A 60948-nucleotide genomic window follows, 5' to 3' on the forward strand; every position below is an offset into this window, starting at 1 on the left:
CATCTATGCACCCTTTGTCATCTACCTTTTTCATCTGCGCAGCTTTTGTCATCTGTGCATCCCTTGTCATCTGCGAAGCCTTTGTCATCTGCACAGCCCGTGTCATCTGTGCATCCCTTGTCATATGCGCAGCCTTTGTCATCAGCGCAACCTTTGTCATCTGCGCAACCTTTGTCATCTTCGCAGCCGTTGTTATCTGCGCAGCTATTTTCATCAGTGCATCCCTTGTCATCTCTGAGACTCTTGTTATCTGCATAGCTTCTGTCATTTGAGCAGCCTTTGTGATCTGCGCAGCCTTTTTCATCTGCAAAGCCCTTGTCATCTGTGTATCCCTTGTCATCTGCATCCGTGCATCCTTTGTCATCTGCGCAGCCCTTGGCATCGATGCATCAATAGTCATCTGCGCAGCCTTTATCATCTGTGCAGCGTTTGTCATCTGCGCAGTGCTTGTCATCTGCACCGCCTTTGGCATCTACACAGCCTTCGTCATCTGCGCAGTCTTTGTCATCTTCATAGCATTTGTCCTCTGCGCAGCCTTTGTCATCTGTGCAGCGCTTGTTATTTGTGCATCCCTTGTCAACTGTGCAGCATTTGTCATCTACGCATCCTTTGTCATGTGAGCAGCCCTTGTCATATGTGTATCCATTGCCATCTGCGCATCCTTTGTCATCTGCGCAGCCCTTGCCATCTGTGCATCCCTTGTCATCTGCGAAGCCTTTGTCATCTGCGCAGCTTTTGTCATCTGCGCAACCTTTGTCATCTGCACAGCCCTTGTCATCTGTGCAGCCCTTGTCATCGGAGCAGCCTTTGTCATCTGCGCAGCCTTTGTCATCTGCGCAGCCTTTGTCATCTGCGCAGCCTTTGTCATATGCGAAGCCCTTGTCATCTGCGTATCCCTTGTCATCTGCATCCGCGCATCCTTTGTCATCTGAGCAGCCCTTGGCATCGGTGCATCCATAGTCATCTTCGCAGCCTTTGTCATCTGTGCAGCGTTTGTCATCTGCGAAGTGTTTGTCAACTTCACCGCCTTTGTCATCTACACAGCCTTTGTCATCTGCGCAGCCATTGTCATCTACGCAGCCTTTGTCATCTACGCAGTCTTTGTCATCTGGACAGCCTTTGTCCTCTGCGCAGCCTTTGTCATCTGCGCAGCAATTTTCATCTTCGCATCCCGTGTAATCTGTGCAGCCCTTGTCATCTGTGCAGCTCTTGAAATCATCATTGCAGCCCTTGACATCATTATTGCAGCCCGTCGTATCATCAATACAGCCCTTATCATTATCATTGCAGCCCTTTTCATCATTGCAGCCCCGGTCATCTGCACAGCCCTTGTCACCGAAGCAGCCCGTTTCATCTGCACAGCGCTTGTCATCTGGGCGGCTTTTGGCATCATCAGTGACATTACAGCCCTTGTCATCTGTCCTGCTCTTGACATTAGCAGTGCAAACCTTGTCATGGTTATTGCAGCCCGTGTCATCAGTGCTTTTTTGTAAGGGCAGCCCTTCTCATCAATACAGCCCTTGTCATCAGTGAAGCCCTTGTTATTAATGTAGCCCTTGTCATCTGTGAAGCCCTTATCGTCATCATTGCAGCCCTTGTCAGCAATAAAGACCTTGTCATCTCTGCAGCCCTTGTCAGCTGCGGAGCCCTTGCCATCAATGCAGCCCTTGCCATCAATGCAGCCCTCGTCATCTGTGCTTCCCTTGTCATCATCAGTGCAGCCCTTGTCATCAATTCAGCCCTTGTCATCTGTGCAGCCATTTATGTTCTGCTCTTTTCTGTTCTGGTCTGTGAAATCAAGAGGAAAGCGTTTGTTTGTATAAATAAGTGTGAAAATAGACTTGTAACTTGACGATTAGAGGTCGCTTGATCATTTAATGAATAAGCATTTTAACACTCCATACGTTGTTGTCTACTCGGGCACGTACCTCTGGTTCTCTTCAATCTACCTCCCTGAACACAGTGTATGGTAAATACGTTTAAAAGCACCCGGTCATACTCCGGGGTACGTTTTATTATATTTTCCATACAGTGAGTTCTTTTTAGACCATTTATTAGTACCCGGAGTAGTTTTTAAAGTCTCTATAACGCTCAAAATCAACGACAATTTCGTAAAGTATTTTGTAAAATAAAGTTAACACCTAAAAAATCAGTGTTCCTTATAGCAAAAGCCACAATTTCAACGCTAGATGTGGTATGATTACATAGATTTTTATAGATACAATATGCTCGTTTTTATTTATTTGTGACTCAATTAATTCCATTTTTATTTCCCACGAATATATCTATTCATACGACACACGAACACCATGCGGGAAATAAAAATGGATATAAATATGCACAGCAATAATAAAAACGAGCATTTTGTATCGACAAACATCTATGTTACCAGACCACATCTGGCGTTGAAATTTCGGCACTTGCCGTAAGGAACACTTATTTTTAATTGGTTAAGTTTATTTGGCGAACAATTGTAAGCAATTTTCGTTGATTTTGAGTAGTAATGTTACTTTAAGTAATACCTTTGTCGACAATGAGCAATCGAGCCATTATAGTCGAGATAGAAACGGGTTTGTAGTAGCGGTAATAAGGAATACCGGAGTTTGACTTTAACATTAGTTTTTCTAATTAACTAGCAAACGAACAAATTGAAAACGTAATACTTCGAAATAATAAGAAATTCGGATGAACAGTTTTTGAATTAACGACGATAAACTGAAGTTATACATTTTCAACAAATGGGGAGTTAGCCGTTATTTCCAGTATCTGGTAAGTAGGACATTAACAAAGTTGCATCATTGGAATACAATTTAGAAGTAAGATTTAAAGATGATTCTCGGCGCCTCATCGAGACATGAAATATGGATATTAATTTTAAAAATACTTGATATATATCTTTTACAATAAAAATTATAATGATATCAGATTAACATCAATAAAAACGATTAAATTGGATTGTATTGAAGTGTAAACGCGGAATTATTTAACATTTAATCAAAGATCTAGGATAAAACGTATGCCTTATTCTGCGACGCGGCCTGGCGCGCAGAAATACTTCTTTTGAAGCCTCTTCGAGTACGTAGTTATTTACTCGCCGTCGTACTATTGGGTACATCTCACTGCATGATACTCCTGCTTCGTGAAGTTCGACTGCAAGTTTCGCAATCATGGGCATAATCACGTTGTTCATGGAAGCTGGATGGTTCCTTGGGATACGAAATACCTTCCAACTGGGGTAAGCTGGAATAGATTGCGCGTCTCTTGATTCAATGCAATGTCGTACATTTTTGGTTTATTTAAATATTTATCGATGTGTCGTTGCGTCTGTTTTCTTGTATTGCTAAATGCGTGTCTAACGGCAGTAACGTCAATGACGTCGTGACGTTGCACAATCGTCCAATCGTACATAATCTACGTGGTCCGTTTGAAGTTTTCCGTATATATTAAAAGCCAATTGATTGAACATTCATATGACCAAACGTTATCGCGGATACACGGGTAGAGCGTTGATAAGAATCATCTCAGTGAATATATCAGAACCATGTTCAAGTTGAATACAATGAATACAGCACGGTAATGTACATGTCCGTATATTATGTTATAACATTGTGTGGAATTATTCCCGTCAGAATCTACGACACTGTGTTAAAGTTACAATTGCGTCGTATCGAAAATGATTTGTTTTATTACGATATTGTCGGAAATGGTACAATTATTTTTACTACGTGTTAGTGCTTTTCTTTAACCCCACAAAAGTGTTGATTGTTAAAGTAATAATACATTTTTGCACAAAAATAATTCCTTCCCTTTCAAAATGGCTGCATAATGCTTAACGTCATGCGCATTAATAACAAACTTTATAATTAATGTATCTTATTATTAAAAACTTTCCAAAATATTAATAATAACCTCATGTATGCAATATAAGATGATATCGAGTTCGTGCATCTCGTTCTGATACATGTTAACCGTTAATTCGTACCAATCCTACAGAACTTTTTCAAACGCTAGCTGAGTAAGGATTACAAAAGATTTCATGATGAAGCATGTCGAATTGTATTTAAATAAAACATGTTTAACACATGTATGCCTAGCGTCTAGAAAAAATGCCTTGGCAAACAGCGTAGATCCAGATGAGACGCCGCATGATGCGGCGTCTCATCAGGGTCTGCGCTGTTTGCTTAAAGAATTTTTTGTAAGAAATATTCTAAACATAGAAATAAATATACTACACATCCCTATTTTTTGGAAATAAATTGATCCAATTTAGAAGGATGGGAGAGTCCACTAGGCATTAATGGGTTAAAGCCATTTTTATTTTCTTTGTGTAAAGTTTAACTTCTTTTGTGGGTACCGGTTAATATATATATAAATCCTATACTTAACCGCACCGTTTTGGAGCATGCGATATTGATTGGGGTCGCCATACCGGACCTAGGGACCGTTTCATAAAAGTTCGTTCGCACGTTTTCTTATGTAAGTATACTAACAAACGTCGTAAGAAAATCCCAGCGTTTAATAAAAAAAAATTTACGCACACACCTGCTACGAATGCGTAAGTTTCAATGTAACAGTTACGAATTTTTACCGCACCGTTTTGGAGCATGCGAGATTGGTTTGAGGTCGCCATACCGGACATAGGGGCCGTTTCATAAAAGTTCGTTCGCACGTTTTCTTACGTAAGTATACTAACGAACGTCTTAAGAAAATCCCAGCGTTTAAAAAAAATTACGCAACCACCTGCTACGAATGCGTAAGTTTCAATGTAAAAGTTATGAATGGTCAAGGGCTGTCTTAGCGTTCGCAAATTTGTTCCCCTAAACGAGTGAACGTCTTCACAAATTTTACAAATAAAAAAAACGATTTTCAGTGCATGTGTTCTTTGAAAGAAGCATGACTTTTCTCTTAAAAAACGTCGGTTAATGTGTGTACATTTTAATGATAATTAATTATCTTAAAGACGATAACGATAAAGATACAACTTGTTAGTGTGTTTTTTATTTATTTATACGCGTAAAAATATATGATTTGATATGATATGTTTTGACATGTAACGAATTCGGATGGATTTTCATCTGTTTATTTGTGGTTGCAAGCACATTCAAGAGTAGATAGCAAAAAGTGTTCCTTCGTTGATTGTTAAATACAAAATTACGTTTATTACTTCGGTGCTGTTTCTTTTTCGTTTAGAATGGTTAAATATAGGATTTTCATGATACATGTTACCATGCTCTAAAATAGCCATTATATGCATCTTTTGACGATTTAAAAACCTGAAAATTATAATGCGTTGCAACGCGAAACGAGTTAATAATTTTAAGAGTTCTGTTGTTGTCGTTATATTTTGTGAAACTACGAGGATTGCTTATATAAAGTATTAAATACACACAATATTGTCTGAGCACGGTTGGCCGAGTGGTCTAAATGAGAGACATTTTACTCTAGGACTCCACGGGTTAGTGGTTCGAGCCCTGTTGGGGTTTACTTTTTTTTATTCATGATTTTTTAATGGAGCTTTTTAGATCCAATGTTTACATTTATCAATATAAAGCATTTAATGACAAACTTCAAAACATGCCAAATTCTGCGAAAAGGCCCCTTTTATACGATATTCATTTTACAGCAAATAATGGTCTGTACATCACGATAGATAAATATCGTCTGCAGCCAATGTTTGCAAATGTTAAATAGTATCAAGATACATGTAGTTAGTTACTTTGTACTTTGAATTTTGTTAAGTTATCTCGGTTGGTATTTGTATGACCCGTACCATTTTCGGTTTAATGATTTCGTTGTATGATAAACTTTTGCGAAATTATTAAGTATACGTGCACAAACGTATAAAAAAAATGTTATATGCACTTATTTTGTTTGTGTTGTTGTCGGGAGTGCAAGGAATGACGAGGGAGGATTGTCCAGGTATGGACCGTCTGCAACAAAATTACACCCAAAATATTCGGATTAATAGTTACTAATATATATAATAACCAACTGTATTTTATTTTTTTAGCTACAAACATAATTCCTGTATATTTATATTTATCTATATTTCATAACTTCGTTTATAGTGTTACGGGTATATTTGCATTACAATTTACACTTATACCTTTGTTAATATGTGTATTTATTCAAAATTGTCGGTGTTATTAAGGTATAAGGAAACATTTAAATACTTTACAATAGGTATGTTTAAATTACACCTGCCATAAACCTCCGTTATTATGGCTAGTTTTGATTTAATTGTCTTCTTTATTTATATGCGTATTTATAACGTTGATCTCGTGGGAAAAAAATACACGTTGAAAAATCAACCCACATTATATTAAATTATGTCTGTTTAACCTTCAAAAAGCTGGAGGGCGGTCCGCCAACGGCTACTGGGATGTCAATAACAAGGCAGACGAACCAAGATGTGTGCTTAAATGCTTCAACGGATACGAGCCGGACGGATGTCATGTGTTGCGAAGAATACAACCTGACACGTGGAATCAGAAGATACCGCAGTGTGTCGAAAGTAAACACCCTATGAGATTAAATGAAATCAAACATATTGTGCGAGTAATTAATTGAAAAAAAGTTTGATAATATATTGCATGTATGTTATGGTAGGTCCAGTACTCGGTTACCTATTATTAGTTTTGTTATATTTCAGAATCATTGATACCATGGAAAACTGTGGCAAAAGCAGGAGTAGCGGTCGCTGCAGGAGCTGGTGCCGTGGCGGCTGCTCCGGTTGTGCTGTCAGCAGCGGGATTCACCTCCGCCGGGGTGGCTGCCGTCTCAATCGCAGCAGGACTTCAGGTGGGTTTTGGACTCGTTTATTGAAATTAAATTATATTAAACTTGTTTCACTCACAGGTGGAAGTAACGTACCCTGGATAGTATATGGGCAAAGGAGCCCAATATATTCAAATAAATATATAAAATCATGTTTAATGAGAGAAAAATTGACAAAGAACCATGAAAAAAAATCCCCTCCCTCTGATAATTGGAATCATAACAAGATCATTAACTTGAATTTATCATAGACCTGTCTTCGTGGGCCGCAAAAATGTCAAAAATATCTTTAATCCAAAGCACCCTTTGGTCCTCTTATGGACAATTGGACAACCTTTCAAAAAAATTTACTTCAAAGAAATCTGTCCAGCCGTTAACTCACAGTCGGTCGATAACCAAGCAATATTTCGAGTCCGTTTGTCCACCCGAATAAATCTTCGAATAAACCACTTACACCTAAAAACTAATTCCAATACAATCAGAATGATTAGCATTTTTCATTTATTTACATTTGTCAAAGCGTCGTTGTTGTTGTTGATTGGATATTTCTGTACCTGGCTCTGTCAGTGTAATTCACTGCTAATCCGGGTTCAGGTTACGCATGCGCAATTAATTTCCTTCTTTATTACATATAAAATAGTTGAAGTTCGATATCAATTTTTACCATGATCAAGCGCATACCCACTATATCATCATACATCATTGGAAAGATAAATGCATAATCTTTTGAAAACAATGCATGTCATTAAATTCTATACGCGCTAACTCAAAATATTTACCTTAGAATAGGCAAACCGGTTTTGACAGCTGTGCAGACAACCTTTTTGGGCTCAAATAGTATGACCTACTTTCAAAGCCGGGAACCATCAACACAAAAAGTAGAGCACAAAAATGGCTTATTTTCTTATTGCTTACAAATATACCTTCAAGTTGATACCAAAACTAACCATTTGCAATGTATTTTACAAATCCTAGGCAGCATGCACTCAACAGTGTGTGCTAAGTATCAAACTGACTGCATGTAACCCTAAAAACAGGAGTTCCGGTTTGGGGTTATGTGACCTTAAAGAGAACCCAACCCCTTCAAATTTGAATTAGAGGCACTTTTCCTACAGGTGAAATCTGTTTTGAGAAAGATCACAAAGTTCCGGTACAATGACACACAGATTTATTCATAAAAGTTGCCGTTGAAAGCGCCATGCGTAACAGCGTTTCGCGTCAAGAATTAAGGTAGAAAAGCCAAACTTGGTTACATCATACATGCAGCACTTAGACTCCATACCAGGCATCACTTTCGATTCAAATAGGCAAAGCTGATGTAACATTTGACTAAATAAGTGAAAAAAATCATCAATGGCAATATTTGTGCATCAAAGCAGGTTTTGAACCGGATTCGAACAAACTTTTTTTTTATTTTTTGGCACATTTAAGGTAAAATCCATGTAGAAGCAGCATGTCTAATGTCATTTGACACAACAAAAGGGCTTGCTTGCATGAAAAAACAACACACTTGACTTCCTGACTAAAAAAGTCATCGTCAGACATGAGCTTTAAGTCTTTTGTCACACCTGGACCTATGATTCCTCGGCTCGAGTTCCGTCTCGGACAGGCTCCGGAAAGTGTCAGTCTGGCCCGGGTGCTCAATTCCGTGTAATCTGAGAAAACAAAAAGGTTTTTTGTGCACATTTACCCATTACGGTGCCAACTAATGTAAGTTAGATACAATTAGAGTAAGCTTTCAATAGTCTTTGTTGCTTTATTTGCTGCAAATGAATAATTCACCACGCCGGCATCACATTGTCTGGCACACTGGCAAAGTTATCGCCACAAAATGTGGTTTAAGAGCTGCAGTAAATGTAAAACACCCAATTTTCCTAATTTTGGTGACAAAAGTGTGCCAGGATATCCAAAAAAAAATCATTTTACAATAGATTTAATTGAAAATAACGGCGTACTAACCTGCAAAGACACCGATCCTCTCGACACGACTGGGCGAGTGTTGAGGGCCGTCTCCGAATCAGTCATGCTGTACAGGTTTTGATGGCCTGTCACTTCAGCCGGACTTGTAAACCAATTGGACGACAGTTCAGGCAGAGCTAAAGACCCATTTCGACACCGCCTACAAATGCACGCTTAGGTTTACGCATAATATTGCTTGGTTATCGGCCGACTGTGAGTTAACGGCTGGACAGATTTCTTTGAAGTAAACTTTTTGTGAAAGGTTGTCCAATTGCCCATAAGAGGACCAACGGGTGCTTTAGATTAAAGCAAGCTATTTTTGACATTTTTGCGGCCCAGGTCTATGATAAATTCAAGTTAATGACCTTTTTATGATTCCAATATCAGAGGGTGGGGATTTTTTTGTGGCTCTTTGTCAATTTTTCTCTCATTAAACATGATTTTATATATTTATTTAATATAGTGGGCTCCGGGGCCTATATACTATCCAGGGTACGTTACTTCCACCTGTGGTTTCACTCAATTGTTTTCATCGAAATTTTACACGTGAATAATAATTGATCATATAACAATCTTGACTGACATTAATGAAACGTCCAGAAACCAAGCTATCATATATTTTAAAGTGATATTATGGGCATTTTTCACTGTTGAATAGAGCTGAAAAGAATTAACAGGTCAAAAGAGTTAGTTAAAATGTGGTTTCTGTACAATTATCTGCAACTCATCTTGCTACCAGTTGATTATAAAAATATATTTTATATTCGATATTCTTACGTGACCCACCCAGTCCTGTAAGCCGAAATGATCCGTAAAACAATATTGTGTCTTTGTGTCGTATGAACGAATCTGCACTAAAACTAAATTTAGGCTCACATCGTACTTGCATGATCAGTTGTCAAACGAAAGTACGGTTGATATTCAAATGCATCATTTTTCTCTTTCCGGGATAATGTTTTAGTATGTTGATGCTGCATTCGGAACTCAGGCGGGTGTGTTCAGTGGATTCACTGCCTTCACCGGAGCGGTTTCCTCATTCTTTGGTGGCGAGCCTTGCGAGGCTGAGTGACACTATTTCAACATTCTGAAATAAACGATTACAAGTGCATATTATGATCGGTTAGTTCGTTTTGAGATGAGAAAAGACAAGTGCAAGCATAAAACAGCCTTGAATATTAATATTTCACACACATCAATGAAAATATGTTGTAAATGAACATGTTTTATGTGTACGGTTGTTCATGATGTTTTATTGTCAAAACGAAAAGGCTATTTACACTTTATTACAATTGTTCACCAGGTTTCCAAACAATAATGTAGACAAACTTGACCACGACATCAACAGAATCAACAATAACATAAATGAAGTCAGTGTTTAAATAGAGTGTTGATTTGTGGCATTATGCAACATACAAACAAGAAAACTTTTACTGTAAACCGTTAATAGCAATACATCCTGAAAAGCCTCTTTATGGCCCAATTGGACCCTATACCTTTGAGGTAGTGAGAGGCGTGTTAACCCGACACGCCGACTCCTTGTCGTAGCCATTTAAGGCAAGTTATGTCAAGTGGTGGTCGCAGTGGTGTAGTGGATATGGTGTCCTCCTAGCTATCGGGAGGTCACGGGTTCGATCCCCACTGTGGGAGCGTTCTTTAGATCCCCCCCATAGACCCAAAGTACTGGTTCTAGTCCCAGGAAACGGACTCGAGAGCGTTTCAAACAAACCTTTGGCTTTCTATGCAATCGAGCTAAAAAATAAATAGGTTTAAACTAAACTAAGTTATGTCAAAATGTTATATGAATGACATTACTGTCCAGACAAGCTGTTTTACAGCCAACTTTGACCTATAAGTTTTACATTGACCTTTGAGGTAAAAAGACGGTAGTATAACGCGACAAGTCGTCTAATGTTGGTGAACATTTGTTGTAAGTAATTATAAAATTGTACAATGAATGGCAAGGTGAGATATGTTCGGACGCACGCTCACACGTACATTCGACCATTGTGGCCACTGTACTGAGGTGTCCGCAAGCAGGCTCGAAAAATTCGAATCGGAATATGACAAATGCATTTGACGATTATTAATTGCATCTTTCCATTTACAGAGAAAAGCCCTAAATAACTCTGGAGAAAAAATAGTACAATACAGTACATGTATATGCAGTGTATATGTCATTATCAACAAATATTGACATGTATTTCAAATGAACGAACTAATTTTACTGAAATAACAAGAGCTGTCACCATAGGATGACATATGCCCCCTATAAACGCTTTGATAGAAGTTATGAGCATTTTTCGAAACCTAAACGCAGATTTCGAAACATAAACGCGGACCCTAAGTTCAAATTCAAGGTCACCGGGGTCAACATTTTTGGGCGTATGGAAAGGCCTTGTCCATATACACATGCATACCAAATATGAAGGTGAAGGTTATATCTCAAGGGACATAGAAGTGATGAGCATTTTTCGAAACCTAAACGCAGATTTCGAAACCAAAACGCGGATCCTAAGTTCAAGGTCAAGGCCACAGGGGTCAAAATTTTTAAGAGTATGGAAAGGCCTTGTCTATATACACATGCATACCAAATATGAAGGTTATATCTCAAGGAACATAGAAGTTATGATAATTTTTCGAAACCTAAACGCAAAAGTGTGACGGAAGGACAGACGGACAGACAGACGGACGGCCCGATCACTATATGCCCTCCTTCGGGGCATAAAAATTGTTTTCTTTCGTAAGAATTGATGCCATTTTTGCATGAATTATTTTTGTTGGATAATGGCTTATCATTTTAGCCAAGTTTCATTTAAATGCTCCAAAGGGTATCAGATAAATGGAGGGGACAGGCAGACGGATGCTCATATATTTGATAATTAAGTACGAAGTTTTATTTGATAATGATGTAAGAACTTTACCTTGAGCCGCAATAACTGACTAAAGCCCTCTGCACATTGTCAAAGAGACCATAACATCCGATGCAAGTTTAAGAAACATCAATCAAATGGTATATGCGATATATTTAGCAGACACAAAAATAGAGGTTCACCCTTTATATAAAGGTGCGAACTTTACCTTGAGCCGACATGACTGACTCATACCATCTGCTTATCTTGTCAATGCCCTTAACACTCGAGGCAAGTTTAACGAAAGTTCTTAAAAGAGAAACATGGGGTGGACAGACTATCGGACCGATGTTCGGACAGATTTTGACGAAGTAGAGCAACATAGCAAGGAGTTTGATTGTACGCCTGATGTTTTGTCTAAACAAATTCATCAGACAAATGTCTGATAATCAATAAAATAATCAATCAACTCTGGTAAGTCATCGTATATTTATGGAATCTGATTTCTGCCATATCGTTCTGGTGATTTGTTGATTTGAAGGGCATCTGAACGAAAAACATACCTGCCGAAACGAAAATTGAAGATGCCATTCCTTTTGGCGTGGCCGCGTGTTTGCGACTTTCTAATCAGCCAACTTGTCAGAACGACAAAACAGAGCAGCCAACATGACAACTTAGTAACCGACAGCAGGACACAAATCTTTCATCGCCCATTTGTGTGCATGCGCGGACACTCTATAACGGAAAAAATACTCGCCAAAACGGCAATTACTAGATCGACATTTGTCGAAAATGCGAATTACGTCTGATCCAATACATCTAAACCCATTTTCGCTGCTAATAGGTTATACATGGAGAAAACTATAGTATCGCATTGCTTTAACATGTTATATTATGTTTTATGATATAATATAAAACTGAATATCCTAGAGGCGAACCTGCTGTTAACAGATTGCCATGCTTGGACAACCAAATGACCGATCATCAAACGAAACATGTGATTTTTTTTCACGAATACTACTGAATGAGACCAATTTATTTACAACAAGCAAATCATTCGTTGAATTATATTTATTGCACATACAATATCTCAACAAATTTATTTGTAAACAAGAGATGTTTTCGTCAGAAAAACAATGCCCCCTACTGCGCCGCTTTGAAATAAAATTTCTATTTACATTTGGCAGGTATAGAAATCATCTCCCTTTAAAGCGTATTACATCCCTTGGATTGTCCAATCCAACCGGGGGGTGGGGTCTGTAGACAGTCAAAAAGTTTTTAGTAGCAAATAATTAAAAGCCACTACCGTGACTTAAGATTCAATACTCAAAATGTACAGCTACATGAGATACACATGCATGCCAAATATCAAGTTGCTATGTTCAATACTGAATAATTATCTCCCTTTAAAGCATATTACTTCCCTTGGATTTGTCAAAATCTGTCAAAAAAACTGATATAAATATACGTTACTGTTAGTCCGGAAAGTGCTTCAAAAATCTTGTTTACAAAATAGGTCTAATTTAATCTAAAGAACAATATTTATGGAGATTAGGAAACTTCAGTGAATCAAATGTAAAAATAAGAAAAATTTACTAAAGTTATTGAAATAGAATAGAGTCTTTCTAATTTAGAAAATGCCAAATAAAAATAATCTAAATAATAAGAATAATTTAGAAAATAATGCCAAAATGTCTTGATGGTGTTAAAAATAATTTAGAGTTTAATTATTTCAAAATTCCATCCTTTTTCAAGAGCTGTTAACTTTTCAAGAAAGCATCAAGAGGTGTTTAAATCAGACAAAACAGCTTATTTTATACAGTTCAGAAGAGATCAATGGCAGAGTAGTCAATTTTCCCTCAGAACAGTGCATTTATCAATGATCAATATCTTTCCAAATTCCAGAGCAGAACTAAAAATAGATTACTGAACCAGGTTAAACAAGGGAGATAAATACTGCATAAATACTCCAAAATCATGTACATGTTGTCTTTCTTTCAGTTATCTCTTAGTTGAAAGGCTTATCATAAGTGTTAATGACTAAAACAGTTATGTTAACTATGAAAATTCTGTGTTATGAAAAATTGCATAATACAGTTAATGTCACATAATATTGACATAATAAATCCAAACTTTACTACACAGGAAACAAATGTTCTGACCAAATTTCATGAAGATTGAGCAATCTAGAAAGTTAACAAGATTTTTACTATAGCCATATATAGCCATATATGGAAAAATGCCCTGCCCCTAGGCAGCCATGTTTTTCAAGCCAAGGTTACCATTTTTGAACTCATTCAAGATATCATTGGGACAAATCATCTGAGCAAGTTTCATGAAGATGGAAAATAAATGTGGCCTCTAGAGTGTTAACAAGGTTTTACTATAGCCATATAAGGAAAAATGACCCGCCCCCTGGCGGCCATGTTTTTCAACCAACCGACATCATTTTCGAACTCGTCCAAGATATCATTGGGATGAATCTTCTGACCAAGTTTCATGAGGATCGGACAATAAATGTGGCCTCTAGAGTGTTAACAAGATTTTGCTATAGCCATATGTAGCCATATTAGGAAAAATGCCCCGCCCCTTGGCAGCCATGTTTTTCAAGCAAACGTAACCATTTTCGAACTCATCCAATATATCATTGAAACCAATCTTCTGACCAAATTTCATGAAGATTGGACAATAAATGTGGCCTCTAGAGAGTGAACAAGGCAAATGTTAACGTCGCACAACTGACAACGCACGAGGGACGACGGACAAAAGGCGATCACAAAAGCTCACCATGAGCACGTTGTGCTCAGGTGAGCTAAAAATGTGGCATCTGGTACATGGCCACTTTGGATCCGAGGGATTCTTGTTGCTTCACAGATTAAAAAAATATATTTTCTTTAATGCCTATATTGCACACAACTGTGTCATAGATAATGATGCCTCACAACACATGTTTGCACACGGACACTTCCGTTTTTTATTCTACAGAGGACAAAAGATAAATTACCATTATTCAGCAAAACTGATGTCAGTCAAAAAGCCTCTCTTAACGATAATCTATTTACACACAAAGGTGATTCCACTATGACACAAATTGAGGAAATCCACCAAGCAATTCGAGGAGTTTACCACGCTTATTTTGGAATACATATATGTATTCTATAGTGGAACACGGGAAAAGGACCATATTTTCGGCGAAATACGTAACAGACAAAATTCCTTCAATTACGATCATCTACACAAATATTATAACGATCATCAAACTGTGAAAGTTTAAGCGAGATCTAGAAAGTAGTAAAGCGGACTTGACAATTGAAATGCCTAATGCCTCCCCCCCCCTACTTGATGAGTGCGTACAAATGCGACCACTTGGGCGTTGTCAGCTTTGATTGTAGGAGAATGATTTGAACAAACTTTGTTGAGTTTTATTCTTTATGATGCTACATACGAAATATAAAAGCCATTGGTTTTGTTATTAAAGGTTTTCCCTTTATAAGTCTGTGTCTTGTACAAAGCCAGTTTTGACCCAGGGGCATAATTTGAACAAACTTTGTAAAAAGACCACTCTATGATTTGACCTACCTAGTATTAAACCTCTGGACCATGCAGTTTCAGAGGAAATAATTTTTAAAGTTTTTAAAACCCATTTTTGGGCCCTATGACCTAATAAATCAAAGACAAATACTATTTGAACTATTTTCATAGAGGAACACCTAAGAAACATTCCTTGGAAGTTTCGTCAAATTCTGCTCAGCAGTTCATGAGGTGTCATTTGAGGAAAACATTGACTGACTGACACACACACAGATTGACGACGGACATCACAGTACCCCAATAGCTCCTCATGCTTATGTGAGCTATACATACACATGCATATTAAATGTTTTGTATAAAACCTTATTCAAACAACTGTTGAAGTAATAAGATACATCAATTCATATTATACAATACAATAATCAAACAACAAGGGCTGTTGGTAAAACATGCATGCCCGCCATATGGGCTGTCAGTTGTAGTGGCAGCCATTGTGTGAATACGTTTTTTGTCACTGTGACCTTGACCTTTGACCTAGTGACCTGAAAGTCAATAGGGGTCATCTGCCAGTCATGATCAATGTACCTATTAAGTTTCATGATCCTAGGCCTAATTATTCTTGAGTTATCATCAGGCAACCATTTTACTGTTTCGAGTCACTGTGACCTTGACCTTTGACCTAGTGACCTGAAAATTAATAGGGGTCATCTGCCAGTCATGATTAATGTACCTATGAAGTTTCATGATCCTAGGCGTAAGCATTCTTGAGTTATCATCAGGAAACCATTTTACTATTTCAAGTCACTGTGACCTTGACCTTTGACCTAGTGACCTGAAAATCAATAGGGGTCATCTGCGAGTCATGATCAATGTACCTATGAAGTTTCATAATTCTAGGCGTAAGCATTCTTGAGTTATCATCGGAAAACCATTTTACTAATTCAAGTCACTGTGACCTTGACCTTTGACCTAGTGACCTCAAAATCATTAGGGGTCATCTACAAGTCATGATCAATGTACCTATGAAATCCTAGGCCTAAGCGTTCTTGAGTTATAATCCGAAAACCATCTGGTGGACGGACGGACAGACGGACCGACATGTGCAAAGCAATATACCCCCTCTTCTTCAAAGGGGGACATAATAAATAACAAAGGCAAATAACGCATGGCAAGAATATTAAAATAGGGCCACATATACACATAAAACACAACGATTTGATAGTAAAGCAAAGTATGAATATATTATGCATGTGTTTCCCAACATGGAGGTAGCAGCGCTTATTAGATAAGGCATTTCTTAAAAAATATCTGACAGCTTCAGTAAAAATAAATAGATCTTAAAACATTCCACATTAAATAAAAATTTATTTATTTCATACTCTTAGAACAAAACTGAGCTGCAAAATCCCTAACTAATAATAAGACCATTTGAGTCCTTTTGATTATAGGACTTACAATAAAAAATTTAAACTATATTTTGGAAAAAAAATTACAATAACTAACATTCAAGTTTTAATTGTAATAAAAAAGGTCAAATTTCATTTGTAATAAAAATGGTATTTACTGATTTGCCAAGTGAATGATCTTTAATATATTTTGGTAACATATATACAATGATAACTAACAGGCCCTGTTAACTCTGACAAAATGTAGAGAAATGTAATGGGATAACTTTTCACTGATGCTGGAGTAGATGACAGAAATATAGACAAAGTTTCACCTGAATAACACAGTAGGTTGTTAGTAAAACAACTTTAAAATTAAAACTTGAACCCTTGGTACAGGATTTGGGAAATATCTAGAGTGAAATAGACGGTGGTGAACCTTCTACTTTTTGGTTCTATAGAACTACCCTTCTAGGTTGGTAAAACCGAAAAATTTGAAAATCTGTTACAAAACTGTTAAAATTTCAGTCATTTTTTTTCAAATATTCAATGACCAATAAAGCACCTAAGTTTCAACACCTTATTTGAACTAAATAACATATGTTCCACAAAGAAATCCCATAAATTTATTTAATTATAAGAGAACCTCACAAAACTGGTCCGTCTTTCCATTCTTCCCCTGTTGACCAACAACCTGTGAGTTTTGTGATTCAAAACATTTTAAGGGAAAGCTAGATGAAGCTATGTAATTTATTACACTGTACAACACACACTTTAACAACAATTTAGATACAGATGTAAGGGTCATTGATATTTCACTAACCTTTTTGGATTTTTAAACTGACCATTTTTCTGTTTCCTTCACCACTTCAGCTACACACTTAAATTTCTCTAACTATTCAAACCAGAATAATGCACCCTTCTACCATCTTGTTGTAACACTTCAAATTTAAAACACACAAATACAATTGTTTCTACAACATAAATACACCATTTTTACAACCACATAAATCAACATTTTTACAGAGACTAAACAGAAACCAACGGTTCCTTCATTTCAGAAGCCAGAGTCTCATCATCTTCAAAATTCTCAGTTTTGATAACTCCACTGTTTGCAAAAAATTTGTCCCGATCCTGACAAGCCACATTATCTCTGTTAGTTCCAATGTCTGGTAAAGCACCACTACATGTGTACTCTGATGGGAGGTTTGATCCAGATAGAGAGGTGTTTGGGTACAGCTCAGATGCCAGTTTATTAAACTCATTGTAAAACTGCTGTTTGTACTGCGGTAAACGGCTTGGCAATTTGTGAACCCCCCTTTCGTGTTGCTTCAAGTTAGAACTATGAGAGAAGTCTTTGCCGCATAAGAAACATTTAAACGGACGTTCACCGGTGTGTGTTCTCAAATGAACCTTCAAATTAGTTTTCTCTCGAAATTCCTTCTCACAAAACTGGCATTTGAATGTTCGAAGGACTACCTCTCCATACGGACTCAAAACATTGTGATTTTCCACGGTATAGAAAGGATTGTGGTTTTGCGACTGCGACACTGAAGCAGCTGTGTTATTTGGAGACTGCATGACAGGTGGCTGCCCAGTCCAGGATCTAGCCAATGAATGAACACTTGGAAATTGCACATCATTAAAATGAAACACAGAACCACTGTCAGCAAACCTCTGCATGTTCATCTTGTATTGCTCCATCATCCTATCAGTGCAATATCTGTCCGTCATTTCATCAACCTCCTTTTCCACCTTTACTATTGACGTATCCACATCAAGTTCATCGTTTGGGGACTGAAAACTTTGCTCTTCCTGGCCATTGCTATTTGAATCACCCTCTGAACTTTTGGGCAGAGGTATGCCAACAGCAGAGTTCAATTTCTTCATGAAATCTGAATTAGCCTGGGACAGATCTGGAATTTTCAACATTTCTGTATTAAACTGCCAAGTTTTGTCTGCTTCATGATGTAATTTCCTTACTTTAGCCGGGGGATCAATGTCACATGCTGCATCCGTTTCTTTTGAGTGAAAATAAGTTTTTATGTTCTCATTTACAGATTCTGCTAAATAATGTTTCTTGTTTACCTGTTCTATTAGTTCATTTTTATTACCAGGGTTAATTTTCTCTGCTAGTTCACTTCTGTTACCATGAGGTCTAGGGTTTGACAAGGTCTGGTTGTGAGGTTTAGGGTCACCTGCCATTGGAGTCTCATTTAAATGCTGCACTGGTATGTCACTGAGAGAACCTGAAGAACATTTATAATTGTTCATTTTGAATGTAAAAGCAAGACTGTGTTTCAAGCAAGTTTCATGATGATTAGGCGAAAAATGTGACTTCTAGGGTTTTCATAAGGTTTAAATATAACCATATAAGGAAAACTGCCACGCCCCTGGAGGCCAAGTTTTTCAGTGGACAGTGGCTTTTTTCCTACTGGGTTTTTATTATGATCGAGCAATTAATGTGACCTTTATAGAGTGTTCACCTGGTTTTGCTATAGCAACGCGAGGGACAATTGTCCTTTCCCAGGGGACTATGTCTTTTAAATGGACCAGAACCATTTTTAACTCAGCATTTATATCTTTTGGACAACATTTAATGTTCAGAGCAAGTTTCATGATGATTGAGTAGAGTTCACAACATGTTGATGACTTAAGAGTGTTCATAAGCTTTATTAATTCAGTTGATTTTGTTTTTATACCTGTCATGGCCCTTGTTTAAAACTCATAAATATGTTCTGAGCAAGTTTAATAAAGATTGGGCAAAGTGTGTGGCCTCTAGAGTTTTATAAGTGTAAATGTTGAGGACACAAGACTGACGACAATCCACGGACAATAGGTGATCACAAAAGCTCACCATGAGCACGTCATGCTCATGTCAGCTAAAAATAACAACAAATTGTGTTTCAACTACTGGATACATTTTATAATTATATCAATATTCTTAAACATTTTATTTTATTTTTTAGAAGTGTACCTGCTTAAGCAGTTTTTCATTACATATATATTAAGATTTAAACTACATAATATTATTTATGTGCATAATATTCCTTTAGATTTCATAACTCAGTGCACTTTTTTTCATACCATTGCAACAAAATGCCTGGAACTTCTTTTTAAACCAGTCTTCCTTTTCAATGAAAATTCGACCATATTTTGATCCAAGATGGGACAACTCTCCATCTGCAACACTGGCAGACAATACCACAGTTTCCTCCCCTACTTTCTCACTCAACTGTTCAACCTAAAAATAAACATGCGGAAAAAGCAAGTTAGTATGTTTTAAAGTGTAACTTACTGTGTAAATGTATGCTTCTTTACGCAATAATGCCTACTAGAGATGGCTTAACAAAACAATAGGGCCTGAAAGGCCCAAAGTCGCTCACCTTAGATAAAAAGAAATGACCTATTTTTTGCAGCCCAAGATATCAATGGAACAAATGTTCTAACCAAGTTTCATGAAGAATGAACAACAAATGGCCCCCTGGGGGCCATGTTTTTCAACAGACATGAACCATTTTTGAACTTGTCCAAGATATCATTGGGACAAATCTTCTACAGTGTTAACAAGGCAAATATTCATGACGCACAACAGAAGACAGACAATTGACAAAAGTGATCATGAAAGTTCACCATGAGCAAAAAATATTATGCTCATAAAGATTGTCACCATGTTTGAAGATGATATTATTAAAACTAATTGAGTATCAAGTGTCATTCAGATTGAACTAAAAATGTGACTAAAAGTATTCACAATATTTCACTATAAACAACTGTAGACATACAAAAAAACTACCACCCTCCTGAGAGCCTTGTTTATAAACAAACATGAACTATTTTCAGACTCACCTTGCAATAATATTTCCAATTATAAAATCAATAAATCCGTTTTAAAACACAACCTTTGATAATGTGGGTTATTGTATTAAACAATAAAACCCAGTTTATTTTAGCAGAAATGTGTACCCTTCAAGGGAGAGTATCTTGAGCACACTAGTATGTTGATGAATAAAGAGTTAATCTGCAGAGATATTTCATAGTTATATAACAAAAGCATCACAAAATGTCTGGAAGAGGTAAACCAGCAGGAAGAAAGAGGAAAGCTCAGACAAAACTGCCAGAAAATAAGTAAACTAGAGTGTTCACAAGCTTTTTTACTATATAAATATAAGGAAAAAGACCCCCCCCCCCTGGCGGCCATGTTTTTTTACCGATCCAAACCAAACCAAATTTCATGAAGATTGGGCAAAAAATGTGTCTCCTAGACTGTTCACATGTTTTCACTATATACATACAGAGAAAACTGCCCCACCCCCTGGCGGCCATGTTTTTCCACCCATCATGACCATTTTTAAACTCGTCCGAGATATCTATAAAATCGATGTTTAGAAAAAAAAATATGATGATTAGGCAAAAAATGTGGCTTCTAGAGTGTTCACAAGGTTTTACTGTATAAATATAAGGAAAATGACACTCCCCTCTGGCGGCCATGATTTTTTTACCGATCCGAACCATTTTCGAACTCAACCGTCATATCCAGAAAACACATTTTCTGACTAAATTTCATGAAGATTGGACCAAAATTGTGACTTTTAGAGTATTCACATGTTTTATCTATATACATATAGAGAAAACTGCCTCGCCCCCTGGCTGCCATGTTTTTTCAACGATCTGGACCATTTTCGAACTCGTCCGAGATATCAATGAAACCAATGTTTTGACCAAGTTTCATGATGATTGGGCAAAAATTGTGACTTCTAGAGTGTTCACAAGGTTTCTCTATAGCCCTATAAGGAATACTACCCTGCCCCCTGGTGGCCATGTTTTTCAACGGACCGGAACCATTTTTGAACTCAACCAACATATCATTTAGACAAACATTTTGACAAAGTTTCATGAAGATTAGGCATCAAATGTGACTTCTACAGTGTTCACAAGGTTTTTCTTTTTTTGACCTAGTTTTTAACCCAGCATGACCCAGTTTCGAACTCATTTCAGTTTCATGAAGATCGGACAATAAATGTGGCCTCTAGAGTGTTTACAAGGCAAAATGTTGACGCCGCACAACGGACAAAAGGCGATCACAAAAGCTCACCATGAGCACGTTGTGCTCAGGTGAGCTAAAAAGAGTTAGGTACAATGTACCATAATACATATTAAAATCAAATTTACTACCTTGAAAGTTACCCATGAATTAATGTAATTATTTTTATAATTTGCATACCATTACAAAGAAAAAATTAAAAGAATGTGAAACTTTGGTGCACATCAGGCAATGGAGCCAGATAGGGATCAGACAGCTAAGACGTTATTTGATTACTGCAAACTAAACCACATGCATCTCTAAATGCCTTTTACCAGGAGCTGAATCTGCTGCCGCAGTACTGTCCTCAGCAATGACTTGTACATCAGCTCTTCCTTCGGTACTTCACCTGGTTCTGAGCTGGCCATGATGTTCTGCCAATAGTAATAAAGATGCTATTAATTGACCTACACCACAAATCACCAGGGATCAACATTATGTTCGACTGTCCCGGACAGATAGAGGATACAACGATGCATGGAAAAAGTGTTATTTTTGTGAGGAAATTGTTCAGAACGCTGTTACAATTAGTTCACTATTTTAAATTATATATCATAATAATTTGCAGCTTATTGTCAATTTTGTTTATCTCTTAAATTGGAAAATTACTTTTGGTCATGGCAAGTGAAGTAGTAGGCCACTAGTCTGACCAGACAAGTGGACTTTAAAATAAGTGTCAAGCCTTAGTTATGCTAAAAAATAGAATCAGTAAGTGGCAAAATAATTATGGCTTGTTTTCATTGAGTTGTGAGTACATGGTAATAGACTTGTGAGATCATCTTGTACAACGTTTACACATAATGCAGTTTGTTCCAGTAAGAAGACTCTACAGGCACAAAAAGTTTGCTGATCAAAAAATGCAACTTAAACAGGTTAATATTGTAATTCATCATAACTTAATACATTCTCATCAACGTCAAGCATTATTTCCTTCTTTAATATGTATTGTTCATATAATTGTTTTCTAAGTAACACAAAATTGTTTATTAATGAGTGTTTTCTATAATGCTACAGCGTCTGTTGACATTTGCTCTCAAGAAATTAACCTTCCCTTAAATGTCAGTTTAATGAGTATTTATAGCAAACAAATCAGCACCAACGACTCAAGAAGGACCTTACTAAGTCTTGCAAGTTGTAAAACAATAATATATTTTGATGTTTACAGACGATACACAATTGAAAAAGAAGCAACACATTTTAAGACCAAACGCTAATAAATCAATATTTATGTTTATAATTACTCAAGGTCATATATTCATTAAATACTTGTGATGTAAAATCTTTGTGAAAATTACCTTCGACACAAAAGGGGTATGGCATATTCAAGTTATTCTGAATGGATACATTAATATAATGTGATAATGAATTATTACTCCATTTACTAGGAAATGACATGCACTAAAGGGGGGGGGGGAATTTGGTGTATATGTCTTGATTTGCAAGTGTTGACTATCGTTATAGTTAATACTACTATGACTGAAGCAATGGTTCATCTGCTTGATCTTTTGAAACAAATTGTTGTAAATAATGATAAGATAAAAATACGATTTTTAGTGCAATTATATTTTTATTTGAAAACCAAACGTTACAAGTTATTTCAAAGCTATGTTTTGCCTATGTATTTTCCAAAACTTTACTAATATATCGAAAAGAATAAGTCTCGTTTACTTTGAAATGCTAAAATTAATCACAAACTGTAGTAGTGGTTTGTAACCTTAATTGCTTTTTAATTATTTATTCGCGAAGTACGTTTACACCATTATAAAGATTAACATTATTCGGTAAACCTAGTAGATAATTTTCAATTATTCTAAAGATTATTTAAAATAATCATAATACCTCTGGTGAGATCCAGATAAATGTAAATATTGTAAAATGTTTAGTCGGTAATTAAAAGAGACATCATCAGGCTACAATACACTATTACAGACAGTGGTAGTTCACCCCCAACGGATTATATTAACGGAAAGAAAATTTCCAAAAGAGGTCGACAAGAAACATTTTGTAATAATTATAAATAAAACTAAAAGGGTATATTATGTTCAAATAAATATTTAAGCTTCCTTATTGTATGTACCATCTTCGGTTGATTTATTAAAAAGCATCACATTACCTTGATCAATGTATGTATCGCGAAAGCAATGATTCAAGATAGAGGTTAGAACACCTCATACCCTAATGTCACAACGTAATGACGCTTATTATGTTCGAAAAGCGTGGGGATTTTGTGGTTATCTCCACCGTCTGTCCGTCCGTCCTGGCCACTATCTCCTCCTACACTATGAGCACTAGAACCTTGAAACTTACACACATGGTAGCTATGCGAACATGTGCGACAGTGCACTATTTTGAATTTTTATCTAACTCTGGGTTAAAAGTTATGGGGTTGGGGTTGGGCCGGGTCAGAGATTTTCACTCATTTTACTAACACATGCCGCGTGGGGATACGCGTCGGCCTCTGCCGCGCCATTTCTAGTTAAATATCTTTTTTATACTTCTGCTTATTTTGCATACAGAACAAATCATATATTTTTATACCAAATTGTATGTTTCTTTGACCATTAATTCATACACGTTCATCTTAAAAATAAATAACGAAATGCAAAGTCCTATTTATATTTTATTTTATTTTCAATAACAGTTATAAACGCATTATATACAACGATGCTAAAACGTGTAAAACACTGAGAAATACAACAATAAGATATCACATTGATAACACATTCATTTTCATGTCGAAGATCAAAATCAAAATTCAAGTTATTTTTACAATTTCAAATAATAATAATACTTTAATGCCATAAGCATCTTTGTGAAAATAGAAATCTTGATTTTAAAATATATGCACAATGTGCAATCTATATTCGAACAATACAGCTATCGATCTTTTACAGATAATTACTCGTGCTCTACCAATAACTTAGCTTCATTTTGAGACGATCACGATAAAACGCGACATAAGTACTCAGTTGCATGAGTACTGTTAAAAACATGCACATGCTTTGCTGGCGACAAAAAACGGCTGCATTGCCGTTTCATTTGACGATTGATGCTACTCTTATTATTTAAAATAAATAGATTAAATTATACACCGTACAAGTGGCATCTTTTGTAACTGATATCCAAGCCAACAAAATAATGGATTGACAAGTCACGTATTATCAATTATATATTCCCGGTAAAAAATCCATCAGAAACAGCACCCACTCAGTTTCCGGCGCTCATTATGAGTCACATCCTATTTCGATACTATCCGTGTATTCTGAGTCATCAATGCGATCGCGTTCTTTTGAAGACCTTCACTAAAGATGCCAACTGGTCCATGGCCTCGTATATGCCGTCCCCGGTGATAGCGTTCGTGCCCTGAACGTACCACTTTCGGTCTGATAATTTGTTGAGATTGAGGTATTCTACTATCTTGGACGTGTTTAATGAATCTGAAGTAAAATGTTTAACAGCTATATAATCTTGGAAAGTAAAAAAAAAAGATTTCTCCTTAAAGGCTTTTTTGCAAAATATGCCACCATGATATATAATAATTTTGCTATATAGACAAATGGTCGAAATACATATATAAGTTTGTCTAAGAACCTTCAAACAACGCAAGAATAACTTTTTATCCAACTTTTGACATATGTTTCAAGAAATTATTATGTCAATTACCAAACGTTTATAAGATCATGATATATATTCAGAATACTTGCGCATCATCATTGTTTATCGTCGAATTTACGACTCATTGTCGATCATCTTTAGCTAATAGTGTTAAGTTGTTGCTGTATCTCAACGCCAAAATTTACGTATAAGTACTATATATTCCACTCACTGGGCAGATCCTGTTTGTTGGCGAGCACAACCACCGGCACGCCTCTCATGGCGTCGCTGTCGATAATCCCGAACAACTCATCCTGGGCTTCCTGCATGCGCTCTCGATCATTGCTGTCCACCACATAGATCAGGCCTGGAAAAATATATCACTTTATCTTCACATTGTAAGCCTTAATTATCGCAATTAATTTTATTACAAAAAATACTCGGTGTAATGTGCAATTTACCAACTATGTTTAAAGCTCTCCGAATGATCTTGTGCGAAACGTTACACAACCGGATGCTTATTGTTAATCCCCAAACGATCGAGAAGACGATGCCTACTTTTGGATCCCTTTCAAAATCTTGTACAAATACACCCAAAACTGAATCTACCGGAAACGGACTCGATTTTTATTTTTAATAAGTACGAGGCTGTCGGTGCTATCGAGCTTAAATGAGTAAGTTTTAACAAAACTATTTATCAATTGAATCACACTTGCAGAAAAAGACGAACCGCTCCTTTAATAAAACGTCCATTCTTGAGTAGCAATAATTGAACATTCTTTAAAAAAAATGTACGACGTTGAAAATAATTAAATATGTATTTCACTAGTCAATACTTTAACAAAATAGTTTTTACTTTAACCGGCATACCATCGGAGTGCTGGAAATAGTGCCCCCAGAGCTGCCGGATCTTCTCCTGACCGCCCACGTCCCAGACCGTGAAGGAGAGGCCCTTAACTGGGGCTACCGTCTCCACGTTGAACCCTATGGTCGGAATAGTGGTGACAGTCTCGTTCAACTTCAGTTTGTACAGGACTGTCGTCTTACCTGCATGTGTGGCAATAGTATATGTAAAGTGATGATCACCAAAACCGTGCAATAAGTAATGGCACTTAAAAGGCGTATTATATTATCGTGTATTTACGCTTAAAAAATCGTTAGTAACAACTGCACTGATATTTGCGCCAAAACTTCTCTTAAATCTACCATGCTGCCATTTCGATATATGATCACTAAAACCGTGCATTGAGTACTGGCATTTAAAAGGGCATATTATATAATAGTTTATTAACGTTTAACAAATCGTGAATAACAACTGCAGTGCCAGTTGGGCCAAACTTTATCTTAAATTTACCTTGCCATTTCGTTTGAAGTGTCGTAGGTAAACATTCTTTATTTACACTGCACCATGCATGTCTTTGGCAATTTTATTTAACATTAGTGTATACGATAATCATACGGTTAGTTTGTAAACATTAACACGTATATTTTTATTAATGAAAAAAAAGATAGATATCTACAAACCTGCAGCATCCAAGCCAAGCATAATTATCTTCGCCTCTGTATTTCCCCACTCCCCGAACAGGGCTGCTAACTTCGAAAGATATGGGCCCATTGTATTGCAATTTTTTAATAATTTCTTCGGAACAATAACGAATATCTGTCAAATATATAGGTTCCGACGATCGGATTTTTTTCTAACATACGGTGACAGTTTACAATATATATAGCAAGGTGCCTAGTGCGCCATATTCAGTCGTTGTAAAGTTGCCTCTTGTAAATTGACACAACGCGCAAAACAACGTGGAAGTAATGACACACCTTTCACCGATTGGTTGATATAAATATACCCGTGATTTAATTGGCTGTAGTATATTTATAGACGATTGGATTTCCATTTATCTTATTACAGTGCAAGAATTGAGAAATACAACAAGCACACTGAAATCTGTACACCATGGTCATTTCCACGTAAGCGGTTTCCAACATACAAATGGGCCATGCTCTGTGAAAAAAGGGTTTAATGCAAGAGCGTAAAGTGTCGTCGCAGATTAGCTTGTGCAGTACACTTTCCGCTTTTACAATATTTTCGTTTTAAGAAGTCTCTTCTTAACAAAAATCAAGTTTGGGCGGAAAGTGTCGTCCGTGATTAGCCTGTGCGGACTGCTCAGGCTCACCTGGGCCGACACTTTACGCACTTGCTAACCCCGTTTCACAGTGAGCGGTTGAAATGTAATTGTTTACATATGGCGTTTCAAAGATTCAGTTTGTTGGAATAGCGCGTAATCTTTGGATCGTCTTCCATTTGACAGTATTTTGTTTAATTAAATGGACATATCGATCGACGACTAATAATTATTATATTTCCTTATAAGGTTATCTCTCAGTATAAATTGTCCAGCACGCAAGCAGGTGAGATGTATTATACATTTGCATGTATAGCAGCTAGCGTTCAACAAGGGGACACATCAAATGTCACACTTAGAGGTCCAGTGGCGTAACCCGGCCGAGGCACATTTAAGCGTATGTCGTCGAAGGATGCATGTACTAGTGGTGATTTTCGAACGCTTCTAAAACCATATATCTATTGATTCATTACAATATATAGCTAGCTTAGTTTTACCTGACGTTGTATATCCATTTGGTGATCATGGTTTTGCTGATAAAAAATAACAGCAAACAATTAAGAAAAAAACGATCGGGGAACCTGGTTTACAATTATATAAACACATTGGTGAACATGTATACATTTTATATGCGTATATGTGTAAAAGTTGGCAGTCGTTTATACTGGTTAGCACGTTAATACCCCGTCGAACCGCACTGTGGTCCTTACTGCGTTCTGACGTTTCGTCAGAGCAACACAACGCGAACACCGTTAGCGCATCGGGTCGCTTTCTGACGGCAAGTACTTTAATCATTAACTCAGGTTTTTATTCTCGATGGATCAATTTTCACTAATGTGGCGTTCTGAAGATTGTGTTAGCGCGTATTTTTTTGAAAGTGTAATCTTTGAGGTCAACAATATAAGACAGTCACCATGTCCGCCCGAACAACGTTTATTCTAAGTTGGAACGTATTGGACCGACCATAATTTCCAATTGCGATCAGCTATAAAAGTAAACGCAAATAAAGTGGTGCGGTGGCGGTGCGGCCGCAATGCACAATCGCAAACCACATGCGGGACAGATGAGTAATAGGTGGGCATACTTTGGCATTAAAAAGCTGTTTAAGTAACAGTAAGGACATATCTTTCAGTCATAAAGGTATTTAGGAATCCCATAACTAGCATACACGGTCTACGAATGTATCCAACATTTTCATAGTGTAATTAAGTTACGTTTACAAGAACTAGAGGCAAGTTAAAGCAATTGAACTTTAGCATTTATGTTGTTAAATAAGTTTGCTATACTTTGCTGAGAACATGTATCAAAGAAGTGTTAAATGCCACGCTCCCGCTTTGTTTTCATACGCCATAAAAGAAACACGATAAAATGTATACAACTGACAAAGCTGCTATAATGTAATATTCATCAATGTGCCTTAAATGCTTTTGATTTTGTAGCAACTTGTATTAATCTTACAAATGATCTCCAAAGAGATTTATTTCAATATTTTTTTGGTCAACAAATTAAAGCCGTGGCAGCTGCGTCGTCGTGCCTCAGCGTGGCTGCGAGACTGAAGTTTAACCTCCTATGTCCACAAAGGAGCCGACGAGTCGAGTGTTACGTTAATCCAGTCTCCCTACCACAAAGGTAAAAAACATCGTATTACATACTAAGAGGTTAAAGGGATCTTTTCACGCTTTGGTAAATTGACAAAATTGAAAAAAGTTGTTTCAGATTCGCAAATTTTCGTTTAAGTTATGATATTTGTGAGGAAACAGTAATACTGAACATTTACCATGGTCTAATAGAGCCATTATATGCATCTTTTGACGATTTTAAAACCTAAAAATTATAAAGCGTTGCAACGCGAAACGATTGAATAATTTGGAGAGTTCTGTTTTTGTCGTTAAATTTTGTGAAACTACGAAGTTTGCTTATATAAGGTATTAAATACGTTCATCATGTGTACTCGGCGGAATAGCTCAGTAGGCTAATGCGTTTTTACTTCAGGACTGTGGCAGGACTCCAGGGGTCACTGGTTCGAAACCTGGTCCGGGCTATGTTCTTTTCCTTTTTTTAATTTTATTCTTGATCCATCTTCCTCGCTCAAAGGTCAAGTTAACATTTAGAGGTCAAGGTCAAGTCCTAATTGTAACTCGTAATCTATCACTCAACTTGTAATTTGAAAATAATTGTACAAGTATGTTCACCATGTAGAGACAAGTTTGACTGTCAAATGTCACAGTAAAACATAGAAGTCAATGGCCAATTTGGAGCATTATAAAGACGTCAACTTTATCATTCATAATGCATTTTGTAGAAATAACTTACATAAAATGTGCAAGTGTCGCCTGAAAGAATTGTCTCTCAAGCTCAAATTAAAATATAACACTAGAATGTGAACTGTCCAATTTGGATATAATTATAGCAACTTTTATGGACAGTGACTTCATATTAAATTATGCAATTTTAAACATAATGTATCACACTTTTTCACCATGTAAAGCAAGCGTGTCAAGCGAAATCCTGTGCCCCTTACGCATTGGCCGAGGTCACATTTGGAGGTCAAAGGTCAAACATGTGAAAATGGAGCATTTTCAATAGTTACAAGAATGTGTTGACAATTGGCTAGACATGTTGCCAACGGGCATCTTATATAATTGATTGCTGAAGACATACGTCTTGTGTTATACACGCTCATAAAATATGTATTATTTAATAATTGTACTACATGTTCCCAGTATCGTTTCGGAGAATACCAGAACATTGATAATCGAAGTAGTAGTCAACAATTTCCAACTAAAACCATGTATCCAACCAGGTGTTTGGAATTAAACCAACATATAATTTTATTCGATAAAACTACTTGTGAAAAGTGGGAGTATGTATTTTTTAAATATACATGCACTTATCTATATTTAAGCAGAAATGCTGTCAGTATGACCCTTTAAGTGTAAACACTAACTCTTACGCTAGACAATTGTTGTTGTTTGTGGGTCATCGTTATAAAAAGTTTCATTAATTGATGAACAGCTGCAATTAACTAGAAATCGCTCGAAAGACACGATGACAATCTGTATCTCATGTCAATGTTTTGAAGAAAAGGCGAGTTATAATTCTCTAAAGCAAACGCTAATGCAGCATTATATGGATCTAGTTTTTGTTAATGAAGTATATGCGATCTTTTTTACAAAACTTATGGAGACGGGGTATGTCGGGTATGTTTTACCTAGGTAAACATGCATTTGCCTATTGACCGACCGAGTGAAACCAGCGATTTATAAATGTGTACTCACCTCTGCCCTTGTTATTTATTACAATTTAAATAAGAACCCGCACGGTCGGGACCAGTAAGGTTTGTTTAACTGTCTTATGAAACTGAACGAGCCATACAGTTCATATCCAGTTTTGACCCTCTTATACAAGTTGATATATAGTCGTTCACATCGTACACTCTCTGTACGCCGCTAGTGTTATTACTGCATGTTTCTTAGTGAAAATAGAAACAAAGTTACAAATTAAAAGGGTTTTTAACATATAACATATAATCAAACTATTAAAGTCATCAGAACGGTATTTTAATACATTCCTTCGCAAAGGCCCGGTATATGTTGGCGTGCTATAATGTACATGTATTTGACACAGAAATACTGAATCCGTTTTTTCGATGACGGATACACATTACTTAAAAAATAATTAAATATTGAAACTTCAACAGTTACATATTTACAAACGTTTATTGCACAAAATGATTAATCACACCAAAATATAAAGTGGCAAAATGTATATGTAACAAATAGCACATTTACATGCAGATGTATACGATAAATTATTATCACAGTAAGAGGAGTCTGCATAACAACAAAATGCATGCTTACAACAAAAACAGCGTACAGTACCAAATATATCTAATAAAACTACAAGTATCAAAAGATTGAAATCACATTGAAAAGACAGGAATGTTAATGCATCTTTCACAAGTATGAAAACAACAAATAGTATGTGGTAATACTGTCAAAAATAGCAAACGTAGTTTGTTAAGAAAACTCTACATAAACTTTGCTCGTTGACACACAAAGCATAATTCATATGTTTACTTTCAATATTTTTACTACAAAGTCAGCCTTTTTATTGGGTCCATGCACAATTGCATTGCATTACATGTTTTGGTTAAAGAAAACAAAATAATGAACCAAGTAATTCTAAGTTATGCACAAATATGCACTTATCTGCGAAAATGTTAGCATGTTTAAACCCAGATCATTTATTTGCTCGTTTTGCTTTCACTTGTAATGTTTTTAACAATGAGTGCTGCTGCGCAAATATGACATTACTTGGCAGCTTCTGCATATTCCACAAGAAAAGATCATAATGACAAACATGTCACGGTGAGTACCTCAAAGCTCTTAATGTAGCACAGTCACGTCATGCACACGTGTCAATTAGTTTAACTAGTCATTATATTTTCCTCACTCAATAAGGACTGTAGTGCGTCTTCTTGAACTCTTTCACCATGGTCGCCAGTTGATGCATGCCCTCGTAAATCCCGTCCCCGTTTGTTGCGCACGTGCCCTGAACATACCACTTCCGGTTTGAGAGCTTGTGTAGATGTAGGTGGTCCACGATCTCGGAGGATTTGAGGGAATCTGAAAACGTTACAACGTAGACTTATTACATCTGAACGGATATATACTTCATATGTCGTATACAAAAGGTTGTATTACATAATTCAATATATTTTCAATTTTTAATTTGTTACTTTCTGATTTTGCTTTAAATCGACCCCAATCTTAATAAGTCAGTGTTCAACAAATACATGGCCAGTATGTGTTTATGCACTTGATATTATTTCTTTGATCGTTTATCTGAATGCATGCAGTGTAATATGTGATTTGTGTTGATCTTTTCATAGTCAATCGTTCTACGCTACTCACTGGGCAGATCCTGTTTGTTGGCCAGCACGAGAATCGGAACACCTCTCATCTCGTCGCTCTCGATAATCCCGAACAACTCTTCCCTAGATTCACGCATGCGCTCTCGATCATTGCTGTCCACAACGTAGATCAGGCCTGACAACGACAAGAATATGTAAGTGAAAAAATTCTCGCTGTGCAAACAAAATGAATTAAAATGTATGGACATTCTACTAAGGTATTGATTTAAATATATTTACCGATAATTCTATGAATAAAACCTATCAATCCATCACAAAACGTCTTCGTTACGAAACGTCCCTTTTATGTCCTGCATTACTGGTAATTCGACAAGTCTTACCTTCAGCATTTTGATAGTAATGTCTCCAAAGGGAGCCTGATCTTGTCCTGACCACCCACATCCCACACCGTGAACGTGAGGCCCTTTACGGGGGATACCGTCTCTACGTTGAAGCCTATAGTGGGGATAGTGCTCACCGTTTCGTTGAGCTTTATCTTGTACAGAACAGTGGTTTTACCTGTAAACAACAACAATTAATAACTATCAATTAAGGTTTTCATCCATTTATAAACAGTTTGAATCTACGATTGTTGTAATTTAACTCTAGCCTCATATTACAGTTCATACATTCTGTAACATTATACTGAAATTATAACTCGAAATAAAACTTAAACCATCTGTTCATACATATTTATACGTATTTTACAGGTGAATCCGAAGTCAGCAATACCACGAATGTCTAAACTAATACAATACAATGGATGCATAAATATATCATACCAGCAGCATCTAGCCCCAGCATCAATACGCGTGCCTGTGTGGCCCCCCACTCGTCAAACAGCTTAAATAGTTTGGAGATCAGAATACCCATTTTCACTTTGAATAATCTCACTCAGCGCTTTGATTGTCTGATAAATCTATATTTAGATCAAATGTATCGCACCCTATTTTTTGCTTTTAGAACAAAGTGTTGTTGTCTGTTTCGATTCCGATTTGCTTTTGGTTAAAATATTTCGGCGAGGTCCATTTTATAATTGTTCGGCAATATTAAACGATTGCATGGCCAAAAAGTGATCATATTTGATTTGTAATATCGTCAATGCTGTAATGAGACAACTATCTCAATCCAGCGTGGAGAAATTTACGTCACCGAAAATCTATCGTATGATTGGCTGTTATAGATATACTTTTTATAAATAGATGTTGACGTGCAACTGTTTGCAAACATTGAAATCCACGTGGCTTATGTCTGATAACCTTTGTAAAACTGGTAAACTGCTGTATTTACATACACGTATGTATTTCATCGTGTTTGCAGATTGTATTACCCGGTAATACGGTTTGGACTTTCGTTAAGAAATGACATAAGCACGCATCTAACAAATTAAAGTACCATTTGTGTTGTATTTATTTGAAAAAAGGGCTCTGAAACGCATACACCGGAACTATTGCACAATAACTCTCATCTTCTCTAACAACATTTTCCGTAAATGATACTGAAAAAGGCCCCTGCGATTATCACCCTTCCTTTGGGTGCCTGATGGGTTTTATACGATATATTAAACATGGCCCTTATTATAGCTCGCCAATATAACTCAATTAAATTTACCTTTAAATAATACACTAGCTTCAGATCTAAAAGCGATTTCAATTAATTAAATCGAACTTCGCTAATGTTTCTGTCATGGTATTATGGTGTATTTATTTTATGGTAAGAAAAAAACGAATGCATATGGCAAGCGGTTCGACCCATAATCCCAAGAAACTAGGTTTCTCATGAGAACCTACGTTCTCATAATGAACCTATAGGTTCTCGCTTGAAGATTGCACATGGCTTCCAGAACCCAAGTTTTCAAATGATCAGAACCTAGGTTTTCATGAAAACCTAGTTTCTTGGGATTATGCGAAAAACTGCTTGCCATAGAACCGCTTGCCATAAATGCAAATATTTGAAACAATCCATGCTTAAAATGAATGCTAATGGAGTTGACGATTTCCAGGTCAAGGTTATTGGGCTATACGGATATTTGAAGACATCAGTATATTTATTTATTGATGTATTGATTGATTTATTTATTTATTGATTATTTATTTATTTATTCATTTATAGAGTCTTGGTCGATAGCCTAACAATAAATGCGTATAAAATAATAGAATGAACAAATTGCAGTATAAAGTCAATTGTTTATGTACCGATACAACTTAGATTGGCAGTTAATGCGAATGGGCTATTTTGTTTTTAAGTTTGTATGTGTATACTGTATAATATAAAAATAAATAATTGAAAGCTCAGTTCGATCCCACGACTTCCGGTTTGCGAACCCTGCATTGATTCACCTCACCATTTTGGTGAGTGGTGACTCAGTGTCGCAATTTATCTATCGCCTTGACGGAAGCTAGGGTGTAGCTGCTAACACAGATTTTTACATTAATTGATCTATATCAACATCCCATACAATGTTTTGGCAATTTTGCGCCATAATTAGAAAAAAAAATAATACATTTTATTTGCCTGTTTGTTTGTGTTGCTGACGAGATCAGTATTAGCAGCCACATACCAGATTTATTTGTTAGTGATTTAACTTTTAATATTTCAGTATAAGCTTTCTACATGTTAAAAACATGCGATGCGTGTATAAGTGGCATCGACTGTTCTCGTTTATCACGTTTTTTTGTACGATCCATTAAATAAAACTTAATAGAGATGTGCTGCACTTATTTATTTTTTTTGATACCCAACACACTGAATAAGGAACTGGATAATCATCATTTAAAACTTAGTAGAAATGTATTGCAATTAGAATTTTACATATACAACCAATATATAAATTATATGTTGGTTAATTTTGGATCAATTTCATTTATGTTTAAGTAAGAAAATGCCAGTTCCTTATTCGGCTTGAATAAGGAATAAGGAACTGGTTCCTTTTACCTTATTCAGCCTCGAATAAGCAACTGTATTATAAATAAAACCGAACATGTTTAAATGTACAAGATTGATTTTTTATCACATACATGTAAAATAATAGTATATGCTTTAGGTTTTGTTGATGTAAAGTTAGTATTCGAATTAGAAAATATCGGTTCGGTTTAAACAAGAAATCCTATGCAAGCGCGAAGAAGAAACATGAAAATGTAACGTAATACATAAAGTAAATGTATTCGAGCTATTTTGTTTTTGATTTACTTCAGAAATGTTTGCATTATTTTTCTTTAAAACCCTATAACAAATATGTTACGCGTGAATAAGGAATAAGGAACAGTTCCTTATTCCTTATTCGCGTAAGGAATAAGGAACTATGAAAAGGGAAACAACTTATCACTCATTAACACATCGGCTAGAATGTCTGACTTTGTAAGATAAATTTAGAACATGAATTAGAGCAAAGCATTTCTATTTAAATGTTGTACTGGGTTGAATGGACGAGGCGGTATCAATGTGTCTGAAATGGTGACCTATTATTATTATTAGAAATCATGAAGATCGGTGAATTTTTTTCCATTTTATCGCAGTTTAAAGGGACCTTTCCACAGATTTTGGCATGCATTGCAATTTGTCATTAAGTTAAATGCTTTATATTGATAAATTTTAAAATTGGACCTAAAAAGCTCCAGTAAAATACAAGAATAAAATTAAAGAAAAAAGTAATCCTCAACTGGGCTCTGAGTAAAAGTCCAAAGCTTAGACTACTCGGCCATCCATAGTCTTAAAATAAGTGACGTATTTTATACTTTATATAAGCATTCCTCGTAGTGTCACAAAATATAACGACAACAACAGAACTCTCCAAATTATTCAATCGTTTCGCGTTTCAACGCTTTATAATTTTCAGGTTTTTAAATCGTCAAAAGATGCATATCATGAATATTTAAGAGCATGATAAATGTTCAGTATTGCTGTTTCCACACAAATATCATAACTACAACGAAACTTTGCGAATCTGAAACAAATTTTTCAAAATTTGTCAATTTACTAACACGTGAAAAGATACCTTTAATATAACACTACAATTTAGTATACATACTAGTATGTAAATGTCTTTGATAGCAAACCATTTAAATCAGTTATTTTCGGACGATGATTGCTTTTTATGCTTGAAAACGTTATATGATTTCTTTGGGTTAAATGGATGCATTAATATTTCTTCAAAGATCGAAGAGCCTTTTTACCTGTTTACTTATGGTTTTCTAATTTAAGCAAGTACTAATGTGAAGTTGTCGTTGCCGATTGGTTAAGGCGATATACTAGAAATCTTTTGGGATCTTCCCGCGCAGGTTTGAAACCTGCCGAAAACGCATACTTTTTGCGGCGCGTTTTATTTCTTTTCTTACGTAATTTGATTTAATATAGCAATATAAGCTATGTTTATTGTTAAATATGTTGCAATTTTTATGCACATTCTTTAATTTTTAAAATTAAAACAACGTTATGGCTAAATTGGGTGATATACTGCTGAAAATACGAATCATGCATGTTGCATTTTTATTTTTATTTCAAAAAGTAAACGGTAAATCAGTCTATTTCTTGGTATTTTTGCTGTATATAGTGTATCTATAAAAACTAAGTTCAAAATATTACTAAAATGATACTATTTTGAGTTGTATGACACTTTGTTTTTGACCAACCAAATTTCTACTTGACTGAAACCACTTACATTTCATGGCGCTCTCCCATAGATAACAAGTTATAAAAAGTAAATGTATGTAAAAGACTATTTATTTCACCTTGTTTAAACTTTAAACACCTTTACTGCATCTGTACACACCAAGTGCATGTCCATATTTGGAAATCTGGATGAATTATGGAACTTTCATATATCCCAGGGGTGCAAATAAACTGGACAAAAGCCGAGCATGGGGGTGGTTTTGAAAAAATCAGTATTTTTTTTTAAGCATGGAAAGCCTACCTAAAATGTGCATGTAGTTTAGTGAAATGATTCTGATTAAAAAAATAATACATTAGATTATATTTTGAAAGGTGACCATTACAGTGGCGCTACATTAAAGCAATACATGCGATGCCCAAGCGTTATTTAATGTACACGGAAGTGTTAAAACACACACAAAAGTGTGTCTTTGAGATACAAAGCGCGAAACCTACCGAGTGAATCAACATTTCAAATTTAACTAAATTTATAAAATGCTGCGGAAAGGTTGTCACATAGAGTTATGTTTACCTTTTTCTGAACTCTATATAATTTATCAAGAAAGAAAGCTCGTTCAATACATTCCTTCCGTCGTTGAAGTCTTGGGAAATCACAATACAGAGATCTGACACTGAATATTGCATGGCGTCATCAAACTTGAACGATTGATGCTATTTTTCATGAATAGGCGGATATATATTTATTTTAGAAGTATTTTGTTGTTTTTTTATTTCGCAATGATTATTGGCTTTACGCCACACATTTATAAAATTGTAAAACGTATGGTTTACTTACTTCTATTAATCGTTGAAATTAATTTCAATACAAGCCAAGAAAAATGTCAAATTGTGCAATTTTATTTCGTTTTGGTTTACCCAGGGTTTTGTATTCAAACAATTTGTGGCGATAATTGATGTGTTTTCGAAGTTTATTAGGTCATGGTGATGCATTACGTATGGACCCTGAATTTGTCCCAGCACTCCTATAAATTTAACTTTCTAGACTAACGAAAGTTGTGACGAAGTTTTAATTATGACTGCAATTGTCAGCAATTAAGTTATAACTAAAAGATTTCCATTTTTGGTGTTGTCTTACTTTGAGAGGGCGGGGATGAAGCCGGAGAACCCAGCGAAAAACCCACCTAAACGGTTTAGTGACTACCAACCAAACTCACTTGTTCCCAGGAACAGGGATTGAATCCAGGACCTTTTGTGTAGTTGTACTTAAACCAAATAACTTATATTTCTGCGTGGGCAACAAGTAAACGGTGCCGCATTGCGTTTTGCAATAGTGTAAACTGAGTGTTTAGAGTGAAACCTTTTTGTCTCTTATAAAAAGGCAATCACCAACACAAAGCAAGTACAACGCCGTATCTTTTCAAACGATAAGTCTTGTTATTGTTGACTTCCTCGTTTTTCCTTGTTTTCCTTGCGGACAATGTCGAATGATTGGCGACAAATAATAAGTGTCATTTTAAATATGTCGTATAATACGTCCAATACTCAACAGTTGCGTATACAAGAAAGATAACTAGACTTGGAAATATACTATAAACCGGTAAGACGCAAACAGTTGTCGCTAATGTTAGTTCGATATGAAATCTACCACTTTCCAGTTATTAACGAAGCGAATGTGCCCTGTAGGTGCATCACCACCAACATCGCATATAAATATTAACATAATTAAAGATGTTTAAAACAATAAAAAGTTATTTTCATTTAAAACGCGAAATACTGTAAATAATATGTAAGTAACTTCCGACTTTTTAAAAATAGTTTGTCAAACATGACAACAGTAACTCTACAACAAATTGATATTACGACTAAAGCGACGAATGTCTGCATTTTCATTTGCTACGTCGATTTCATCAGTTGTAGTCGAAATATGTATTGCACTTATAAATTATAAATAATAACAATTATTACACTCATTAACAAGATGGTCCCTGCGACGGCCATAGAGCTCACCATGATATTCAAAACTTGGTCTTGCGAATCCGTATTTATACGTTGCTGTGCTATTTATTTAAGTCTTTATGAAGAATATTTTACTTGGGCGTAGCCAGTCTTAAATCAAATGGCGGTAATTTGTGAACACCCAGGAGAGGTCCACGAATTGGCATCAGATGTCAAATATTAGGACCTATTGCTCGCGCTTATAAGCTAGTGTGTTCAATTTTAACATAGTTTGTAGCTCTGATTGTTTCAGAACACAGCAAACCGACACAATTTTGGTAAGTCTGAAAGAGACTGAACGAATGATCATTCATGTGAAAGTTTCATATGAGCCGTTATAAATGTTGTTTGAATGAAACTGTTAGCTCACACACGAGCGACGGGAAAATACATTCACACGATATCAAGATAAATACTGCGTGCTCAGGTGAGCAAAAATACAACGGCCGCTCTTAGTATTAACACAAATACAGTGGTTCCTCATAAAATCCTGCACAGGTACGTTGTTTTCTTCCGCGTCCTTCGCGACCCGGGTTGCGGATTTATCACAGCTAGAATTGCATTATCGAACACGGCCTTAAGCCCTTTCTGAGTGAGCGCGGAGCACTCTACGTAACAGTTCGCGCCCACGCGGTTCGCCAGACGCAGCCCCATCTCGTAACTGACCGGTTTCTGTCGGTTCTTTTGCAGACGTTGTAGCTCAAAGTAATTGTCTCTGAGATCGACCTGCGTACCCACGAGGATGAACGGCGTCTGCTCGCCGTAGTGGTGAACTTCCGGCCCCCACTTCTCCTCCACGTTTTCGAAAGACGCTGGACTCATGACGGAGAAGCAGACGACAAACACGTCTGTATCCGGGTAGGCCAGCACGCGCAGACGATCGTAGTCCTCCTGAGAGCCAAAATAGATAACACGAAAGTTTTAGATTATTATAAATTAAAAGCCGCATGAATACACCTATATGAATTTCGTTTACCCAGCTTCAATAAAAATCGCATCATAATCAAAATTGAGTTGAGTTTTGATTTTGAATTAAGTGCCAAAAAGTCCAGTAATGCATACATTCAAGGGCTGTTTTGTATTAAAATGATTATGATTATAATTCTTTACGCAGTAATTATTGTCAAATATTTAGGCAACAACAATATCAGTATAGTTTTTGCAAATAAATAGAAAAACTATATACTTGTAACAGTGACATATCAATGCAATCTATACATCGTGTTATAATATAGTATATAAGTAATTGTTGTTTAAATCATTATTTGTATTGAAGACATTAAATCGATGTACAGTGGGCTGGGTATGTATATCTCGCAAATAGTCCCCTGACAACGATATTGACGGATGAATATATCTATCAATTGAAGCGAACCTAACTAAGTGTTCTCTTTGTTCACTTGCAAAACGCGATTTAAAAAATAAATTGAATGAAAATATAGTTAACAATCCATGCGTAAAATGATGCAAATATTATTTCGTAAATTTTATGTTAATGGAGTTCACGCCATTCGTTCCGTAGTTGAAACTTAAAAGCCCATGAACAACTCATCTCATTCTCTATTAATTTTAACCCATCATTGTTCGTTCTTAAAAAAAAAGTAAAACATTTTCTTATTACAAACTGTATGTGTACATGTATAACACACATTCGCTCCGGAAGTTCCGGATTATCCATTAGGCAGAGAAGACAACTGCCTATGGGCCCTGCGTCTTGTCGGGATTCCATGAGACCGTGATGAAAGATTTTTTTGCTTACTTACTTTGCATTGTTTTATGACTAGTTTTCTAAAAATATTAAACTAAGAATTATCAAGTCGTATTGGCCTTACGGTATTATAATGACAGTTGCCTATGAAATGGCATATTATGTCTTGCCAGCCTTGGCACTGGTAAGCTACTTTAAACGACTAAAATCGACTGGGCACTGGCGTTCTTGTAGGCATTAGGTCGCGATGGGGCCGGGGGCGTAGGGGCCGGTGGCATGGGTCCCTAAAGTGTCACTGTCTATTGGCCTCCACGGTGCAAATCCGGCATTTGTGCACCGGCATGCTAATGCTGCATGATATTTGCGCACAAGGAACACACAGTGCATGTAGTTTAAGTATTTTTAGTTTGATTATCTAAATGAGGCGTACGAATTGCAAGACATTATGTTGTAATGAACGTGCTTTGGAAACAATATAAAAGGCAGACACACAGTCTGTAATTATTTCTAGAATGTAAAGATTCATTATAGATTGTTTACCTGTCCTGCTGTGTCAAATAGTCCGAGAATCATTGGCTTATTGCAAACAGACAGGCTTACTGAAAAATACAAAGAAACAAACAATCATGTAGCGTATTATTCATATGCTGCACCATCCAACAACACAATTTCATCATCGTCATCATCATCATTATCATCAGCATCAGCAACAGCAGCAGCATCATCATCATCATAATCATCATCATCAGCAGCAGCAGCAGCATAATCATCATCATCATTATCATCACCAACAACATCTACATCTACATCAACATCAACAGCAAGAGCAGTATTATTAGCAGTAGCATAATCAACAACCATCAGCATCATTATCAGCAACAACATCATAAGTATAATCATCATCAATATCAATATAATGATCACTATTAACATCAATTGAACTGTAGTGTCGTTGGCGTCATTATTCAGATAAATCATTAATGTCCGATTGTGGAAGGATGCAATTCCAGAAAGCATCATCAAAACCTGCCGAATACAAAGGCATCATTCATCAATTCTTAGAGAAAACGAGTCTGTTATCTCGCCAGACTTATCCCCCTATCTAACTAAATATCAAGGCAGTTTAACCAAGGTAATATACATCAAAAACCAGTCTGTAGCAACACGAATGACTTCACCTAAGCAATCTCTGGCAAGATTTTAAAATTACAGATGCATGAGGTGCACCGTGCTCCAGATAGTAAAATTCTAAACGGTACATACGAACCCGAATATATACGGACGCGTTATGGGCTAGGTGTAAATTACAACATGTAATATCTAAAAAGATAACGACATTTTATCTCATTAATATTACATAGTATCTCGTCACCAGGACTTAGCATCACGAAATTACGCCTTAGTTTCTCCTAATAACGACTTTGTTCTCGTAATAATTATGACTAATTATCTCGTAATTCCAGGTAACTGTATTGTAATAAAAACTTGCTATTTTATAAATTCATAATTACGTTATTACTTTCGTATGTACGAGATACCATGTCGTATTACAATATAAAAAGTAATTACTAGTTGTTGAGAATGCGCAAAGACGTGACCGTTGATTCAAACACAGACAGTCGTTTTTTTAACAAATAATTAAGTCGGATCCGTTTAAGGACATATAAATCTACCAGACCCGGGCATCAGCGATGTATTTAGCACGAAAAAAGCATTTGCAATCAATTTTGTTAACAGTTTATTGCCTATCCTATCTCAGAGGGGTGCATTTCAGTGAACTCGGATGCAAGCCACATGTCGAGGAAAAACTGTTGCGTCGGAAATGATTTCTTCGATTTCAGCAACAAAATTGTAGCTCGCTTCCTTTTCGGTATAATAATATTTAGCAGTTTGGGGGATTAGTTCGACCGAATGGCTTGATTAAGACAAATCTATTTAACACACAATTTTTAAAAGGTGTAAGTACGGTAGAAGTGGTAATACAAGAAGTGCACTTAGTAGAATTTTGAATACTGCCTTTGATGGCATCACAATAACTCTCATACTATATATCACTTCACGTTCTTTCTTTAATGTATTAGTATAAATTATACATATATTGTTATTCTTGTACATACACTCTTATTCTAAAATAGTGAAAATGTCGTCGCACCAAATGTTTTGTGTAAAACAATGCGTTAAAAGATATAAATGAGTAAATGTGTGTAGCAAGAAGACAACAAATTTAAAGTAAGATGCAATGTGTACGCTAATACTTGAGATTTAATGAAGGATGGTTTATAGTTTATGGCAGAATGTATCTTCTATACCCAACCACGCAGAACTGTTGTTTAAAGCTTACAGCTTCTTGCTAGAAATGTCTTCATTTTTTACATAAACATGATTTTATATTAAGTTTTCTCTCATATATTTCAAAAGGTAAATTATACTGCTGATGTTGTATTCCTATGGATTGTATCATAGCTTACTTAAATTAGTATTCGTTCTCAATTAACCTTCTAAAACCAACTGAACCAGTTTATCACGTTTTGTGATACACGACATTTACCTGCACTTAAATCACCGCAAACAAGTTGTTTTGAAAATAACAAACTGGCATGAAGTTGAAAGCTGAGAAGAAAAGCATTAGACGAACGTTCAGGTAAGTTATATCGAGTAAATGAGATCTTATTACTTTTTTTTCAAATCTGATAAAACGCTGATGGATCTAAAAGTAGATTCAAAGTTCATAAGAATTGTACCAGAAAATAAATGAAAGTATGTAGTTTTATTCAATAACAAATAATTTGCTGAAATATAAGAAATCCTACATAATCGCATTAAAGATGAAAAAAAAATCTCGTCTGAATTTAGAATGCGATAATGTTAAATGCTGATTGTTAACCTGTTTTATGCCGCGGTCACACTGTCACGAATCAGAGCTACGAACGAGCTACGAATACTTTTCGGCACAGTTCGTAGCTATCCTTACTGGACTGTGGCTCTCCGTACTTGATCCGTGATCAATCGTAGTAGTTTTTTGATGTCCGTAGCGACTCTTGACAATTTTGAACATGTTCAAAAAATTGCTACGAATTTATCGACCGTGGCGTATCCGTAGCAGTCCGTACTGATCCGTACTAGTTCGTAACGACACCGTAGTCGTCTGTACCTTTTCGTAGCCCAAAGATTTTCAAGGACTTCTACGGATTGATACGAAGAACCACGGAGCGGTACGGTTACGCTACGTATTAGCTACGATTATCCCACGGATATTCTACGGAAAGCCACGGTTCTAGTACGTTGTACTACGGATAGGCAGGAATTTGCACGATCTTGTACGATGTACTACATTTCAGCACGAAACAGTACGGACATGTACGGTCCACTACAATACATTGCTACTGAAATACATCACTGAAATGATAAAGCAACCGTACTTGCATTTGTTGAGTTCACAATCCTGAACCGCCAGCAAATTGCGTTTGCAATAAATTTGTTACACTTGGATATTGATATGGCACAAAATGAAGAGGCCGTAGTCGAGCTGCTTGACGATATGCACAGAGGTAATAATGATTCAATATCGTATAACTAGTTTAGCTTTGTGCTAAAGGTAACGTTTTTTGAAAATATTAGAATTTGAACTTACTAGTAATACATTTTTTTTCTATTTGCAGGTAAGTGTCTGCCTAATATGCCTTATGAATCTTGGTCTTTTACGTATTTAATAATAGTTATATTAATAGCCGACATATTAAAATACATAATTAATAATATTTTCTTAAGCATAATCTATATGTGTACATCACTCATTACATACTTTATCAGGTCAGAGAAGAAAAAGGAAGTGGTGGATAAGAGACTGGCTTTTAAGACGATCCGGCTGTTGGTTTTGGATGGAGGAGGTAGACTCTTCCCCAGACACGGCTGTTTCCATAATCTCTGTTACGCGCTGTTGCTGCCGCTTGCATGTTCTCGTTTTGGGAGGCATTCTGTGTATGACAATACAAGAGGCTGTGGGCGCAATGTTCAATCGTAGTTCGTTCCTACCTGTCCGTACCAGTCCGTCGCAATTTTCACTGCTTCGTAGCGGACCGTTCTAGTTCGTACTTACCCGTACCAGACCGTAGCGGATCCGTAGTTGGATCGTACTGATTCGCGTAGCATCGTACTTTATCGTACAAGACCGTAGCGGATACGTAGTTTGATCGTACCGATTCGTGGCGCTCCGTACTAAATCGCGTCGATCAGTAGCAGTCCGTACCTTACCTTGTTCGTTTTCCAACATTTTGATGGTAAATTCGTTGTGCTCCGTACTGAAAGCGTAGCGGCCTACACATTTTGACAATTTCGTAGTCATTCGTAGCCGATTTAAACGTAGCTCATTTGTAGCTCTGATTCGTGACAGTGTGACCGAGGTATACAAGATAGGTGTACACGCACACGCACGAACGCGCACGCTGTCTAAAACTTAACTGAAGTAACGGTAAGTCATTGTGTTCGTTATCGACGTTGACAGACCCAGTCGAGTGTAAGTTTATACAGCTCATAACGGCGATAATAATAACTATTGGTTGTTTGTGTTTTTTTACTTTTGAATGTATATCATGAATTTACCTCTTGTTCATGTATTTTGTACTGATTGCCTTTAAATGGCTCTACATTTTTTGTCCTAGCATTATATATATATATATATATATATATATATATATATATATATATATATATATATATATATATATATATATATATATATATATATATATATATATATATATATTTATTTATTTATTTATTTATTTATTTATATATATATATATATTGGCGAAAGTTTACCATGAACACAGGAAAGCATTGGATAATTTCATACCAACATATTTCATATTTCTGAAATATAGTTTGTTGTGGAATATTTTCTAACACAATAAATTAGGTTTCCACGTCTTCAAATTACAGGTAGATTTCTATGGTGATCTACTTAAATACGCCAACATAAAAAGATGCGGCATGAGACTTATAAGATGTAACCAGATACATTTGATTAACATCGGCATGTGGGTTAGAGGCGGTCGAACAACGACCTCAGATGCTTCATGATCGCTTCAAAACAGGAATTGCGTAACCTTACACAATCTGTCAGGCGTTGCTGCAGTGTGCAGATATAAACTTGTGTTGTTGTTTTTATTTTCCCCAGGAAATGAACTTAACTTCAGTATCACCATTTAAATAATAATTAATGCAAATATAACGGTACATGTTCTTTTTGTAGAGCGCCTTTTAAATAAGAAAATTATCGGCACGGTAGTGCCTTGCACTTTGCAGTTCTCATCGTGTGTACGGAACAAGCTTATTCAAAACATAATTAGTTTCAAAAAGCTTTTCCGACTTGGTCGAATTTTGAAAATATATTACATATTCCACAACCGGAAACTTACTATATATATGGCTCGAATGAGCCATGCAATCGCTATCGCACACCGTTAGCCGCCTATCTAATCTCGGAGAGATGCATTTCAGTGAACACTGATGCATGCCACATGTCAATAAAATGCAAGTTGCGTCTGAAATGATTTCTTAACTTTCAAAAATAACCCTCGATCCTGACTAACAGCAGTTGAGAGAAGTTCCTAAAAAGTTATATGGCCTTAGATGACGACAAAAAATAGAAGTACAAGTTTTTCAAACAAAATGCAACGCAATAAATTTTGATAAATAATTATAGGTTATTCTCAATAAATTGAAACGAGAATAACAAAAACTTCTTTAGATGTAGTTTGTTGAATTCCACATTGTGTGTATAAATATATAGACCTTTATCTGTATAAAATACCTGCTTCGAATGATAAATAATAAAGCCACTATGCGGTAGATCACTGCTCGAAGAACACTCAAATATGTGTACATACGACCAGGTGTATCATAACAACAAGATACGGTGTCTATGAACCACTTTATATCATAGCAGTGCCGAGCGTCATATCTAAAAATGAATATTCATACGTTAAATCACCATATCAAAGCATAAAAAATAGATTATTTATATTGGTCTGTCCTTTAATCATAATCATAACCAAGTCCCTTCAGATGTGTGAGCAACTGAGCATCTCTTTCTCTATTGCACCTTCTAATGTCTGTCTCAAGATAGCAAGCCATAACAGCCAAAAGCAGTTTGGGCCGTTCTTTTTTCAGTTAAGGATTATTTATACCTTCTCAAAGCGAAAAGAATGTCATCAACTACGGAATACCGTTAGTGCCATCGTGGTTACACATTAAAATCCAGAGGGCGACAATGCGATAGTGCGATAGTACGATGGCGACAATGCGATAGTACGATGGCGAAACTGCGATAGTACGATGGCGACAATCCGATAGTACGATAGTGCGACAATGCGACAACGCGATAGTACGATGGCGACAATGCGATCATCAAATCGACATTGTAATATCGCATTTTTGCCATCGTCGCACCATCGAATTGTCGCATTGTCGCCTTCGTACTATCGCACTGTCGCCATCGTATTGTCGCACTGTCGTCATCGTATTATTGCTGTCGCCATCGTACTATTGCACTTTCGCCATCGTTTTGTCGCACTGTCGTCATCGTATTATCGCACTATCGCATTGTCACATTGTCGCCATCGTACTATCGCACTTTCGCCATTGTATTGTCGCACTGTCGTTATCGTACTATCGCATTGTCGCCATCGTACTATCGCGTTGTCGCATTGTCGACATCGTACTATTGCATTGTCGCCATCGTACTATCGCATTGTCGCCAACGTACTATCGCATTGTCGCCATCGCAATATCGCACTATCGCATTGTCACCCTCTTGATTTTAATGTGTTACCACGATGGCCCTAACGGTTTTCCGAAATAAACCGAGCCAGTTATAATAAATTCATATGGTGGCTGATTTCTGAATAGCGTACTTGTCGGTTTGGCGGCTTTGAAGAAGGCAAATATACCTGCAGGAACGACAAAATGGGCGCAAATGAGACAATTATGTCACGTGCCTCCCTTGTTGTGATTCTGGTGGATATATTTGGCGTGTTGTCGTCATTGCGAGCTTCACATCCACGAATGTGCCAACACGATATACGACAAATATGCACGCAATAACGACAACAAGGGTACATCATAACATTTTGGTATTCGTTGCCGCTGCTTTCGTACTTGTGGGTATAAGTTACGTTCTAGCGTGTTGTCTTGTTGGCAACTTTTGAACCAATCAACACGCCCACACATTGAACGACAAATATACCCGCAACAACGAAAGAAAAACGCAAATACAAAATTTTTGACATTAGTCGCCAGTTGTGTCGCTCTGTCGCGTTATCGTATTGGCGACCTTCAAACCCACTAACACGACATAATGATTTGGCAGAAACCAGCCACTATAAATACAGTAGAATAATATTGAATTATAATGCCTCGATGTCGTGTTTTGCAAAACTGTGTAATTCTGTAATGGATAACATCCAGAAATAAGGGTCAGAAACATGTCTTTTTTAACCTTCCAAATATCTATTACTTAGCAAAAACTAAAATAAGTATTACCGGGAAAATGCATTTTTAGTTTCCTGATATTTACTTCAATTGTAAATTATACTGCAGATATTGTTTATATTATGATTGATTTGTTTGTTTTAATTAAGTATTTCTTCTCAAAATCTTTCTGAAACCGGAAGAACCACTCAATCAGGTTCTGGAATATAAAAAACAACCTGCGTTGACTTATCTTTCTATCAAAACTTCGATTACCGCATTTCTACCTTAGAAATGCATTCCAACTGCCAACAGAAATGAACACAATCTGACAGGTTGTTTTTAAAAACAAAATTGAATCTAGTTGAAATCTAAAAAGAGTACAGCAGTAGACGAACGAAGGAATGAGAGGATTTGATTTAAATAGCTGTCTCTAAATTATAACGATCGCCGTGACGTAGTGGATATGGTGTCAACCTAGCGACCGGGAGGTCACGGGTTCGATCGCAACTGTGGGAGCGTTCTTAAAATCTTACCCATAGACACCAAGTACTGGTTATAGGCCCAGGAAATGGACTCGATAGCGTTTCAAATAAGCCCTATACCTTCTATGCAATTGAGCTAAAACAACCATCTTTCATATTTGTTAATGCATATTCTATGCATGCATATTCTATGCATATCTTGTATGTACAACTTTAAAATAGCGCCAATCCGTGATATTTGGTCTGGTGACATTTTTCATAAATGCTTATATGAATAAGCAGTGCGACATAGGGCTGCCTTTCGCTTCTCGCACCAACAGATTCCAGAGCTAAAACATATTTAAATGAGGAATCATTTCAACCACATTAAAATACATCCGATAGATTTCCGCGACGTGCAGCTGGTGTTCCAAAGAATGGATGATCTGTGGCGGAACGTGATGCCAATCTTTTGTGTTTTTAACTAATCTTGTGCAGCAGCTGCTGACTGTGCGACCGTCCCGCTGTTATACAATCAGAGAACCGTAGTTTTGGACTGACACGTCAATATGGTGTTACAATGCATGATTGATGGTTGTGTTTTGCGTCTTGACGCATGGCCGTGGTGTTGCATTGAATTTGTCTTATTGTATTGGCGTATGAGTGATAATAGTGTTGTGGAAATGTTGTTGTCAAATCATAATTACATTTTCTCCATCATCATGTCATTATCGATCACTAGATTCAGTTATCCTTTTAGTTATTATGAAATATGCCTTAATATACGTGTTTATTAGCAAATATCTCATACCAAAAAACCAAACACAATTCAGTGTAATAATCATCTCCCTGACACATTCAAGTCTAGAGTACCTGCATAGTTATCGAAGACGGTGGGCACATACTCGGAAGGGAACTTGTTGGTGGCGTAGCTGACCAGCATGCACGTCTTGCCGACGCCGCCGTCACCGACCACCGTGCATTTGATATAGTCGCTCTTGGGAGGACTCAGTCGGTGGCAGCCGTTCATTCTGAAAGGACATTGGGTATTGATTATTGTACATACTGCATAAGATATAAATGTATTACCATTGATGTTGTTTTCTTCGTCGTCTGTGGCTGCCGTTCATTCTGGAAGGACATTAGACATACATGTACATTAATTTCCATGATGCATAAGATAAACTTTGTATTGTCATTAATATCGTTTTCTTCATCGTCGTCAATGTCGTCATTTATCATTATCACCACTACAACCATCATCATCCTCATTATTAACGACAAAACAACATGAATTATCATTATTGTCATCATGATTGATTATAATCATCATCACAACCATCGTTATCCTTATCACCGAGATCAGAACCAACATCATCATCATCATGTTATCAACTCAACTCAGTTTATTAGGTGTGATAATAAAAAACATCTTGAATATTAATATCTTCATAACCATTTACATTTTTAAACGTATATTATTATATTAATCAACATCGTGTTCATTACCATTTTCAAAACCACCATCATCATTTGCAGAGTTATCAGCAGCGTCATCATTATCGTCTTCCTGATCACAATTATGACCATTAAATTGTATTAAATATTATCATAATGATATTGAAATATCACCGTTTGAATAAAGAAAAATGCGCAGTGACCCCACTTCAGGCATTTTCTTGGCTTAGTCTATTAGTTTTAAATTAACCATCGAACAATTTACGGAAACACCTGCACTTCGCTTGTACCAGCGATTAAACATTTCCTACAAACCGCTCTGTTTGAAAAGCGCGAAACATTTCAAGGAAATGAGATAGATAAGCTTATCACGAAACATTCGTACATAATTCAAGTAATTTTCATATGACCATGATATTAACTGGTTGTGTGCAACCTACAAATTGGAATTTGGTACTTAGATTGTATCGTCTGCAACAGGGTCTTTAGTTGAATGTAAAAAAGAATGCACCATTTAAGAGGAAGTGATTTACCGCTGGACATTCTGGCGCGCATTTAATAAATGGTAGAGTTCCTAAAGATGTTTCCAATAAAAACAAATTTTCCGGCAATTTACTGCGAATTCGATCTGCTTATTTTGTAGACAGGTTAGATACAGATGCGTTTTTTTTCGCAGGATATTTATCTTAGATATTTATAGCTCAGAACATAATCTACATAGTATCAAAATCGATGTTTGATTGTTTGAAATTTTCGCCTTTTTATAATAAGCTGAAACTGTCCTCGAATCAGAGGTTGGGGACTAACAACCCCTAATCTAACTAAAGTAATGTGGCTGTATTCCACGGAAACCGGCGCTCTTCCATTCGTCTCAGAGCGAGCGAATTTTGACAGCCTGAATGTCCGTTTAGGAGACTTCCGGTCAACGAATAGTTCTATAAAAGCGGAAAGTTTTGTGTCCGATTTGCTTGTTCGGACTTCACATGCTAATCAGGAATACTTAAAGTAACATTACTATTCAAAATCAACGAAATTTTCGTACAAGTATTCGTAAAATAAACTTAACCAATTAAAAATCAGTGTTCATTATGGTAATTGCCGAAATTTCAACGTCAGATGTGGTCTGGTAAAATAGATGTTTGTAGATACAAAATGCTGTTTTTTTTTATTGTTTTGCATATCTATTCATACGACACATGAACACTAAAATGGTGTCCTTGTGACGTATGAATAGATATATTCGCGGGAATAAATTGTGGCCACAAAAAAATAAAATCGAGCATTTTGTATCTACAAAAATATATGTAATCATACCACATCTAGAGTTGAAATTTTGGCTATTGCTATACGGAACACTGATTGTTGAGGTGTTAACTTTATTTTACGAAATACTTAACGAAATGTTCGTTGATTTTGAGCGTTATAGAGACTTTAAATACTTTATACATATGCATTAAGCCCAGTTTTCCCATAGAGCGGCACATTTATATTGGAGAGAACATCTGGTTCGAGTATCAGCAATCATACATACCAAATATTGATACGAAGCAATCAGGAACGAATAAAGTAACATAAAATAAAACAGCATGGATGATATGCAGGAATAAGAATTAAGTATGAAAACGTCTCACGCCAAAACAGCAGCGAAGTTATTAATTTAAGATTCATAAAATGTTCTTGCTCTATCTCGATTCTTGACACAATGATTGAAGTGGCTTAACAGTTTACTCATGTATCAAAGTAAAACACACTCTATACTTCGGAAGCACGCGCTCAAATAAAAGATAAAAAAAAAACTATTTATTTCGTTGTACCAGTACGTAGAACTGAGAGAAACATAAAAAAGAGTGGTATGTGAGTAAATATTAACTATATATGTATGCAAATTTAATTATCTATATAATTTCTTATATGTTGTGGAAATGGAATATACGCGGCATTACATTTCAAATATAATAAAGGGCGTTGTGCGTATTGATGGATGTTTGACATTTTGAAGTTTGCGTTAATGCTCTGCGCAAGATCTGGCCTGCTTGGTTTGCTGTTGATGCTGCTGGTTCTGTTGATGGTGCTGCGGCTGCTGTTGTTGCTGCTGTTGCTGCTGATGCTGATGTTGCTTCTGCTGCTGATGATGATGATTAGGGGAGAAGGAGGAGGGGAAAAAATATGAGGAAGAAGAAGAAGAAGAAGATGATGATGATGATGAAGATGATGATGATGATGATGATGATGATGATGATGATGATGATGATGGAAGAGAAGGAAGAGGATAAAGGCGATGACGAAGACGATTACTTTTATAATAATAATAATAATTATTATTATTATTATTATTATTATTCTTATTATTGTGGTTGTGTTGGTGTTGTCGTTGTTGTTGTTGTTGTTGTTTAGAAACAGTAAGTATATAAAGATGGTGGTAATTACAATTGCATGCACATGCATATAAATACAGGACTTTCATCGCTTTCAATATGATACCTTTTATAGCAAACATTTTAACAGGTTAAACTTTGCATGTACTTCCTTGTGTTCAAGTCTACGCAACAACAGTTACTATTGAAATATTATTCATATCATAAATGTATTCATATGCTTGTATTGCCGCGACCCAACATAACATATGTTTTCAAGTCATGTGTAAACAGATTAACTAATTTGTCAACAACCAGTAACTAACAATAAGTACTATGTTATGGCTTGGGGCAGCCTGGTTGACATGGCCATGTTATAGCGGTAATTAATAAAATCCATTTTAGTACTTAAAATGCTGCTGAGACGGCAATGTATGTAACCAGGCCCATTACGTGCACTTTCTTAGTGCCAGCATAATATATAATATGTGTGTATTCAAGTTAAAAACAACAAAAACACAGCACTTGTATACCTGATTGTTTTTGGTCGCGTTGGTGCGCAACAAAGGTTCCGGTGTGCATAGTTGTCCTTGTTTACAGAGAAAATAGCACTTGAGAAAAGTATTCCATAACATGTAGCACGTGTATAAATGTGTCAAGATGTACTGTCACAAAGGAAAGACATATCTGATGTATCCTGGTAGCTTCGCGTTCTCAAGTACTGGATACTTGAATAAAACATTCACAAAGGACGCATCCACTTCGTCATGTTACTTCCAAGATCCACATCACAACACACGACGCACGCGCTGTCCTCTCACGCGCTCAAGAAGTCGTTTCCGATTTTTCTAACCCGTGCGTAAGCGGCTAACTGTAGCGCACTAAAGTCCCATAATGATCCGGTAAATTAGAATGCACAACTTCATCAAATGTGTAGCCTCTCTCTCGCTCTCTCTTGCGTGGATTTACTGTTCCCTGTAAACACAGATGCAAACTATCAACAAACAGCGCGATTGAAGCTCGATGCTCATAGAGGCGATATGAGCGCCCGAGCCTACCACGCGGCCGCTGAATACGGTACTCATACAGTGTGATCGGACTTCTGCGGATTGACTGCATGCAGCCTCAAATTTAGATTAATTTTATAATTAAGTCCCCGAAAACAAACTGTTGAAACTGTAGGAAAACTGAAGGTGGGCAAAAAAAGTTTGGTTATTTTTGTTTTATCGTTCTATGTTACATTTCCTTCGGGACGTTTTCTTTACTATCTTTAATAACCACAGAACGGCAAGCATTGTTTACAGTGAGGAAAAGGCAGCAAAGTAACCGTTAGCTATATATGATAATTTTCGACAGAAATTATTGCATCACTCTACTTCTTATACTTCTAAACTGCAACGGAACACTTGACGATGACAGCAACAGCAACGCAGTCACTTAAATACTAATATGTATGAAAAACCTTCATCGCTACTAGTATTCGAGTTGTGTTGTTCCCGTCGATATACCCATTTATAGGATAAAGTATCCCTGTAGAAATTAATGTCAAACGAATTAACATTAATTACACCATTTTTTATGTACATGTTTTCTAAATTATGAGTAAATTCAATTGTGCATACGCCGCTAACACAATGTAGGTTGTTACTTACTAATATAATACATCGATTTAATCAGAAGATTGTGAGTCTACAACGTACATACAAGCCGCATGATGCCATAAGTCGGGCATATACCATATGTGGCCATCGCAACTGGTTGTGATCTACCTTATCCGTTAATGAGACCACGAAACAATGCGTGACTCTGTAGCGGACACAATCCAGTTCCTGACAAGTCTACGCTGCCCGCATGTAGGAGAACAGAACAGAACAGAATTTTATTACACATAAACTTTACAGTTTCTAGTGTTAAACAAAATGAAAATACAAAATACATGAATATAGTAAGCCATTGTTTTTTCTTTCAGAAATATCATAATTTCGTAATGGATGAACTTTACAGACAAAAACATGATAACAGTGTATCTAGCTATATATGGAACTGCTTTAATATGTCGTTGTAAACAATAAAATATAACAGAATCTTTTTAAAGAACAAAAAATAATACAATTTGAATCACAGTAGAATATTTGTAGTATACAGGATACCGAATTTTATTTATACTTATTGTGAGTGCCACAACTACATCAGCATAAAATAATTACACTTACGTTGTAATCAGTAAAATATAACATATGGCGCAGGGACCCATTTTCTTAGAACTCTTCTCATGCTAACTGTTTAAAGGGACTTGTTCACAGATTTTTGCATGTTATGACATTCGTCACTAATTGCTCTAAATTTATACACGTATTAATCGGAACTAAATGGCTCCAGTATAAAATATGAATACAATTATGGAAAGAAAAAAATACCCTCAGCTAGTCTCCAACCACTGACTCTTGGAGTAAAAGTCTAGCGCTTAAAGTAAAACCACTACCCATCTGTGCTATTATATATCATGGTATATTTTTTACTTTTTATAAGCAATCCGGGTATTGTCATAAAATATAATGATAACAACAGAACTCTTCAAATCATTCAATCGTTTCGCGTTTGTAACGCTTTACCAATTTTAGGTTTTTAAATCGTCAAAAGATGCATATGGCATTTGTGGGCATCGACAATGTTCAGCAGCTTTGTTGTCTCGCCAAAAAACATCCCTACAACGAAAATATGCAAAGCTAAATTATTTTTTTCAATTTTGTCAATTTACTAAACCATGAAAAGGTACATTTATTCCATCGTTAAAATGTGCAAAATATTGTGATGCCGATCAGCGGGATAAGGGAGAACACTGTGTGTTTAGATAAGAACCAGTGTTGAATGAGAACCAGTGTATAATGTATAGCTACTTTAGAATTCTTAGAATTCTCCTTATACAGTAAAGTTTTAACGTATATAAATAGAAACTCTTTAAAATAATTTAGTAACTCACTTGAAAATCACTTAAATTGGTAAAGTGTTTCTTAAAAAGGAAAACCATCTGTTCCGAAGTAGGCTCAAGTGCAGTTTAATAGGAACACCCTATACAAGTGAAACATCAATTTAACTAAATTGAAGATGTGCGTTGAGACTCAAGACAGAAACTAATGCTCAGAAATTCTAGGCAGTACGTGTCTGTGACTCAAATGCTCAAGTTGTAACACACATACTTCGCCGATTCATATCCCGATGAACTAATGTGCTTGCTAACAATTTACCTGTCAGATTGCCGCTTTCCCTGCTTTGATCTTCAGGATGCAGCCCGTGCCGGCTATGATCTACGGTAACAAGCGTCTATGAAAGGACATGTGAGGCATGTCAGAGAGCCGTAAGTCACTCGTCAGTTCGCGCAGCCATATGTTCCATAGGTTGTGAAGAAGAGCTTATTCAAGGTGAACAATTGATAAACGGCGACAACTTGGGCAGTCTGCGTTTACTTAGGTATTTATTTCTTCATGCATACACAATATAGAGCCCATGCATGCGTTCCTTGTATATGAATTCAAAACATGCCTTGCATATGAATTCAAAACAAAATGCGGATAATACGTGGACATAAATGCATAATCGCTACCAAGCATAACCTAAATAAATCACCAACGCTTTCAATTCTTATTGCTTAATACATAACAATCAATGCTCTGTGAAAACGGTGTTTAATGCATGTGCGTATAGTGTCGTCCCAGATAAGCCTGTGCAGTCCACACAGGCTATTCAGGGACGACACTTTCCGTCTAAACTGGATTTTTGCTAAGAGGCTTTCTGTAAACGAAAAGTGTCGTGTCTGATTAGCCTGTGTGGACCACACATGCATTAAACCGCCTTTTCACAGAGCACGGCCCATATCTAATTAAAAATCCAGGTCCAGATTTTAATTTAAAATAAAATATTAAAATCGTTCTTTTAAGTTTGTCTCATATCCGGTCGGTCTCATAATTATTCACGTAGTATGACACACTCATAATCAGCATTATGATTATAATAACAAAATACATGCCGATCTGTATATAGAAACTATTTACATTTCAGGGAGGGAAATCAAAATGTTGATCACAGTGATATATCTCTAAAATTGCCTTTATATTGAACATACTCTGGCTATTTAGTTTTTCTCATGGCTGACTTTAATACTTAACTATCGATATTTCACCAGCGTGTCTAATGTGATATTCTACATAACCAATTATTCTATATTTAGTTCCATTGAAAATTCAAAAATAGTTTATTGTATTTTTTATTAAAGATATCTTCTAAAGAAGTAAAACAGAGATATTTAAATTCAAAATGAAAAAATAATACAACTCGAATCCTCTTACAAAAGCAAACAATTTTGAAAACGCGAATCAATCGACCTTTCAGTAAATTTATCAATAAACTATCTGTTATATTAGCAGTTAATAACGTCAACCTTAAAATCCGCCAAGTAAAGGCACTAGTACACGTCATTTTTTAAACGAGAACGTCCAACTGCTTGAAAAGTGAATCTTGTTTCTTTTATCAGCACTGAAAAGTAAACAATCAAAAGGTATGCTTTTTTACATTTTAGATAACATATGAAATTCGCATTACACGAGTAGCACGCAATCAACAACGCATAATTGGTAAATGAACAATTCGATTGTTTGTAATATTTAATACTGTAACAATACATGCAGATATGCAACATCATTTCATTAACTAAATTGACCACCATACAATTAAATGTTGAATATAATAAAGTCATTTTGAAAAGCACTCATTATTGCCGCACATTAGAATTGTTTGAAAACGAGTGGCAATTGCACTTTACCGGTACGCAAAAATAGAACGAAAAAGCGTACCCTAACCCTTAACCTAACCTGCAACACCTTATACCTAATGCAACACTTAATAATCCTTTGTATCCTATATATTTCCTTTGTATCGGGGGCTACCGCCCCCAAACTCCCGCTTTGTCGATAGTGGTAAACAACTTCGTACCGGTAAAGTTCAATCTAGTGTGTGGTTCACTGGTTGAATTGACATTAAGGCGGTTCTTTGTCGAATATTTGAGAAATGTTATGTTTTTTTTTAAATGTCACAACATACTTATATTTGTGTATAGAAAAGCATTGCTATATTGCTGTGATTTCATTATGATTCTTTAGTGCGCAAGATTACCGGACAGCATCGTGCTGTTACGCGGTGCTACCAAGACTCAACATGCGTGAGCACAGTGAATTCATTGAGGAGCGCCAACTTCCGCCGTGGCTACATCCCACCATCTCTAAATTTGACGCCAGATACGATTCCCCGCCATTGCTAGTGTGCCACCGCGATATTGCGCGGGAATACATGTCGTGCGCCGTGCACCTTTCCTCTCGTAACGCCGATAAGAGCATCCTAGAGCAATATTTCTCCGTCGACGATGAAGGTGGGCGCTCCAGGATAAGACGGAAGAGCGCGGCAAGGGAGCGTGGAAAAGAAACATATGCAGATAATAATAAGAGCGAAGATAAGCAAGTGGCAAAAGAACATACCAGTGGTCTAAAATGTGCAACGTCTACTGCACTGCCTAGTCGTCCCAAGCTTGAATTGTCATGTGCTTGTATCAAGTCCTCTTGTGTGGATGTGTGTCCGAAGGCAGTAGACTTATTTGCTCCAAAGTCACTGTCAAGCGCAGCTGAAAATGATCGTGATACAAAGGCACATGTTTACCTCAATAGGACAGAGACAGAAACCTTAATGAACATAGAGATACTGACGAAGTCGAGTCGGCCTCTGCCTAGAATACCGTGCCAGAGAGGAGCGGATTCAACTTCGGTTATAAGCCAAGAGAACGTAACAAAAACGTACACAGTCCATGCAAGTCAAACAACTTTTAGCAGTCGTAAAAGTAAGTCGCGAAAAAGCGCTGATGAAATATCATCGATTGTGAAGGAGTGTCGAAAGATTGGTGATGATCTAAGAACACTTCGATGGAGTGTTTTAACAAGCTTGGACAAGTCAAAGGAAGAGCAAGTGCAATTTAATGTAATTGATTGTATTATAAAGGCTCAGTTTAACAAAGTTCTGAAAACCCTGCGTAAAACCCGGACGTTGTACGAAGAAGCGTGTCACAGTTGTGGAAATTTTAAACCCGGAAAGGCATCGTTTCATTCAGGCTTTTATTGTAATAGACTAGCTTTTGTAAGCACGACGAAGCAGGTTGACGAACTGCGTTTCTTGATGAAAAACGACCTCACCGGCATGCAAAAACGGTTGTTCCTAAACGACGAAGACTTAGAAATTGGAGCAATATTTCAACACATCGTCGTACTATTGGATCTTGTGGACGCCATCACCACACTGAGACTGTTTGTGACGCATATAAAGAACGCTGTCCAACAGGAGACAGAGAACAATATCAAAATATTAGTTAACATTTCAGCTATTGAGAGTTTGAAAACGAAAGTATTAGCAAAGTGCGTAGGAATGAAAATCCAAAAATATGGAAAAGGAATTCTTAATCCCTCTAGTGGAATAACAAAAGATGGTTGCGTCCATGTTAGTGCTATACCTGTGTCACAGCAATGGTCAACTAGTCCGGACCGGACACATGGTTCAGTTAGCGCCATTCGTCACCTGGAGGCGCACATGGAGTCCTCGCTAGACAATGCACACATGGAGCCTTATGGAGAACGAAGGGCTAAACTTGCGCAACGTGACTGCCGAATTCTCTGAACAACTCTTGAACGGCGGTCACAACTGAGAAACTGCCTATGCAGACTTATACATACATGTACCTTGTATAGTTTTTACAATTATTAAACTTGGCAGAAATAGTTTCGAACGGATATTTTTTCCGATTAAAATATATGGCAATCTTTGAGAAATCAGTATAATAAGATCGTTTTGATAACTGTTATCGTATATTTTCCGTTTTTTTTTTATTAATTATGTATACAATCGCTGGTATTATAGCCGGCGATGCCCCAAACACATCCCCCGTTAGTTGTATAGACTCGATTAATGGTAGTTTTACATCGTATTCATTTCGCCCGCCAGTACTATGAAACAGTATCGGAAATCCAACCATTGTTCGAATTGTCTGTATTTGGAGGAATGAAGAAAATGTATGAAGACAAACAATGAAAACAAAAAGTGCTGCTTCTGTAGTGATGAACAAAACCCACAGTTTATTACGAGTACAATCATACGGGTATAAAATGTAAAATTATAGTTTGTATGGCAACAAACCAAAACGTCTTACCAGGGACATTAATCGATAATACATGAATGTTACATGATTGTGCAAATCATGTACAACCTAACTGGTTTTATGCAATAATACCTACAATTAATAACACAACATCTATACTTAGCTTTAAAGCATTTTCCTTAAACATATATATTTATTATTAAGCTTTATGTAAACACCAAAGCTGGTTGTTTTGTATTTGTTACTATTAAATGCGTGACTTTACATAGGAAGTTCATATTGTTTAATGCCCAAATAAACATTTAGTACTTAATCACGACGAAGAAAGTTTGTCACAATGCGGCGTAGTATACACTGTAAAAGCACGGGCGTATAGAAAATAGATATCAATCGTCTATATCCTGTTTCAAAGAGTTAATGCGTGACTATATAAATCATACTTTATTACAAGACAAGGCATGTGCAATTCTAATATAAATCATCATAATTTAAGTTGCCTATGTCTTGTCAATTTTTGCTATATTCAGTTGGGACGAAAGACATCTGGGCTTGCATTCACCATCAATTTTTATTTGTGAGCGTTAGCTCACAAATAATGTAGAGGCAATTTTGCAAATCAGTATGGGCTTAACTACGCTAGGAACCGTAACCACATAATTGCAGTAAAATGAAGCAGACAACGAATGCTGAGCGTTTGCTCTAACCAACGCATCTGCCTGTTTATAGTTCCCACTAGTACACAACATCCCAGTGGGCACCCAAACGTTGCTGCAACGTTGTATTTAGGTTGCATTCAAATGAAGTATTTTTTAATTCTATTTTTTATTATTAATATAAAAATTAAAAAAATTAAAACTATTTACTGCCAATCGCTCTTTCGACCATTATCGGCAGTTATGGACATTTTCGAGTCCGTTTTGCCTCGGTCACACTGTCACGAATCAGAGCTACGAACAAGGTACGAATAGTTTTCGGCACAGTTCGTAGCTAACCTCACTGGACCGTGGCTCTCCGTACTTGATCCGTGATCAGTCGTAGTAGTTTTTTGGATGTCCGTAGCGACTCTTGAAAATGTTTGAACATGTTCAAAAAATTGCTACGAATTTATCGACCGTAGCGTATCGGTAGCAGTCCGTACTAAACCGTACTGATCCGTACTAGTTTGTAACGACACCGTTGTCGTCCGTACCTTTTCGAAGGCCCAAAGATTTTCAAGGACTTCTACGGATTGATACGAAGAACTACGAAGCTGTACGGTTACGCTACGTATTAGCTACGATTATTCCACGGATATACTACGGAAAGCCGCGGTTCTAGTACGTTGTACTACGGATATGCAGGGATTTGCACGATCTTGTACGATGTACTACATTTCAGCACAAAACAGTACGGACATGTACGGTCCACTTCAATAAATTGCTACTGAAATACATCATTGAAATAAAAGCAACCGTACTTGCATTCACAATCACAATCATGAACCGCC

At 36.5% G+C, this 60948-nt stretch overlaps 6 protein-coding genes and 1 pseudogene across 9 annotated transcripts; 2 read left to right on the top strand and 5 right to left on the bottom strand.

The window, feature by feature from the left end:
• Window positions 1–389: 389 nt before the first annotated feature.
• LOC127872651 (prestalk protein-like) lies at window positions 390–5245 on the bottom strand. Its single transcript, XM_052415979.1, has 5 exons — window positions 5227–5245; window positions 3104–3240; window positions 1449–1723; window positions 860–1380; window positions 390–724 (listed from the first exon to the last, which is right to left on the bottom strand). Exons 1-5 carry the CDS (start codon window positions 5243–5245, stop codon window positions 390–392), a joined length of 1287 nt encoding a protein of 428 aa, XP_052271939.1.
• Window positions 5246–5746: 501 nt separating this feature from the next.
• LOC127872652 (uncharacterized) lies at window positions 5747–6825 on the top strand. Its single transcript, XM_052415980.1, has 3 exons — window positions 5747–5919; window positions 6353–6514; window positions 6653–6825. Exons 1-3 carry the CDS (start codon window positions 5850–5852, stop codon window positions 6823–6825), a joined length of 405 nt encoding a protein of 134 aa, XP_052271940.1. The 5' UTR covers window positions 5747–5849.
• Window positions 6826–16149: 9324 nt separating this feature from the next.
• LOC127871725 (uncharacterized) lies at window positions 16150–23513 on the bottom strand. The gene is made up of 4 exons (XM_052414874.1): window positions 23424–23513; window positions 21860–21958; window positions 19589–19745; window positions 16150–18750 (listed from the first exon to the last, which is right to left on the bottom strand). Exons 2-4 carry the CDS (start codon window positions 21950–21952, stop codon window positions 17531–17533), a joined length of 1470 nt encoding a protein of 489 aa, XP_052270834.1. The 5' UTR covers window positions 21953–21958; window positions 23424–23513; the 3' UTR covers window positions 16150–17530.
• A 933-nt stretch (window positions 23514–24446) lies between these two features.
• Window positions 24447–26873, bottom strand: LOC127871736 (ADP-ribosylation factor 3-like). The gene is made up of 4 exons (XM_052414896.1): window positions 26703–26873; window positions 26049–26225; window positions 25411–25545; window positions 24447–25021 (listed from the first exon to the last, which is right to left on the bottom strand). The coding sequence occupies exons 1-4, from the start codon at window positions 26791–26793 to the stop codon at window positions 24855–24857; spliced, it is 570 nt and encodes a 189-aa protein (XP_052270856.1). The 5' UTR covers window positions 26794–26873; the 3' UTR covers window positions 24447–24854.
• Window positions 26874–31075: 4202 nt separating this feature from the next.
• Window positions 31076–33207, bottom strand: LOC127871735 (uncharacterized; annotated as a pseudogene).
• A 4501-nt stretch (window positions 33208–37708) lies between these two features.
• LOC127871732 (cdc42 homolog) lies at window positions 37709–56729 on the bottom strand. 4 transcript variants are annotated; one of them, XM_052414888.1, is made up of 6 exons: window positions 56712–56729; window positions 55522–55581; window positions 52810–53251; window positions 49338–49495; window positions 41071–41129; window positions 37709–39713 (listed from the first exon to the last, which is right to left on the bottom strand). In XM_052414888.1, the coding sequence occupies exons 4-6, from the start codon at window positions 49492–49494 to the stop codon at window positions 39303–39305; spliced, it is 627 nt and encodes a 208-aa protein (XP_052270848.1). In that variant the 5' UTR covers window position 49495; window positions 52810–53251; window positions 55522–55581; window positions 56712–56729; the 3' UTR covers window positions 37709–39302. The 4 variants fall into 4 exon arrangements, with proteins under 4 accessions (XP_052270848.1, XP_052270849.1, XP_052270850.1 ...); XM_052414889.1 differs by lacking the exons at window positions 55522–55581; window positions 56712–56729 and adding an exon at window positions 53977–54163; XM_052414890.1 differs by lacking the exons at window positions 52810–53251; window positions 56712–56729 and having other exon boundaries at window positions 55522–56213.
• LOC127871724 (uncharacterized) lies at window positions 56726–59168 on the top strand. Its single transcript, XM_052414873.1, has 2 exons — window positions 56726–56828; window positions 57430–59168. Exon 2 carries the CDS (start codon window positions 57485–57487, stop codon window positions 58982–58984), a length of 1500 nt encoding a protein of 499 aa, XP_052270833.1. The 5' UTR covers window positions 56726–56828; window positions 57430–57484; the 3' UTR covers window positions 58985–59168.
• The last annotated feature ends 1780 nt before the right edge of the window (window positions 59169–60948 follow it).

The sequence above is a fragment of the Dreissena polymorpha genome, chromosome 3, assembly GCF_020536995.1.
Source record: "Dreissena polymorpha isolate Duluth1 chromosome 3, UMN_Dpol_1.0, whole genome shotgun sequence".
Lineage (NCBI taxonomy): Eukaryota > Metazoa > Mollusca > Bivalvia > Myida > Dreissenidae > Dreissena > Dreissena polymorpha.

Excerpts from the sequence above, each read along its gene's own strand:
- LOC127872652 (XM_052415980.1), top strand. The coding sequence starts at position 5,850 with ATGTTATATGCACTTATTTTGTTTGTGTTGTTGTCGGGAGTGCAAGGA. Across the intron at positions 5,920-6,352 it reads GACGAGGGAGGATTGTCCAG|CTGGAGGGCGGTCCGCCAAC; the intron begins GTATGGACCGTC and ends ACCTTCAAAAAG. Across the intron at positions 6,515-6,652 it reads GATACCGCAGTGTGTCGAAA|AATCATTGATACCATGGAAA; the intron begins GTAAACACCCTA and ends GTTATATTTCAG.
- LOC127871724 (XM_052414873.1), top strand. The coding sequence starts at position 57,485 with ATGCGTGAGCACAGTGAATTCATTGAGGAGCGCCAACTTCCGCCGTGG.
- LOC127872651 (XM_052415979.1), bottom strand. Across the intron at positions 1,381-1,448 it reads GCTGCAATAACCATGACAAG|CCGCCCAGATGACAAGCGCT; the intron begins GTTTGCACTGCT and ends TGATGCCAAAAG. Across the intron at positions 725-859 it reads GGGCTTCGCATATGACAAAG|ATGACAAAGGCTTCGCAGAT; the intron begins GCTGCGCAGATG and ends AAAGCTGCGCAG.
- LOC127871732 (XM_052414888.1), bottom strand. The coding sequence starts at position 49,494 with ATGAACGGCTGCCACCGACTGAGTCCTCCCAAGAGCGACTATATCAAA. Across the intron at positions 41,130-49,337 it reads CGTCTTCGATAACTATGCAG|TAAGCCTGTCTGTTTGCAAT; the intron begins GTACTCTAGACT and ends TGTATTTTTCAG. Across the intron at positions 39,714-41,070 it reads TATTTGACACAGCAGGACAG|GAGGACTACGATCGTCTGCG; the intron begins GTAAACAATCTA and ends TTTGGCTCTCAG.
- LOC127871725 (XM_052414874.1), bottom strand. The coding sequence starts at position 21,952 with ATGGCCAGCTCAGAACCAGGTGAAGTACCGAAGGAAGAGCTGATGTAC. Across the intron at positions 19,746-21,859 it reads GGCAGCAGATTCAGCTCCTG|GTTGAACAGTTGAGTGAGAA; the intron begins GTAAAAGGCATT and ends GTTTATTTTTAG. Across the intron at positions 18,751-19,588 it reads CCAGGCATTTTGTTGCAATG|GTTCTCTCAGTGACATACCA; the intron begins GTATGAAAAAAA and ends AATGTTCTTCAG.
- LOC127871736 (XM_052414896.1), bottom strand. The coding sequence starts at position 26,793 with ATGGGCCCATATCTTTCGAAGTTAGCAGCCCTGTTCGGGGAGTGGGGA. Across the intron at positions 26,226-26,702 it reads GCTTGGCTTGGATGCTGCAG|GTAAGACGACAGTCCTGTAC; the intron begins GTTTGTAGATAT and ends CCACACATGCAG. Across the intron at positions 25,546-26,048 it reads CTATTTCCAGCACTCCGATG|GCCTGATCTATGTGGTGGAC; the intron begins GTATGCCGGTTA and ends ATATTTTTCCAG.